Consider the following 72089-nt stretch of genomic DNA (forward strand, 5'->3'; position numbering starts at 1 on the left):
CAGAGGGACTGAACCAGAAGCTAGCTACAATGGGTAGTGTGGTAACTTAGTCACAATTAGAAGCAAGAGCATAAGTTACATAGGTCTCAAGAATTGCTGAATAACAATGACCGAAAGGGACCACCGAGTCCTCCTTAACACCATTTTAAAAATTAGACACACCTGTTTAATGTGAAGCGAACCAATTTGGGAAAGATGAGTGTTGTGCAGACTTTTTAACATGAATGACGCAGTCTGCAAAATCAATTATTTCTGTACACACCTTTTTTCTTTAAAAGATTTTCAACTTGCATTTGCTATCATCTGCTTGTGTATCAATGAAAATACTTTTTTAGAGTAATATTTGCTTAGTTGTGACTGGAAATCACAAAATGAAATTCTAACACTGTCTTGCTCAAAATATGGTAATGTGAATAACTAGGGAATTACTTGTTCATGGCATTTCAAACATAGCTGCTAAATTATAGATGAGGAAGGAATTTGACTAGGGGATAGTGTGCTCCTTGACAGGTTTGATTCGTTTCAATGGCAGCCTCAATTTTCACATGAGGAATTCTGTGTGGGAGATCTGTCATGTTAAAGAGTAATTATGAAAGTTTCAACTCGACTTCTCAGACCGCATTGATATTTTATGGGCAGTGTTTCTTCTCGATAACATTTTCCACACAAGATGCTATAATGACGCAACATTATATTGGAGATTTAGCAGGAATTTTGATTGTAAAACCTGTGCATACATTTTTTTACAGAGCTATGGTAAATTTCACTGACTTTTCTTATGTAGAAAGCCGGTGTAGCTTCCCTGTTTAAAATGGTATCATTATCATTCTCAAAATCTTAGCCAGGTTTGATTGCAATTCTGTCTAAGGAGCATACTTGCCCAGTTTACACGGTAATTCATTTATTGTGGTGAAGACTACATGTATTTGTTGTAGACAGTAGTTTATACTGAATTTCTTATACCTCCATTGAGCCACAATTGGAAGACTTCTTTTAAAAGCTGTTTGGACAAAGTAGTTTAATTTTCTAAACCACCCTCTCCTAATAATGTTCAACAGTGTAATTTTATTGCGCCACTTTTGTGGGAGACATTTTAGTGAGTTCATTTCTTTCACATTAAACCAAGGCTCTGTCAGCCTGCTCAGATGGATATAAAAGATTCCATGGCACTATTTTGAAGCAGGGCAGGGGAATTATCCCCAGTCTGAGGATAAGGGGTAAGCCATTTAGGACCGAGATGAGGAGAAACTTCTTCACCCAGAGAGTGGTGAACCTGTGGAATTCTCTACCACAGAAAGTAGTTGAGGCCAATTCACTAAATATATTCAAAAGGGAGTTAGATGAAGTCCTTACTACTCGGGGGATCAAGGGTTATGGCGAGAAAGCAGGAAGGGGGTACTGAGGTTTCATGTTCAGCCATGAACTCATTGAATGGCGGTGCAGGCTAGAAGGGCTGAATGGCCTGCTCCTGCACCTATTTTCTATGTTTCTATGTTTCTATGTGTCCTGGCCAATATTTAACCCTCCACCAACACCTAAAAACAGATCACCTGGTCATTATCACATGGGTGTTTGTGGGACCTTGCTGTGCGCAAATTGGCTGTTGTGTTTCCTACATTACAACAGTGACTACACTTCAAAAGTACTTAATTGGCTGTAAAACGTTGGCATGTCCTGAGGTCGCAAAAGGTACTACAGGTGCAACATCCCGAATCCGGAACTCCGAAAACCGGAATTGTCCAAAAACTGGACAATTTGCACTTAGCTGATGGAGTCATCCAGAATTATTGTCTGAAAACCTTCCATTCTGCGCATAGCTGATGGAGTCATCTGGAACCTGGAATTATTGTCGAAAACCGGACATTTTTGAGGCGGCAAAGATGGCGACATTGGGTAGCGACGGATAAGGAAACCGGTAAAGAGCTCAGCACCGGGTGGGGCTGCAGATGGCGTGAATTGGCGAACGGCGAGGTCCAAAATCCAGCAAAACCCGAAATCCGGCATGGATTCGGTTGAGGATTCCGGATTTTAGACAAGAAAATCAATAGTTTGAAATCTGGAATCCTCGAACGAATCCGTGCCAGATTTCAGATTTTGCTGGATTTCGGACCTTGGCACTCAAAAACCCGCCCGGATTCGGTCGAGGATTCCGGATTTCAGACTATTGATTTGCTTGTCTAAAATCAAGAAAAACCCAAAAACCGCAATGAACTCAGTCCCGAGGATTCCGGATTTCGGACATTGTACCTGTATATAAATGCAAGTTTTTCTTTTTTTTCATCCCCTCCCCCACCACGCTCAACAATCTTCACCCCTCCACCACATCCTTCAGCCGACAATCACACGGGCACACTGCAACACTTCTCTTCCTCACTCCAAACTTTTTCCTCTTCAGGCCACATATTAACAGCATTCACTTCACATTCTACCACGAGCACAACCACCAACTCCATCGGCGCACAGAAGTGATGCGCCCCAGCCCCATGGGTGTGGCAGTGGCATGATGGGAACAATACACGTTGCCCTCTCTCTTGATAGAAACATAGAAACACAGAAAATAGGTGCAGGAGTAGGCCATTCGGCCCTTCGAGCCTGCACCACCATTCAATAAGATCATGGCTGACCATTCCCTCAGTATCCCTTTCCTGCTTTCTCTCCATACCCCTTGGTCCCATTAGCCGTAAGGGCCATATCTAACTCCCTCTTGAATATATCCAATGAACTGGCATCAACAACTCTCTGCGGCAGGGAATTCCACAGGTTTACAACTCTCTGAGTGAAGAAGTTTCTCCTCATCTCAGTCCTAAATGGCTTACCCCTTATCCTAAGACTGTGTTCCCTGTTTCTGGACTTCCCAAACATCAGGAACATTCTTCCCGCATCTAACCTGTCCAGTCCCGTCAGAATCTTATATGTTTCTATGAGATCCCTTCTCATCCTTCTAAACTCCAGTGTATAAAGGCCCAGTTGATCCAGTCTCTCCTCATATGTCAGTCCTGCTATCACGGGAATCAGTCGGGTGAACCTTCGCTGCACTCCCTCAATAGCAAGAATGTCCTTCCTCAGATTAGGGGACCCAAACTGAACACAATATTCCAGGTGAGGCCTCACCAAGGCCCTGTACAACTGCAGTAAGACCTCCCTGCTCCTATACTCAAATCCCCTAGCTATGAAGGCCAACATACCATTTGCCTTCTTCACCACCTGCTGTACCTGCATGCCAACTTTCAATAACTGATGAATCATGACACCCAGGTCTCGTTGCACTTCCCCTTTTCCTAATCTGCCACCGTTCAGTTAATATTCTGCCTTCGTGTTTTTGCCCCCAAAATGGATAACCGCACACTTATCTATATTATACTGCATCTGCCATGCATTTTCCCACTCACCTAACCTGTCCAAGTCACCCTGCAGCCTCTTCGCGTCCTCCTTACAGCTCACACCACCACCCAGTTTAGAGTCATCTGCAAACTTGGAGATATTACACTCAACTCCTTCATCTAAATCATTAATATATATTGTAAAGCTGGGATCCCAGCACTGAGCTCTGTGACACCCCACTAGTCACTGCCTGCCATTCTGAAAGGACCCGTTTATCCCGACTCTCTGCTTCCTGTCTGCCAACCAGTTCTCTATCCACGTCAGTATATTACCCGCAATAACATGTGCTTTGATTTTGCAAACCAATCTCTTGTGTGGGACCTTGTCAAAAGCCTTTTGAAAGTCCAAATACACCCCATCCACTGGTTCCCCCTTGTCCACTCTACTGCTTACAAAAAATTCCAGAAGATTCGTCAAGCATGATTTCCCTTTCATAAATCCATGCTGACTTGGACCGATCCTGTCACTGCTTTCCAAATGCATTGCTATTTCATCTTTAATAATTGATTCCAACATTTTCCCCACTACTGATGTCAAGCTAACCAGTTTATAATTACCCGTTTTCTCTCTCCCTCCTTTTTTAAAAAGTGGTGTTACATTAGCTACCCTCCAGTCCATAGGAACTGATCCAGAGTCGATAGACTGTTGGAAAATGATCACCAATGCATCCACTATTTCTATTACACTTCCTTCAGTACCCTGGGATGCAGACTATCAGGCCCCGGGGATTTATCGGCCTTCAATCCCATCAATTTCCCTAACACAATTTCCCACCTAATAAGGATATCCTTCAGTTCCTCCTTCTCACTAGGCCCTCGGTCCTCTCGTACTTCTGGAAGGTTATTTGTGTCTTCCTTCATGAAGACAGAATCAAAATATTTGTTCAATTGTTCTGCCATTTCTTTGTTCCCCATTATAAATTCATCTGAATCTGACTGCAAAGGACCTACGTTTGTCTTCACTAATCTTTTTCCCTTCACATATCGATAGAAGCTTTAGCAGTCAGTTTTTATGTTCCCGGCAAGCTTCCTCTCATACTCTATTTTCCTCCTCTGCTGAATTCTAAATTTCTCCAGCACCTCGTGGTGTTCCTCAGATTGAAGTAACATTTGAAATAGATGTAAATGGAATCCTGCGTGTTACTGCTGAGGACAAAGGCACTGAAAATAAAAACAAGATCACCATTACGAATGACCAGAACCGTCTGACACCGGAAGAAATTGAAAGGATGGGTACTGATGCAGAGAAATTTGCTGAAGAGGATCAAAAACGTAAAGGGCATATTGATTCCAGAAATGACTTGGAAAGCTATGCTTATTCTCTGAAGAACCAGATTGGTGATAAAGAAAAACTTGGTGGCAAGCTGTCTGCAGAGGACAAACAATCCATAGAGAACGCTGTGGAGGAAAAGATTTGCAGCTTTTTCTGGCCAATTTATATGCCTCTTCCTTGGATTTAACACTATCCTTAATTTCCCTTGTTGGCCACGGTTGAGCCACCTTCCCTGTTTTATTTTTACTCCAGACAGGGATGTACAATTGTTGAAGTTCGTCACGACAACAGAATAACGTAATATATAAATATAATTTTGAACAGGAACAATCTGATGCCAGTTTTCAGTCTTGACAGATGTAGGGCAGAGAGTTGGTGGATCATGCTTGCCCAATGTCACTGGCAAGAAGCCAGACCATGAAAATTTCGAGCAGCTCATTTACAATCCTCTTTTTTGTACTTTTCTATAGCGGCCTGAAATAGTCCATTTACGGACCGCTGGTTATGACGCTTAACACCGAATGCCAATGGACAGAGTATGCGCGATATATGCTCCGTCCATTGGTGCTTCATAATTGCCATGCGATCCTATTGACATCATGGGACCCCAATTTTCTTGGGCTAACAAGGCTCCAGTCTGTTTTTGGCAGGCATTTGGGATGCCCATTATCAAGGACTCCACCAAAATAACAGAGGCTTAGGCATCAGCAGGAAAGGGCAGTAAATGCTGCATCACGATGTTCAGCGTGCTGCCACCCTGTTCCTGGCCAGTGATACGGTTGAAAATTGGCACTACTGTTTTCTTTTAAACCTTTTCTTTTTTGTGATTCATTGATTTATAGCATAAAGTCAAATTATGTTGGAGCTGGGAAATATTTCACACTCACCACTATTGCGGGGAGTACCGTTATGTCTCATGATTCACTGGAACTCACTAAGCCACTTCCAAAGGTGCATACAAATCTGTCCAAGAATGCAAAGTGTTGAAAATAAATACCAAAATGAAAGTTGGAAACCAATGATTGGCAGAGTTCTGCTCTCACTGAATAATATCCTCATCAGCTTATGTTGTTTCAGTGAAACATTTTATTCAAGCTCGTCTATTTCCATTGTCATAACTTTATTCTATAAACATTTGATTAGCACAAACTGATTGTGGGCACACGAGTTCCAACTTCTCCATCTTCCGAACCTTGGGAAAAGTTACTCCCCAGGATTTCCAAGGCCACCTCCTCTTCCTATTGGGTTAAATACTGGATGTCAGGTAACCTGCAATTCTCAAGAATTGTGTGATAACTACTTCTGCAAGAAGAATGCATATATTTTATCTGATAGCCATAGTCTCATAACTTTGCCCCCAGTGAGTGCTAGCTTTCAGGGTGTGGTGTGAAATGGAAGGAGCAGTCACAGAGGGATCCATGTGAAAGACACACATGCATGAAACAATTTATGTTCCATGAAACCCCATAGTGCAATTCCTAATTATTGAGGACAAGATGTGATGCCTTCTCCCAGGGAGTCTTACCCGTCAGTTCTGGCAAACAGTTAGCATGTCATATATCTTTGCTGGCCCTGTCAGGTTATTGAATTTCTTCCAATATTGCAAGGAGGTCCTCGAATGTCACTGTCACCTCCTTCCACATCACACAGCCAGCTGCATTGGTATGTTTCTTGCCTCCACAAACTATCACTTCTCTGCCTTGTTTCAGCCAGCAGTACATCCACATCATGCTCTGCGAGGTTTGAGTACCTATTCTTTGCCCTTTTTGTAGGAGACAGCTCTGTGTCTGTTTCAATGCTCTAATTCACTTAACATACGGTGGCCCTTTAAATATAGTCTTGCACCTTGAACTCTGCCCTCTCCCTGAATTTTCCAGGACTCTCTGGGGACGAAATTCACCATCCCCGAAGGGACAGCTGCACGGGGTTTGGGCGGCCGATCGAAAAAATCAATGGGCTGTCGCAGGAGGGTGATTTTCCCTCCCTGAGCCATTTTCAGCTCAGCGGGGATTTGAGCAGTGCGCACTTCAATCAGAAATGGCGAGGTGAAGCTGCTGTAAAGGTAGGTTTCCAGCATTGAGCTCAGCAGCGTGCAGGCCTCTGAAAAGCTGCCAGGACAGGGATTTTCACCAATAAAAAGGTCGGACTTCTTCAGGCAGTGCCCCCGTGAGGTAATTCGAGTCGGTGCTTGAACACAACACAGCTGGAGTTTTGCCACGATCAGGGCTCTTTGGTAGGAAAATAGTTTTATTCATTTTAGTGTTTTTATTTCAGATTCCATCATCCACAGTATTGAGCTTTTCATATAGTTTTATTAATTGTTTTGGCTCCATTAAACCTGATGAGTGCTGCTCAGATATTTGCATATACTTTTGTACAACTTTCAGATCTGACACTTTAGTGGAGGCCTGTGGGCTGCAGAGACCCGCTTGGCAGGGTTCACCCTGAGGATGGGAGGAGTGTTGGGAGGGCAACACCTGGTACACCTGGTCAGAAGTAGGGTGGCACGCAGGAGAAGGTGTCGTCATCAGCACCGTGCAGAGAGGCAGCGGGCAAGGGAGGCAGCAGCCATGATTCGTTCATTCTGTGCCAGACCAGTATGCCCGCCGTCTTGACCAGCTCGAATCAGGATTGAGGTTGGCTGCTTAGAGACAAGGGATATCCCCTGTCCACTTGGCTGCTCACTCCACTGTGGAACCCCAGGACAGCGCCAGAGCATGCATACAATGACGCTCATTGTGTCACCAGGTGCATCATCGAGCAGTGCATAGGCATCCTTAAGCAGAGATTCCGGTGCCTGGACTGCTCTGGTGGCACCTTGCAGTACTCTCCTCAACGGGTCTCCATAATTGTCATGGTCTGCTGCATGCTGCACAATCTGGCGATCATAAGGGGACAGCCGCTGGAGGTCGAGCCAGCAGTACCACCTGAGGAGGAGGAAGAGGAAGAGGATCCCCATCACCCCAGAGCTAGGAGGCGTCGACCCATCGCCACCCTGGAAGGGCCTGGTGCAGACTGGCCAGCACCCTCCTGGGATGGTGCGGCCTCACATATATGGAAGTGCCTGCCGCCTCGCCTGCCTAGCAATCTCCCTCTGTGCATTATGTACTGCCGGTCTGCCAGGTCTCCCCACGTCAGGAAACAGTATTCTTCTTCTCTCCTCCAAACTGTCCCTCATTGTCTTAACTCCATATCAGTGAACCTGTTTGTTGAGTCCTTAACTCTTAAACATAATCACACGAGGCACGTTCTGCAGACACAGTCACACTGTGACCTTCACTTTTATTCCCTGGACCAAGGAGTGCTGGCCCTGCGAGGGACCTCCCCTTATATACCTGAATCTCCAGGTAAGGAGTGTCTCCCACAAGTACACCCCCTGTGGTCAAGGTGTGCATTTCTAGTAAGTATGTACAGTATGTAATGGTTACATGAGGGTTACAATTGTATAAGGGTTACAGTAGTATGCTGGTTACATACATGACATCACCTCCCCCCTCACGTCTTTTTGACTCAAAGGTTAAGTCTATCAGGTGGTCGACGCTCTCTCGTGGAGCGCTGTTGAGGCTCTGGTGGCTGAGCCTTGGCATGCGTTTCTGTCACCTGAGGTGATTCCGGCCTGTCCGGGCTAGCCACAGGAACTGTGCATACTGGTGATTGTCCTTGTTGCTCGTCCACTGACAGTGGTGTGGTTGACATCTCATGCTCTTCTTCATGTTCATCGGTGTCTATGCTGAACCTTTTCTTTACTTGGTGTTTGCGGCATATCGGCCCATTATTGAGTCTGACCACTATGACCCTGTTTCCCTCTTTACCAATTACGGTGCCCTCCAGCCACTTGGGTCCCAATGCATGGTTAAGTACAAATACCGGATCATCCATTTCTATACACCTCTTCCTTTGAGTTACGATCGTGGCACTCGGTTTGGGACTGGCGCTTGCCCTCAACAATGTCTGCCAGGGTTGGGTGGATGAGGGACAGCCGCGTTTTGAGCGTACGTTTCATGAGGCGTTCCGTTGGCGGAACTCCTGTGAGCGAGTGCGGCCGGGACCTATAGGCCAGCAGGAGGCGCGATAGGCAGTACTGCAGAGAGGGTCCTTGGATGCGGAGCATGCCTTGCTTTATGACTTGGACCGCACGTTCCGCCTGGCTATTGGAAGCCGGCTTGAATGGCGCCGTCCGGACATGTTTAATGCCATTACCCGACATAAACTCCTGGAATTCATGGCTGGTGAAACACGGGCCATTGTCGCTGACTAGGATGTCCGGTAAGCCATGGGTCGCGAAAACCATGCGCAGGCTCCCCACGGTGATGGATGTCATGCACGAGTTTAATAAGATGCACTCGATCCATTTCTAGTATGCATCGACAATTATCAAGAACATTTTTCCCATGAACGGGCCCTCATAGTCCACGTGAATGCGTGACCAAGGCTTGGTGGGCCAGGGCCACGGGCTGAGCGGGGCCTCCCTGGGGGCGTTGCCCAGCTGGGCACACGTCGTGCACCTGCGAATCCAGTGTTCCAGGTCTGAGTCAATCCCTGGCCACCATACATGTGACCGGGCAATGGCCTTCATTAACACAATGCCAGGGTACTCACTGTGGAGTTCACTGATGAATGTTTCCCTCCCCTTCTGGGGCATGACCACTCGGCTGCCCCATAGCAGGCAGTCGGCTTGGGTGGAGAGCTCATCTATCCGTCTCTGAAATGGTCTTACCTCCTCAGGGCACGCCCCGTGAGTGGGCGCCCAATCCCCCGTCAGGACACATTTCTTTATCATAGGTAGGAGGGGGTCCCTGTTGGTCCAGAGTTTGATCTGGCGGGCTGTGATGGGGGAGCCTGAGGTGCCAAAAGCCTCAACGGCCATGACCATCTCAGCGCTTTGCTCCGCCGCCCCCTCTGTGGTGGCAAGGGGAAGCCTGCTGAGCGCGTCAGTGCAGTTTTCGGTGCCTGGCCAGTGCCGTATGGTGTAGTCATATGCAGCCAGCATGAGAGCCCATCGCTGTATGCGAGCTGACGCATTTGCATTGACCACCTTGCTGTCGGACAACAGAAAAGTTAACGGCTTGTGGTCCGTTTCTAACTCGAACGGTCTGCCGAAAAGGTATTGGTGCATTTTTTTCACACCATAAACGCAAGCGAGTGCTTCCTTTTCGACATTGCCGTACCCACGCTCTGCCTGGGAGAGCGACCTGGAGGCATAAGCCGTCTCCATTACCCTGCTGCAACACACACCCAACCCCGTATGATGATGCATCACATGTTAAAACTATTTTTTTTACAGGGGTCATACAACGTTAACAGTTTGTTGGAACAAAACAGGTTCCGCGCCCTGTTGAAAGCCCGTTCTTGACAGTCCCCCCAAAACCATTTGCAACCCTTACGCAGGAGCACGTGTAACGGCTCCAAGAATGTGCTTAAGTTCGGCAGGAAGTTCCAGAAGTAGTTCAAAAGTCCCAGGAACAATCGCAACTCCGATGTGTTGCCAGGCCGGGGCGCACGACAGATGGACTCCGTTTTGGATTCGGTAGGCCGGATCCTGTCTGCGGCAACCCTCCTGCCCAAAAACTCAACCTCTGGGGCCAAAAACACACACTTGGCCTTCTTCAGCCGCAGGCCTACCCGGTCCAGTCGGTGTAGCACCTCCTCCAGGTTATGGAGGTGTTCCTCGGTCTCTCGACCTGTTATTAGGATGTCGTCCTGGAATACAATTGTGCCGGGAATGGATTTCAGCAAGCTTTCCATGTTTCTCTGAAAGATGGCGGCCACCAAGCGGATGCCAAAAGGACACCTGTTGTAGATGAATAAACCCTTGTGCGTCATGATGGTGGTCAGAAGCTTGGATTCTTCAGCCAGTTCCTGAGTCATGTCGGCCAAAGTGAGGTCCAATTTAGTGAACAGCTTGCCACCTGCCAATGTGGCAAAAAGGTCCTCCGCCCTCGGGAGCGAGTATTGGTCCTGCAGGGACACCCGGTTGATGGTGGCTTTGTAGTCACCGCAGATCCTAACCGAGCCGTCCGCTTTAAGGACAGGATCAATGGGACTTGCCCAGTCACTGAATTCAATGGGCGAAATTATGCCCTCTTTGAGCAGCCTGTCCAGTTCACTCTCTATTTTCTCCCGCATCACGTACGGCACCGCTCTGGCTTTGTGGTGCACTGGTCTGGCGTCCGGGGTGATGGGTATAACTACTTTTGTGCCCTTGAACGTTCCGACACCGGGTTGAAACAGTGACCCGAACTTTTGTAGTACCTGTAAGCATGAGCTTCGCTCCACAGATGAAATGGCATGCACATCCCCCTATTTCCAATTCATCTTAGCTAGCCAGCTCCTTCCCAAAAGCACGGGGCTATTTCCCGGAACAATCCAGATGGCAGCCGGTTCTGTGACCCATTGTGTGTTACCACCACGTTTGCACTGCCTAGCACTGGAATGATCTCTTTGGCGGACGTCCGTAGCTGCGTATTAATTCGTTCCAGTTTGGGCCTGCTAGCTCTGTGTGGCCATAGTTTCTCAAATTGTTGTGCACTCATGAAGGACTGGCTAGCTCCCGTGTCCAGCTCCATGTGCACTGGGATGCCATTCAATAAAACTTTCATCATCATGGGTGGCATTTTGGTGTATGAGCTGTGGACGTCAGCCACATGAACCCGCTGAACTTCAGCATCCATGGCTTTACCCCAGGCATTGTCCTGCACTGCAAGCCCCTCACCTGATTCCTCTGTTTCATAGATTAGCCTCGCTACCGGCTGTTTGCAAACCCTAGCCAAATGTCCTCTGGCATTACAATTCCTACAGACGAACTGCTGAAATTTGCAGCTTTTCGCATAATGTCTGCCCCCGCATCTCCAGCATTGGCTGAGATCGTTGTTCACAAAAGGACTGTTAGCAGGCATTCCTCTCTGATTGTTCCCTTGGTTGTTTCTAAACACTCTGATGGTGGGTGTTAATGGTCCTCTTGATGGCGTGAATTGCCGCTCCCCTCTCCATTGTCCCTGTCGGGGGCCCACCTTAGAGTCGGTTTCAGCTTGGGCAGTTACAAAATGCCTTTGTCTGACTGCTGCAGTTTCAAAATGCCTTTGCCTGACTGCGAGATCTTGAGCTGCATTTATCACGTTAATTCCTTGGTCTGTTGCCTCGTTGGACCCAGGACTACTCGAGTAAATCAGCTTGGTCTCTTCTTCCCCGGCTATGAAAGTTTGAGCTATCAATGCTGCCCCTTCTAGAGTTAAGTCCTTGGTTTCTATGAGCTTCCTGAAGATCCCTGCATGGCTAATGCCCTCAATGAAAAAATCCCTTAACATCTCCCCGCTGCAGGCGTCTGAGAACTTACAGAGGATGGCCAAGCGCCGCAAGTCTGCCACGAAGTCCGAGATGTTTTGCCCTTCCCGACGTCAGTGTGTGTAGAACCGGTGCCGGGCCATGTGTATGCTGCTCGCCAGTTTTAAGTGTTCGCTGATCAGCTGGCTGAGCTCTTCAAAAGACTTGTGGGCCGGTTTGTGGGGTGCGAGTAGGTCCTTCATCAGCGCATACGTTTTTGTCCCGCAGCTTGTTAGTAGATCCGCCCTCCACTTGTCAGCCACATCCTCTCCCAGCCAGTCCTTCATGACAAAGGTCTGCTGGAGTCTCTCCACAAAATCGTCCCAGTCTTCACTCACACAGTAACATTCCTCTGAGCTACCGGTGGCCATCCTCTGGGTTCAGTGATTCCCGTTTCCCATCGGCAGGTGTTGAGTCTTTAACTCTCAAACATAATCACACGAGGCACGTACAGCAGACATAGTCACTCTGTGACCTTCATCTTTATTATCTGGACCAAGGAGTGCTGGCCCTGCGAGGGACCTCCCCTTATATACCTGAATCTGCAGGTAAGGAGTGTCTCCCACAAGTCCCCCTGTGGTCAAGGTGTGCATTCCTAGTAAGTATGTACAGTATGTAGTGGTTCCCTGAGGGTTACAATTGTATAAGGGTTACAGTAGTATGCTGGTTACATACATGACACTGTTACCTCTTCTTTCACCTCTTACACCAATCCTCCTTCCAGACTCCTTCCAAACTCCTTCCCCCCCATCAGGGCCTTGCTGCAAATCTTGGACTTAAAAGGACAGGGAGCAGCTGGCTCATTAGAAACCCTTACCTGCTTGCTGAATTTCTCAGTGGTGATAATGCTCAAAGTAAGACAGCCACACCACTGAAAAATCCACTTTGGAAGCGCTGGAACCAATTTGTTCACTTTTGGACCTGAATATGGGGTGGCCCAGCTATGAATAACTTTCGGTGCTAATGGCCCTAAAAAAATAGAAACATAGAAACAAAGAAAATAGGTGCAGGAGTAGGCCATTCGGCCCTTCGAGCCTGCATCACCATTCAATATGATCATGACTGATCATGCAACCTCAGTACCCCACCCCTGCCTTCTCTCCATGCCCCCTGATCCCTTTAGCTGTAAGGGCCACAACTAATTCCCTTTTGAATATGTCCAACGAACTGGACTCAACAACTTTCTGTGGCAGAGAATTCCACAGGTTCACAACTCCCTGGGTGAAAAAGTTTCTCCTCATCTTGGTCCTAAATGGCTTACTCCACATCTTTAGACCGTGACCCCTGGTTCTGGACATCCCCAACATCGGGAACATTCTACCTGCATCTAACCTGTTCAGTCCCGTCAGAATTTTATAAGTTTCCATGAGATCCTCTCTCATTCTTCTAAATTCCAGTGAGTATAAGCCTAGCCGATCCAGTCTTTCCTCATATGTCAATCTTGCCATCCCGAGAATCAGTCTGGTGAACCTTCGCTGCACTCCCTCAATAGCAAGCATGTCCTTCCTCAGATTAGGAGACCAACATTGCACACAGTATTCAAGGTGTGGTCTCACCAAGGCCCTGTACAATTGCAGTAAGACCTCCCTGCTCCTATACTCAAATCCCCTCGCTATGAAGGCCAGCATGCCATTTGCTTTCTTTAATGCCTGCTGTAACTGCATGCCTACCTTCAATGACTGATGTACCATGACACCCAGGTCTCTTTGCACCTCCCCTTTTACTAATCTGCCGCCATTCAGATAATAATCTGCCTTCCTGTTTTTGCCACCAAAGTGGATAATCTCACATTTTCCACATTATACTGCATCTGCCATGCATTTGCCCATTCACCGAACCTGTCCAAGTCACCCTGCAGCCTCTTAGCATCCTCCTTGCAGCTCGCACTGCCACCCAGCTTAGTGTCATCTGCAAACTTGCAGATATTATTTTCAATTCCTTTGTCTAAATCATTAATGTATATTGTATATAGCTGGGGTCCCAGCACTGAGCCCTGCGACACTCCACTAGTCAGTGCCTGCCATTCTGAAAAGGAACCGTTTATTCCCATTCTTTGCTTCCTGTCTGCCAACCAGTTCTCTATCCACGTCAATACTTTACCCCCAATACTATGTGCCTTAATTTTGTACACTAATCTTGTTATGTCTTGAATAAAGAATCTGACCAGATACTTAAGCTCAAAGTAACATGTGACCGTAGTCCTTTATTACAGGTCTCCAGAGTGCCTTTCCAGCCTGTGAGGCCTCCTTATGTACAGGTGCTCTGAAGGGATTGTGGGATCCCTTGGACTCCAGGGGATGAGCCTTCTGGTGGTTAAACAAGGTATTTATAGGTTTACATATATAACATCACTCCCCCCCCCGCCCCCCCCCAAAGTCAATAGTGTAACTAGTTACAACGTGAGTCGATCTGGGGCCTTCCTTTCCCTGGTTGATTGTCTCGGTGCAAATGCTGGTTTTGATGAGTCGTTTGTTGGGCCCTTGCTGGGCTGCTGCACAGCTGGCCTTGCCGGGCTGCTGGGTGTGGTGTGTCCTGCTGGGCTGCTGCAAGTGATGGGTTCTGCTTCGTGGTCAACCGCTGGGTCGGTTGCCGTTTGTGTGTGTATGTTGGGGGATCGAAAAAGGTAGAGTCTATTGTGGATTGTTCTGGATAGTCAGTGAATCTGAGTTTGATTTGGTCCATGTGTTTTCTTCAGGTGAGTCTATTTGAAAATTTGACCTGAAATACCCTACTCCCCTCTTTGGCCACAACAGTGCTGGGAAGTCACTTGGGACCTTATCCACAGTTCAACACATACAGAATCATTAATCTCGATTTTGCGTGACACATTTGCGCGATCATGATATGTATTCTGTTGAAGCCGCCTGCTCTCTACCTGTTCGTGTAGATCAGGGTGGACTAACGAGAGCCTTGCCTTAAGTGCCCTTTTCATGAGCAGTTCAGTGGGGGGAACGCCAGTGAGCGAGTGGGGTATTGTGCGGTAACTAAGCAGGACTCGGGATATGCGAGTCTGCAGTGAGCCTTCAGTTACCCTCTTCAAGCTCTGCTTGATTGTTTGCACTGCTCGCTCTGCCTGACCATTGGGCGCTGGTTTAAATGGGGCAGATGTGACATGTTTGATCCCATTGTGGGTCATGAAGTCTTTGAACTCAGCACTGGTGAAGCACGGTCCATTGTCACTCACAAGGACATCAGGCAGGCCATGCGTGGCAAACATGGCCCGCAGGCTTTCAACGGATGTGCTTGCCGACATTATCTCACCTTCAATCCATTTGGAGTATGCATCTACAACCACAAGGAACATTTTTCCCAAGAATGGGCCTGCAGAGTCGACATGGACCCTGGATCACGGTTTGGAGGGCCAGGACCATAAACTTAGTGGCGCCTCCCTGTGTGCATTGCTTAACTGTGAACATGTTTTACATTTGTGCACGCAGGACTCAAAGTCTGCATCGACATCGGGCCACCACACGTGGGATCTGGCTATCGCTTTCATCATTACAATGCCTGGGTGGGTACTGTGGAGGACACTAATGAAAGTGTCCCTGACCTTTATTGGCACCACGACCCGATTACCCCATAGGACGAAGTCTGCCTGTATGGACATTTCATCTCTGCACCGCTATTACGGCTTTATTTCTTCCTGCATCTCTAATGGGACACTAAACCAACTCCCGTGGAGCACACAGTTTTTTACTAAGGACACTAAGGGGTCCTGGCTCGTCCAGGTTCTAATCTGTCGGGCGGTAACAGGTGATTGCTCACTCTTGAATGCTTCCATTACCATAACTAAATCGGCGGGCTGTGCCATCTCCACCCCTGTGGTGGGCAATGGCAGCCTACTGAGAGCATCGGCACAGTTTTCTGTGCCTGGCCTGTGGCGGATGGCGTAGTTGTATGCGGACAACGTGAGCGCCCACCTCTGGATGCGGGCCGATGCATTCGTATTTATCCTCTTACTTTCAGAAAAGTGGGATATAAGTGGCTTATGGTCGGTTTCCAATTCAAATTTGAGCCCAAACAGATATTGATGCATTTTCTTTACCCCATAAGCACACGCTAACGCTTCTTTTTCAATCATGCTGTAGGCCCTCTCAGCCTTAGACAGACTTCTGGATGCATAAGCAACTGGTTGCAATTTCCCAGATTCATTAGCTTGTTGCAATACACACCCGACACCATATGACGACGCATCACATGCTAGTACCAAACGCTTACATGGATCATATAACAGAAGCAATTTGTTTGAGCAAAACAGTTTCCTAGCTTTCTCAATAGCATTTTCTTGGCTTTTACCCCATACCCATTCATCTCCTTTATGCAGTAAAGTGTGCAGTGGTTCTAACAATGTGCTAAGACCCGACAAGAAGTTACTAAAGTAGTTCAGGAGTTCTAGGAACGACCGCAGCTCCGTCACGTTCTGTGGTCTCGGTGCATTCTTGATTGCCTCCGTCTTCGAATCGGTGAGCCTGATGCCGTCCGCCACGATTCTTCTCTCCAGGAACTCCACTTCAGGCACCAGGAAAACACACTTTAAGCATTTTAACCTGAGCCCCACATGATTAAGCTGACTAAGAACCTCTTCCAGGTTCTGGAGGTACTCGACGGTGTCTCGACCTATGAACAAGATGTCGTCCTGGAAGACCACGGTGCGCAGGACCGACTTCAGCAAACTTTCCAAGTTACTCTGGAATATCGCCGTGGCTGATCGAATCCCAAACGGGCATCTGTTGTAAATGAAGAGACCTTTGTGTGTGTTGATGAAGGTGAGGCCCTTTGATGATTCCGCCAGCTCCTGCGTCATGTAGACCGAGGTCAAGTCCAGCTTCGTAACATTTTCCCTTCCATCAGCGTCGCAAATAGGTCATCTGCCTTTGGTAGCGGGTATTGATCCTGCAGGGAGAAACAATTGATAGTTACTTTGTAATCACCACAGATTCTGACGGTGCCGTCTTCCTTGAAGACTGGAACATTCTGATTGGCCCACTCATTGAATTCGATCAGCGAAATGATGCCCTCTCGTTGCAACCGGTCCAGCTCGATCTCCACCCTCTCTCTCATCATGTATGGTACCGCTCTCGCCTTGTGATGGATGGGTCGCGCCCACAGAATCAAGTGGATCTGCACTTTTGCTCCTTGGAACGTCCTGATGCCCGGTTCAAACAGTGAGGGAAACTTGTTTAAGACTTGAGTACATGAAGTGTCGTCGACAGACGAGAGCGCTCGGACATCGTCCCAGTTCCAGCGTTTATTCCCAGGCAGCTCCTGCCGAATAGCGTGGGGCCATCGCCTGGTACCACCCAGAGTGGTAAATTGTGCACCGCTCCATCGTAGGAGACCTTTACAGTAGCACTGCCAATTACGGGAATCAGTTCCTTTTGTGTACGTTCTCAGTTTAGTATGAATGGGAGTCAGGACTGGCCTTGAGGCATTGCTGCACCACAATTTATCGAAAGTCTTTTTGCTCATTATGGACTGGCTCACGCTCGTGTCCAGCTGGGAGTCCATTTAATTCAACCTTCAGCATTATCGGGGGACACTTTGTGGTAAATGTGTGCACCCCATATATCTCTGCCTCCTCAGTCTGAGGCTCTGGTTCATCGTGATCCACCATGGATCTGTCCTCCTCTGCAACATGGTGGTTTGCAGGATTAGCAGGGTTTGCAGCTCGCCTGTACATACGTTGGAGGTGTCCCATTGTTCCACAGCCCTTGCTAACATATCCTTTGAAGCGGCATGACTGGAAGCAATGATCACGCCAGCAGCGCCAACAAGGTGTTAATGGCCTTGCATTCACCACCCTTGATGATGGACTCTGAGACGTCTGCGGACGTGCAGCTGCAGGCGTGTAAGTCCTGCCCTGTACGTTACGATTCGAAAACAATATTGCTTTGTTCACAATACTTGCAGCAGCACTCGTGTGCTGAGAGATTTGTTTGGTATTTTCACTGGTGGCGATGAATGCCTGGGCTATCACTATGGCTTTAGTCAAGGTTGGGGTCTCTACAGTCAAAAGTTTGCAAAGTATTACTTCATGGCCAATGCCAACTACAAAGAAGTCCCTGAGCATGTGCTCCAAATGTCCTTCAAATTCGCAATGTCCTGCAAGACGCCTTAGTTCGGCGACGTAGCTTGCCACTTCCTGGCCTTCAGACCTCTTGTACATGTAGAACCGGTACCTCGCCATCAGAACGCTTTCCTTCGGGTTTAGATGCTCCAGGACCAGTGTGCACAAATCATTGTACGATTTCTCTGTGGGTTTCGCTGGAGAGAGCAGATTTTTCATGAGGCCATACGTTGGTGCCCTGCAAACGATGAGGACGATCGCCCTTCGTTTGTCAGCGTTCGCTTCTCCTTCCAGCTCATTGGCCACGAAGTATTGGTCGAGTCGCTCCACGAAGGTTTCCCAATCATTTCCCTCCAAAAATTTCTCCAGGATGCCCATGGTCTCCGCATTGTTGCAGTGGTGTTTGTCATTTGTATCTTGTCTCCAGTTGTTATGTCTTGAATAAAGAGTCAGACTAGATACTGCAAGCTGAAAGTAAGGTGTGACCGTAGTCCTTTATTACAGATCTCAGAGTGCCTCTCCAGCCTGTGAGGCCTCCTTATGTACAGGTGCTCCCAAGGGATTGTGGGATACCTTGGGACATAGAAACATAAAAAATAGGTGCAGGAGTAGGCCATTTGGCCCTTCAAGCCTGCACCACCATTCAATAAGATCATGGCTGGTCATTCACCTCAGTACCTCTTTCCTGCTTTCTCTCCATACCCCTTAATCCCTTTAGCTGTAAGGGCCATAACTAACTCTCTCTTGAATATATTCAACAAACTGGCATCAACAACTCTCTGTGGTAGAGAATTCCACAGGTTAACAACTCTCTGACTGAAGAAGTTTCTCCTCATCTCGGTCCTAAATGGCTCACCCCTTATCCTTAGACACCCCTGGTTCTGGATTTCCCCAACATTGGGAACATTCTTCCTGCATCTAACCTGTCCAGTCCCATCAGAATTTTATATGTTTCTTTGAGATCCCCTCTCATCCTTCTAAACTCCAGTAAATACAGCCCAGTCGATCCAGTCTCTCCTCATATGTCAGTCCTGCCATCCCAGGAATCAGTCTGCTGAACCTTCGCTGCACTCCCTCAATAGCAAGGATGTCCTTCCTCAGATTAGGAACTGAGGAACACAATATTCCAGGTAAGACCTCACCAAGGCCCTATACAACTGCAGTAAGACCTCTCTGCTCCTGTACTCAAATCCCCTAGCTATGAAGGCCAACATGCCATTTGCCTTCTTCACCGCCTGCTGTACCTGCATGCCAACTTTCAATGACTGATGTACCATGACACCCAGGTCTCGTTGCACCTCCCCTTTTCCTAATCTGCTGCCATTCAGATAATATTCTACCTTCGTGTTTTTGCCACCAAAGTGGATAACCTCACATTTATCCACATTATACTGCATCTGCCAGGCATTTGCCCACTCACCTAACCTGTCCAAGTCACCCTGCAGCCTCTTGGCATCCTCCCCACAGCTCACATCGCCACCCAGCTTAGTGTCATCTGCAAACTTCGAGATATTACACTCAATTCCTTCATCTAAATCATTGCTGTATATTGTAAATAGCTGGAGTCCCAGCACTGAGCCCTGCGGCACCCCACTAGTCACTGCCTGCATTTCTGAAAAGGACCCGTTTATCCTGACTCTCTGCTTCCTGTCTGCTAACCAATTCTCTATCCACGTCAATACATTACCCCCAATAGCATGTGCTTTAATTTTGCACACCAATCTCTTGTGTGGGACCTTGTCAAAAGCCTTTTGAAAGTCCAAATACACCACATCCACTGGTTCTCTCTTATCTGCTCTACTAGTCACATCCTCAAAAAACTCTAGAAGAGTTGTCAAGCATGATTTCCCTTTCATAAATCCATGCTGACTTGGACCGATCCTGTCACTGCTTTCCAGATGCGCTGCTCTTACATCTTTAATAATTGATTCCAACATTTTCTCCACCACCGATGTCAGGCTAACCGGTTTATAATTACCTGTTTTCTCTCTCCCTCCTTTTTAAAAAGTGGGGTTACATTAGCTACCCTCCAGTCCATAGGAACTGATCCAGAGTACATGGAATATTGGAAAATGACCACCAATGCATCTACTATTTCTCAGGCCATTTCCTTAAGTGCAGACTATCAGGCCCTGGGGACTTATTGGCCTTCAATCCCTTCAATTTCCCTAACACCATTTCCTGACTGAAAAGGATTTCCCTCAGTTCCCCCTGCTCGCTAGACCCTCGGTCCCCTAGTATTTTTGGGAGGTTATTTGTGTCTTGCTTCATGAAGACAGAACCAAAGTATTTGTTTAATTTGTCTGCCATTTCCTTGTTCCCCATTATGAATTCACCCGATTCTGACTGCACTAATATTTTTCTCTTCACATATCAATAGAAGCTTTTGCAGTCAGTTTTTATGTTCCCTGCAAGCTTACTTTCATACTCTATTTTCCCCCTCCTTATTAAACCCTTCGTCCTCCTCTGCTGAATTCTAAATTTCTCCCAGCCCTCAGGTTTGCTGCTTTTTCTGACCAATTTATATGCCTCTTCCTTGGATTTAACACTTTCATTAATTTCCCTTGTTAGCCACGGCTGAGCCACCTTCCCTTTTTTATTCTTATGCCACACACCGATGTACAATTGTTGTAGTTCATCCATGTGATCTTTAAATGTCTGCCATTGTCTATCCACTGTCAACCCTTTAAGTATCATTCTCCAGTCTATCCTCGCCAATTTACGTCTCATACCATCGAAGTTTCCTTTCTTTAAGTTCAGGACCCTTGTCTCTGAATTAATTGTGTCACTCTCCATCTTAATGAAGAATTCTACCATATTATGGTCATTCTTCCCCAAGGGACGACCAGATTGCTAATTAATCCTCCCTCGTTACGCAAGACCCAGTCTAGGATGGCATGCTCTCCAATTGGTTCCTCGACATAATGGTCCAGAAAACCATCCCTTATACACTCCAGGAAATCCTCCTTTACAGTCTTGCTACCAGTTTGGTTAGCCCAATCAATATGTAGATTAAAGTCACCCATGATAACTGCTGTACCCTTATTGCACACGTCGCTAATTTCCTGTTTGATGCCGTCCCCAACCTCCCTACTACTATTTGGTGGTCTGTACACAACTCCCACTAATGTTTTCTGCCCTTTGGTGTTTCGCAGCTCTACCAATATAGATTTTACATCATCCACGCTAATGTTCTTCCTTGATATTGCGTTAATCTCCTCTTTAACCAGTAATGCTACCCCACCTCCTTTTCCTTCCTGTCTGTCCTTCCTGAATATTGAATACCCCTGGATGTTGCATTCCTAGCCTTGGTTACTCTGGAGCCATGTCTCTGTAATCCCAAGGTGCGGGGAGCACCAGCTTTCAAGCGGTACTGAATTTCGGGCCTCCTATGTATTGTTGCCCTTCTGCTGATTGGAATCTTAACAGTGTCCTGCCCAATGATATCCAAAAGAACTGACCCCAGGATTTCTAACAGGATCAGTGGCTGTCACGATGGATGTCCCATCTCCCGCTTCCTGTCCTTCTGCCAGTGGAGCTGGGGACCACAAATTTCATGATCAGAGCTTCTTATCTTATTAATAGCTGACATACTGGTATCACTGCGCTTGGGCCTAATAGAGTTTATGAAGCTAGTCAAAAGCCTTCTGCAATAAATTAAAGATTTTGAAATAGTAAAATGTATATGTGATGAAACTTAGCTATACCCTGCTTTAGATAAATCCTGTTTCAAACTATAATATTGGTTACGTCTTTTACGTGAAATGTTGTCTTTGATTACTGTATAGATCCAATGATTAACGCTTCCAGGTGGGAGATATAGTGAGATTATTTGGTTTCATCTTCTCACAAGAAAGGCATCTGACAACTAAGTGATTTTCATTAGCACCTTAAGCCATTTACTTGGCACGCATATACCATAATCAAAGAGAAAGGGCTTGCCCTGCAACAAGAACCACTACTTCAACCACTTGAAGAGTTAAGAACCTAGATTGCTTACAAGTATACAAATAATTTGCTTTCATTTAATAAGAACCATCATTACAAAATATTTTCTATGCATGTTAGCAGCAAATAGTGTAACGAAGTCTTTTAGAAAACTAAATAACCATAAAAAATACATTAATTTTCTTTTCTTGGTTTTTAATGCATAAACCTTGTGCTCATTTTTGTTCCAAAATGACACTACACTACATGAGAAATAGGAGCAGGAGTAGGCCTTTGGCCCCTCGAGCCTGCTCCGCCAATTAATGAGATCTGATATTGGGCTCAGTTCTACTTCCCTGACCGTTCCAAATAACCCCTCACTCCCTTATCGTTCAAAAAAAATGTCTATCTCCACCTTAAATATATTCAATGGCCCAGCCTCCACAGCTCTCTGGGGCAGAGAATTCCACAGATTTACGATACTCTGAGAGAAGAAATTTTTCCTCATTTCAGTTTGAAATGGGCGACCCCTTATTCTTAAACTATGTCCCCTAGTTCTAGATTCCCCCACAAGTGGAAATATCCTCTCTGCATCTACCTTGTCGAGCCCCCTCAGTATCTTATGTGTTTCAATAAGATCACCTCTCATTCTTCTAAACTCCAATGAGTATAGGGCCAATCTGCTCAACCTTTCTTCGTAAGTCAACCCCTTCATCTCAGGAATCAATCTAGTGAACCTTCTCTGAACTGCATCCAATGTAAGTATATCCTTCCTTAAATAAGGAGACGAAAACCTTTCTCAGTACATTAGGTGTGGTCTCACCAATACCCTGTGCAGTTGTAGCAGGACTACCCTGCTTTTATACTCTATCCCCCTTGCAATAAAGGCCAACATTCCATTTGATTTTCTGATTAATTGCGGTACCTGCAAACTAATTTTTTGTGTTTCATGCACAAGGACCCCCAGGTCCCTCTGTACTGCAGCATTTTGTAATCTCTCCATTTAAATAATATTTTTTTTTTCCTGCCAAAGTGGATAACCTCACACTTTTCCACATTATACTCCATCTGCCAAATGTTTAGCCTGTCTATAGCCCTTTGCAAATTCTTTGTATCGTCCTCACAACTTGCTTTCCTACCCATCTTTGTATCATCAGCAAACTTGGCTACATTATACTCGGTCCCTTCATCCAAGTCATTAATATAGATTATAAATAGTTGAAGCCCCAGCACTAATCCCTGTGGCACCCCACTTGTTACCGTTTGCCAACTGGAAAATTACCCTTTATCCCGACTCTGTTAGTTAGCCAATCCTCTATTCATGCTAATATATTACCCCCAACCCCGTGAGCTCTTATCTTGTGCAGTAACCTTTTATGTAGCACCTTATTGAATGTCTTCTGGAAATCCCAATTGACCACATCTACTGGTTTCCCCCTTATCCACCCTACTTGTTCCATCTTCAAAGAACTCCAGCAAATTTGTCAAACATGATTTCTCTTTCATAAAGCCATGCTGACTCAGCTTGACTGTTTTATTCTTTTCCAAATGTTCTGCTACTGCTTCCTTAATAATGGACCAGCATTTTCCCAACGACAGATGTTAGGCTAACTGATCTATAGTTTCCTGCTTTTTTGTCTCCCTCCTTTTTTAAATAGGCATTACCTTTGCAGTTACCCAATCCGCTGGGACCTCTCCAGATACTAGGGAACTTTGGTAGATTGCACCCAATCTCTGCAGCCACTTCTTTAAAGACCCTAGGATGTAGGCCATCAGGTCCAGGGGATTTGTCCACCTTTAGTCACATTTTTTTACCAAGTACTTTTTCTTTAGTGATAGTGATTGTGTTAAGTTCCCCCCTCCCTATAGCCCCTTGATCATCTATTATTGGGATGTTTTTAGTTTCTTTTACCGTGAAGATCGATACAAAATATTTGTTCAAAGACTCTGCCATTTCCCTGTTCCCCATTATTAATTCCCCAGTCTCATCCTCAAGGTGACCAACATTTAATTTAGCTACTCTCTTCCTTTTTATATTCCTGTCGAAGCTCTTACTATCTGTTTTTATATTTCTTGCTAGTTTACTCTCATAATCCAAATTCTCTCTCTTTATTATTTTTTTAGTCATCCTTTGCTGGTTTTTAAAATTTCCCAATCCTCTGGCCTCCCACTAATCTTGGCAACATTGTATGCCATTGTTTTCAATTTGATACCATCCTTTACTTCCTTAGTTCGCCCTTCTGTTAAAGTATTTCCTTCTCACTGGAATATATTTTTGTTGCGAGTTATGAAATATCTCCTTAAATGTCTGCCACTGCTTTTCAACCGTCTTACACTTTAATCTATTTTTCCAGTCCACTTTAGCCAACTCTGCCTTCATATCATTGTAATCGCCTTTATTTAAGATCAGGACACTGGTTTGAGACCCCACTTTCTCACACTCCAACTGAATTTGAAATTCAACCATGCTATGATCATTCTTTCCTAGAGGATAATTTACTATGAGATCATTTATTAATCCTGTCTCATTACACAGTACCATATCTAAAATAGCCTGCTCCCTGGTTGGTTCCACAATGTACTGTTCAGGGAAACAATCCTGGATACACTCTATGAACTCTTCCTCAAGGCTACCTTGGCCATTTTGATTTGTCCAATCAATATGAAGATTAAAGTCGGCCATGATTATTGCAGTAACTTTCATACAAGCCTCCATTATTTCTTGATTTATACTCTGCCCAACAGTGTAGCTACTGTTAGGGAGCCTATAGACTATGCCCACCAGTGACTTTTCCCCTTATTATTCCTTATCTCCACTCAAACTGATTCAACATCTTGATCTTCTGAGCCATATCATTTCTCACTACTGCACCGGTCTCATCCTTTATTAATAGAGCTACCCCACCTCCTTTTCCTTTCTGTCTATCCTTCCGAATTGTCTCATACCCCTGAATATTCATTCACAGCCTTGGTCACCTTGTAACCACGTCTATCTTGTTACGGATGCTGTGTGCATTCAGATAAGGAGCTTTTAATTTTGTCTTTTTATCATTTTTCCTTGCTTTGACCCCATTTTCTGATACACTCTTATTTTTATACATTCTGTCCCTTCCTGTCACACTCTGGTTATCATTTGTCCCATCATGACCCTGCTCTATTGCCTTCTCCTTTCTCTTTGACTTTTTAAATTTCCGTTCACCTGAACCCTCCCCTGCATTATTTAGTTTAAAGCCCTCTCTACAGCCCTAGTTCGTCGATTCGGCAGGACACTAGTCCCAGCATGGTTCCAGTGAAGCCCATCCCAATGGAACAGCTCCCTCTTACCCCAGTACTGGTGCCAGTGCCCCATGAACCAAAATTCATTTCTCCCACACCAGTCTTCGAGCCACATGTTTATCTCTCTGATCTTATTTACCCGAGGCAAATTTGCTCATGGCTCAGGTAGTAATCCAGGGATTATTACCTTTGTGGTTCTGCTTTTTAATTTAGCCCCTAGCTGCTCATACTCCCTCAGCGGAACCTCTTTCTTTGTTCTACTTATGTTATTGGTACCGACATGGATGGCGACAACTGGATCTTCCCCCTCCCACTCCAATTCCTCTCCAGCCCTGAGGAGATGTCCTTAATCCTGGCACCGGACAGGCAACACAGCCTTCGGGACTCACACTCTTGGCTGCAGTGAACAGTATCTATCTCCCTAACTATACTGTCCCCTACTACTACAAAATTTATTTTTACTCCCCCCAGTTGAGTGGCCCCCTGTACCACGGTGCTGTGGCCAGTTTGCTCATCCTCCCTGCAGTCCCTGCCCTTGTCCACACAGGGAGCAAGAACCTCGTACCTGCTGGACAAGAGCAAGTGCTGAGGCTCCTCCATTACTACCTCCTGGATCCCCATACCTGCCTCGCTCGTAGTCATACTCACCTGTCCCTGACCACGGACCAAATGTGAATTATTTAACCTAAGGTTTGTGACTGCGACCTAGAACACAGAGCCCAGGTAACTCTCCCCTTCCCTGATGTATCACAATGTCTGAAGCTTGGACTCCAGCTCATCAACTCTGAGCCGCAGTTCCTCAAGGAGCTAACATTTGCTGCAGATGTGGTTGCTGTGGACCTCAATGGTGTCCACCAGCTCCCACATGCAACAGCTGCAACACATCGTCTGCTGTCCAATCTCTATTATATTTTATTGAATTAATTAGGTTTTTAAGTTGAAGGGCTAGATTTTTGGGTTTGTGCAATTTCACCCGTTTTCGGGCGCAAACCATGGCAAAAAAATTTTTTTTTGCGTGTGGTTAACGTTAGCGTCAGAGCGCGCAACTTTCGGCAAATGAAAGATGACGACAAGCGTTAGCGCTAACTCTGGTGTTGCGTAGCAGATTTTGTGTGCCAGAGCCGAAACTTCCGCTCCCAAAGTCTTTTTTTTCCACAAAAAATCGGTCCTTCTGCGCATGCGTGAATTTAATTTTTTTCTTCCCGCAGTTCTGGTCAGCCTTCCGATCGCAAACGCTAATGCAGGCAGGGAGCGCCCGCACCCATGCGCAGTACACCTGGTGCTGAATCAGCCATTTTACTTTTGATTTCGATAGTGGAGCAGCAGATCATCATGGAGGAGGAAAGACAACGTGCAAGGAGGTTCACCACAGAGGTAAGCGAGGCCCTAGTTGGGGCTGTGGAAAGAGTTGCATAGGAGGTGTGGATGTAGACCCCTCCCAGCAATCTTTAACAATCTATGGAGGGAAATAGCAGAGGGCGTCTCTGCCCCTGACACTGTTGTTCGAAGCGGCAGACAATGTCGAAACAAATTGAACGATCTCACCAGGGTCATCAGAGTGAGTACCATTTTCATTCATGCACTCCTTCATTATTGACATTATAAATCTGATACACTCTTTGTTCTGATGCTGTTGCTGGGTCTCAGCACTCTGTGGGTTGCCTCCTAAAATGCATGACACATAGGTAGGCTTAGTTTGGCAATCTATTTGCCATGAATGATCTTTACACATTATTAAGATTGTTTTCTGAGATCTCATAAGATGTTTCCGCACTTCGATGTCCTCCTGATGAACCATGTGCAACTTCTAAGGCCGTTAAACAGAAGACTGTATTACATTCACACAGTATGGTATAAGTGCTTTGGTGGCTATCTGTGTGTGCCACAAGAGTAGATGGACCTTCGAGTAACCATTTGCATTTTCAACTTTGCAGGCAAAGAAGTCGCACAACAGACGTGAGCAGCTGCGCACAGGCGGTGGTCCGGCTTACACTCTGCCACTCACTGATGTGGAGGAGCGAGTGGCAGGCCTCATCGGCATCTTCGCTCGGGCATCTGCTGATGGAGGTGCTGACCCCCCTGTTTGAAAGTGAGGGTAAGTCCTGCACACTCCCTGGGCTGGGTTGGGGCAATGTGATGCAGTGTCCATGGAGCAGGGTTGGGGCAATGACATGCAGTGTCTCTGGACTATATATAATGGAGTAGCGGTGAACCTGTGTTATGTGACCTTCCTCATGTCACCCTGTCCCCTCTGCTGCTCACCACTCGTCTGTTGCTTTCTACTTCCAGATGAACAGTCACAAGTGCCACTTCCCTCTTATGGACCCTCCACATCAGGCCGGGGGGCGGGGGCGGTGGGGGGAGGAGGAGGAGGAAGAGGAAGAGGAGAGCAGAGCAGTGAGGAGCCAACTGTGGGATGGTGGGGGTGTGGGGAGGAGGAGGAGGAAGAGGAGGAGGAGAGCAGTGAGGAGCCAACTGTGGGATGGTGGGGTTGGGGGGCTGCGGGGGCAGATGCACTCCACACTTCTTTTGCCACTGGCAAACATGTCATCCGAGGATGAAGCTACATGACAGGAGAGCTCGGTCACGTGATATGTTCCTCCTGTACCATGTGGGAACTCAGGGACGCCTCCGGTGTCCCTGATGACTACGTGTGCGGGAAGTGTATCCGCCTCCAGCTCCTGACGGACCGCGTTGCGGAATTGGAGCTGAGGGTGGATTCACTCTGGAGCATCCACGATGCTGAGAATGACGTGAGTAGCACGTGTAGCGAGTTGGTCTTACTGCAGAAGAGGGGTCCACAGCCAGCTAGGGAATGGAAGACCAGCAGGAAGAGCAGTGCAAGGAAGGTAGTGCAGGGGTCCCCTGCGGTCATCCCCCTGCAAAACAGATACACTGCTTTGAGTACAGTTGAGGGGGATGACTCATCAGGGGAGGGCAGCAGCAGCCAAGTTCATGGCACCATGGCTGGCTCTGCTGCACAGGAGGGCAGGAAAAAGAGTGGGAGAGCGATAGTGATAGGGGATTCAATTGTAAGGGGAATAGATAGGCGTTTCTGCAGCCGCACCGAGACTCCAGGATGGTATGTTGCCTCTCTGGTGCAAGGTTCAAGGATGTCTCGGAGCAGGTGCAGGACATTCTAAAAAGGGAGGGAAAACAGCCAGTTGTCGTGGTGCACACTGGTACCAACGACATAGGTTAAAAAAATGGATGAGGTCCTACGAGACGAATTTAAGGAGCTAGGAGCTAAATTAAAATGTAGGACCTCAAAAGTAGTAATCTCGGGATGCTACCAGTGCCACGTGCTAGTCAGAGTAGGAATCGCAGGATAGCGCAGATGAATACGTGGCTTGAGCAGTGGTGCAGCAGGGAGGGATTCAAATTCCTGGGGCATTGGAACCGGTTCTGGGGGAGGTGGGACCAGTACAAACCAGACGGTCTGCACCTGGGCAGGACCGGAACCAATGTCCTAGTGTTTGCTAGTGCTGTTGGGGAGGAGTTAAACTAATATGGCAGGGAGATGGGAACCAATGCAGGGAGACAGAGGGAAACAAAATGGAGACAGAAGCAAAGGACAGAAAGGAGATGACTAAAAGTGGAGGGCAGAGAAACCCATGGCAAAAAAACAAAAAGGGCCAATGTACAGCAAAATTCTAAAGGGTCAAAGTGCAATAAAAAGGCAAGCCTGAAAGCTCGGTGCCTCAATGCGAGGAGTATTCTGAACCCAGGAGAGGGCTCTGAGCTAGTTAGAGTGGGTGAGAGCGCAAATGAACAGGCCCCCAAGAAAGAATGCAAAAGGCAGGAGGCAACAGAGCAGAGCAGCACTGGGGTAAGTGTAAACCACAAGGTGATAGGAAGGGACAATATGTATGACGATAAAGGGGCTGCAGGAGGGGTCAAAACTAAAAATCATGGTTTAAAAGCTAGTATTAAAACACTCTACCTAAACGCACGCAGCATTTGAAATAAAGTAAATGAGTTGACGGCACAAATCATAACAAATGGGTATGATTTGGTGGCCATTACAGAAACGTGGTTGCAGGGTGGCCAAGACTGGGAATTAAACATACAGCGGTATCTGACAATTCGGAAGGATAGACAAGAAAGGAAAGGAGGTGGGGTAGCTCTGTTAATAAAGGATGATATCAGGGCAGTTGTGAGAGATGATATTGGCTCGAATGAACAAAATGTTGAATCATTGTGGATGGAGATTAGAGATAGTAAGGGGAAAAAGTCAGTGGTGGGCGTAGTTTATAGGCCCTCAAATAATAACTTCACGGTGGGGCGGACAAAAATCAAGGGAATAATAGAGGCATGTGAAAAAGGAATGGCAGTAATCATGGGGGATTTTAACCTACATATCGATTGGTCAAATCAAATCGCACGGGGTAGCCTTGAGGAGGAATTCATAGAATGCATACGGGATTGTTTCTTAGAAAAGTATGTTACAGAACCTACAAGGGAGCAAGCTATCTTAGATCTGGTCCTGTGTAATGAGACAGGAATAATAAACGATCTCCCAGTAAAAGATCCTCTCAGAATGAGTGATCACAGTATGGTTGAATTTGTAATACAGATTGAGGGTGAGGAAGTAGTGTCTCAAACGAGCGTACTATGCTTAAATAAAGGGGACTACAGTGGGATGAGGGCAGAGTTAGATAAAGTAGACTGGGAACATAGACTAAACAGTGGCAAAATTGAGGAACAGTGGAGGACTTTTAAGGAGCTCTTTCATAGTGCGCAACAAAAATATATTCCAGTGAAAAAGGACGGTAAGAGAAGGGATAACCAAGGAAATAAAGGAGAGTATCAAATTAAAAACCAATGCGTATAAGGTGGCCAAGGTTAGTGGAAAACTAGAAGATTGGGAAAATTTTAAATGACAGCAAAGTATGACTAAGAAAGCAATAAAGAAAGGAAAGATAGATTATGAAAGTAAACTTGCACAAAACATAAAAAACAGATAGTAAAAGCTTTTACCGATATATAAAAAGGAAAAGAGTGACTAAAGTAAATGTTGGTCCTTTAGAAGATGAGAAGGGGGATTTAGTAATGGGAAATGTGGAAATGGCTGAGACCTTAAACAATTATTTTGCTTCGGTCTTTACAGTGGAAGACACAAAAACCATGCCAAAAATTGCTGGTCATGGGAATGTGGGAAGGGAGGACTTTGAGACAATCACTATCACTAGGGAGGTAGTGCTGGACAGGCTAATGGGACTCAAGGTAGACAAGTCCCCTGGGCCTGATGAAATGCATCCCAGGGTATTAAAAGAGATGGCAGACGTTATAGCAGATGCATTGGTTATAATCTACCAAAATTCTCTGGACTCTGGGGAGGTACCAGTGGATTGGAAAGCAGCTAATGTAATGCCTCTGTTTAAAAAAGGGGGCAGACAAAAGGCAGGTAACTATAGGCCGGTTAGTTTAACATCTGTAGTGGGGAAAATGCTTGAAGCTATCATTAAGGAAGAAATAGCGGGACATCTAGATAGGAATAGTGCAATCAAGCAGATGCAACATGGATTCATGAAGGGGAAATCATGTTTAACTAATTTACTGGAATTCTTTGAAGATATAATGAGCATGGTGGATAGAGGTGTACCGATGGATGTGGTGTATTTAGATTTCCAAAAGGCATTCAATAAGGTGCCACACAAAAAGTTACTGCAGAAGATAAAGGTATGCGGAGTCAGCGGAAATGTATTAGCATGGATAGAGAATTGGCTGGCTAACAGAAAGCAGAGAGTTGGGATAAATGGGTCCTTTTCAGGTTGGAAATTGGTGGTTAGTGGTGTGCCACAGGGATCGGTGCTGAGATCACAACTGTTTACAATATACATAGATGACCTGGAGGAGGGGACAGAGTGTCGTGTAACAAAATTTGCAGATGACACAAAGATTAGTGGGGAAGTGGGTTGTGTTGAAGACACAGAGAGGCTGCAAAAAGATTTAGATAGGTTAAGCGATTGGGCTAAGGTTTGGCAGGTGGAATACAATGTAGGAAAATGTGAGGTCATCCACCTTGGGGAAAAAAAACAGTAAAAGGGAATATTATTTGAATGGGGAGAAATTACAACATGCTGCGGTGCAGAGGGACCTGGGGATCCTTGTGCATGAATCCCAAAAAGTTAGTTTGCAGGTACAGTAGGTAATCAGGAAGGCGAATGGAATGTTGGCCTTCATTGTAAGAGGGATGGAGTACAAAAGCAGGGAGGTCCTGCTGCAACTGTATAGGGTATTGGTGAGGCCGCACCTGGAGTACTGCATGCAGTTTTGGTCACCTTACTTAAGGAAGGATATACTAGCTTTGGAGGGGGTACAGAGACGATTCACTAGGCTGATTTCAGAGATGAGGGGGTTACCTTATGATGATAGATTGAGTAGACTGGGTCTTTACTCGTTGGAGTTCAGAAGGATGAGGGGTGATCTTATAGAAACATTTAAAATAATGAAATGGATAGACAAGATAGAGGCAGAGAGGTTGTTTCCACTAGTCGGGGAGACTAGAACTAGGGGGCACAGCCTCAAAATACGGGGGAGCCAATTTAAAACCGAGTTGAGAAAAAATTCCTTCTCCCAGAGGGTTGTGAATCTGTGGAATTCTCTGCCCAGGGCAGCAGTTGAGGCTAGCTCATTGAATGTATTCAAATCACAGATAGATAAATTTTTAACCAATAAGGGAATTAAGGGGTATGGGGAACGAGCGGGTAAGTGGAGCTGAGTCCACGGCCAGATCAGCCATGATCTTTTTGAATGGCGGAGCAGGCTCGAGGGGCTAGATGGCCTACTCCTGTTCCTAATTCTTATGTTCTTATGTTATGTATATTCTCAGGCTTTGACACATCCAAGGCTCCTGGGACCAGTGGCATGCAGCAATGCAGTTCTGGGATCGAATCCCGTATACCATCTCTCCGGAGGGTGAGTCGGCAAAGTTGGCCTGCTGAAAGAGAGGCAGACGCGGAACTGGACTGTAAGGGGGTGGTCTCTATGAGGGGGTCAGGTTCTCTTCTGACCAACTTGAGCGGTTTGAATCGTTCCCACTCCCTTGGGTTCTGTATTCTGGATTTATTTGGGGGGTGTGACAAAAGTGCAAAGGACACTGGTTTGATGCAAAAGAACTTTGTTTTTATTACAGTCAAAGTAATACAAGCTCATTACTCTAGTAAGAAAATACAAGACCAAACTAACAATCACTCTAATAAAGGACAATACAAGGAAAGGTACAATGTCACTTATAATCACTCTAATGAAGAACCATACACTACACATTCAATACCTAATTTTCGCTAGGTTGGACTACAGGGCGGGCAGGGACTATGCTTACCAATCCTTTTGACAGTTAACAGTAGATCGCAGTTTCGGGGTACGCTGGATGTGGTAGGGTCTGCTTGCCGTACCCCGAACATCGGAGAAGACTTCTAGCTGCGCAATCTTCAGTTGGGTTGAATCCGCTGATGCGGTAAGATGCGTTTTGGATCTATGGGGTAAGTACCTGGTTTTCTTCATTAGAAATAGGTTTCTACAATCTTTTAGGTAATGTTTTACTCGTTGGAAGGTCAGGCTTAGATTGTAGATTGGAAATTTTTCGATTCTTCGTTTTTTTCCTGTTAGAGTTTTGTTCGAGTTTGGTCGATCGCGGTGGTTTTTCCGTTGATACCACGCTGACTGTGGTCGGTTGCTGCCGCGATGGTGATGTTCTTCCTTCCTTCAGGACTTCAGGACTTTGAGGCTGAAGAAGTTAGTTCACAACTGTCACGTTGGTTTCTCTCCTTTTCTTGATGACACAAGCGTGGTCTCGGTTGTGTAGCCAAGTATGTCGTACCCTCTGTTGAAAACAGGGGCCAGTTATACAATTTCAGTGTTTCTAATCTTGGCACCAAATCAGTTCAAAATCCTTTGTATAATTTTGGCGGGCTTGATTCTTCTTTGTAATATTTTGGCGGGCTAGTTAAAAGTTGATAGGTTTTGAGAGAGTTGATGTTCGAAAATTGTTTCCTGATGGAAATATTAGTTTGAAAATTGCAATGTCCTTTTGTGCTTAGTCTTTCACATACAAACTGGATTGGGCCTCTTTGTGATGGATATGCTGAAATACGTTTCCAGAGCCATGTTGATGGGTAGCTATCTCTGGGTGACTTTGTGATGTAAATGTCTCTTGTGGAGAAGGATTCTCGAATACTCATTCCTCCAGACAGGTTAACTTAGTCCTCACACCCAGGTAGCCTCACTTAATCAGACTGTCTCCTGCTAGTTCCTTAGGCCGCCCACAGCCTTGAATTTGTCTTTTAAAAATACAAAATTCTATTCAAGTTTGTAGCTTCTTCCGCCATCACTTTAGAATTCCAAACTTTTCAGCAGATAGTCCCAAATTATATTTCCTTTCGAATGAGCCCAAACACAGGGGGGGTTTCTTGTGAATTTTGCACCTTCTTCAGTTCCCCCTGTTGACACTCCACACTCTTGAGTGTCAATCAAGGTAAGCAAAATTCCTGCTCACGAGAATCAACCTTCCCTGCATTTATAATAGCTAAACATTACTCTGCATCCCCCATTGAAATGCAAATACAATTTACAGGCGAATACAGTCATTGCAATTCGGTTATAGCATAAAGGGGGTATGGTGTCCCTCTTTTACTTGATTTTCACAGTAAAATAACGGTACATAGTCAAACACAGTTTAAGTAAAATAAGTAAAAGCACATAGTCAAACACATTCGCAAGTGACATAAAGGTCCATAGCCAAACATATTTTAAGTTCAGGAAAATAAAGGTGTCATGTATCTTACATTATTATATATAACTGTATCCTAACATGCTATACATGACTGTAATAAGATATGACCTGTAACCACCAGCATACCTTACCACCAGGGGTGCACTCGCAAGAGACAGGTTTTTAAGGGCAGGTCTCAGGCAAGTGCAGCATTCCAGAGCTGTGAAATAAAGGTGCATGTCCAGAGTGACCTTGACTTCACTACATGCCTCGTGTGAATCTGTACTGAGGGGACAGGACTTTACAGTGGCGACGGGTAACGGGATGACAGAATCCACAGAATGGCGAACAACGGATCAGATGAAAAGTACAATGCGGGAGACAATTGGGAGGACTTTATAGAAAGGCTCCAGCAAAGCTTTGTAACCAAAGACTGGTTAGGCGACGATAAGGCAGACAAGAGAAGAGCCCATCTCTTGACCAGCTGTGGCTCGAAAACATACGCTTTAATGAAGGATCTGTTGGCACCCGAGAAACCAGCAAGCAAGTCGTTTGAAGAATTGAACACACTGGTAAGAGACCACCTGAAGCCAGCGAGCAGCCTACACATGGCCAGACACAGGTTCTACAACGACAGATGCTGTGTGGGCCAGAGCATACCCGACTTCGTGGCGGAACTTCGGAGGTTGGCTAGTTTATGTGAGTTCTCCGATGAACTGAGGAAAGAAATGATGAGAGACTTTTTCATTGAAGGAATAGGCCACGCAGGCATATTCCAAAAGCTCATAGAGACCAAGAACCTAACCTTAGAGGCAGCAGCACTGGTTGCACAGACATTCTTGGTAGGGGAAGAAGAAACGAGGTTGATTTACAATGCAGGTACGACAACTAACGAAATATTGGAACAAGAAGTTCACAGCACTAAACAAGCTGCTACCCCCACACACAGACAAAACTGGGAGAACAGGTTCTCGACAGCAGGCAGAAGCCATCAAGGGCCACAGGAACGGCCGTTCACACCTCATCAACCCACAATGCGAGCAATCAACTACAAACTGAGAGAAGTTCAAGAGAGATCAGCCAGACGCAGCTCATTCTTTGGAAACTCTTTGAACAATGGAACAGGTCTGTGCTGGAGGTGTAGGGGTGGGCACTCGTCAAGGGGATGTCGATTTCAGCAGGCTGTTAGCAGAAATTGTGAATATACAGGGCATTTGGCCCGCATGTGCAAAAAAACGGCAGCTCGGCTGGTATACGAATCGGATGGGTCAGAAAGCGGACCAGAAGATGGTGGGGACAGTACCTGGGACACCGGTGTACAGCGGGTCAACACGATCAATGGCCGCTGCTCCTACAACAGGACGCCTCCTATAATGATGAGGGTCCTACTCAACGGGATATCTGTCAACATGGAGCTGGATACGGGAGCGTGTCAATCTCTCATGGGCGCTCAACAATTTGAACAACTGTGGCCGCATAAAAGAGACAGACCAAAACTCACAAGGGTCGACACCACACTAAGGACCTATACCAATGAAATCGTACCAGTCCTCAGCAGCCCCATGCTCTCTGTCACACACAAAGGGACAGTGAACCAACTTCCCCTGTGGATTGTCCCCGGAGACCCCCCAGCACTGCTGGGGAGAAACTGGCTGGCAAAACTAAACTGGAAATGGGATGATATCCATGCCATGTCATTAGAGGAACGGACTTCCTGCTCAACAGTTATAAAGCAATTTGAACATCTCTTTCAGCCAGGTGTGGGCACTTTCAAAGGGGCCAAAATCAAAATCTACATCACACAGGTTGCTAGACCGGTCCATCACAAGGCCAGAGCTGTACCCTATGTGATGAGGGAAAAGATTGAACATGAACGAGACAGGCTTCTGCGGGAAGGCATTATAATCACCTGTGTAATTTAGCGAGTGGGCAAGTCCCATCGTCCCAGGCATGAAGCCTGATGGATCCGTACGAATCTGTGGGGACTACAAATCTACCATAAACAGAGTCTCCCTACAGGACCAGTACCCGCTGCCCAGAGCGGAGGATTTATTTGCCACATTGGCTGGAGGTAAACTTTTCTCAAAATTAGACCTCGCATCTGCGTATATGACGCAAGAATTGACCGAGGAATCCAAGCTACTCACCACCATCAACACACATCGAGGCCTTTTCATGTACAATCAATGCCCATTCGGCATCAGGTCGGCAGCTGCCATATTCCAGCGCAACATGGAGAGTCTGCTCAAGTCCATCCCGGGGACGGTTGTATTTCAAGACGACATACTTATCACGGGCAGGGACACCGACTCCCATCTCCGTAATTTGGAGGAAGTACTAAAGCGGTTGGATCGGGTAGGCCTACGAGTCAAGAAATCCAAGTGCCTGTTTCTCGCACCCGAGGTTGAATTTTTGGGCAGAAGGATTGCCGCTGTTGGAATCCGCCCAACAGAGTCCAAAACAGAAGCAATTCGCCTAGCACCCAGACCCCAGAATGTCTCAGAACTGCGCGCCTTTCTCGGGCTACTCAATTATTTTGGGAACTTTATGCAGAACTTAAGCACGCTGCTGGAGCCTCTCCATGTGCTACTCAGAAAGGGGTGCGATTGGTTTGGGGGGGACGCCCAGGAACGCGCCTTCAATAAGGCACGCAACCTTCTGTGTTCCAACAGTGTTTTGACTTTCTTTGACCCAGGTAAAAAGCTAGTTCTCACATGCGATGTGTCAGCGTATGGGATCGGATGCGTTTTGCAACATGACAATAGTGCGGGCAAATTACAACCCATAGCTTATGCATCCAGGTCACTTTCGCGGGCGGAGCACGGGTACGGAATGGTAGAGAAGGAGGCACTCGCGTGCGTGTAAGGTGTCAAAAAGGTGCACCAATACCTTTTCGGGGCCAAGTTCGCGTTAGAAACCGACCACAAGCCCCTCACGCCCTCCTATCCGAGAGCAAGGCAATAAACGCCAACGCCTCGGCGCGAATTCAATGGTGGGCACTCATGCTGGTGTCCTACGACTATACCATAAGACACAGACCAGGGAAAGACAACTGTGCCGACACATTCAGCAGGCTACCCCTGGTGACCACAGAAGGGTCTGACGAACAGGACTGTGAGATAGTCATGGCAATCAATGCCTTTGTGTCCACAGGTTCGCCCATGACGGCTCGCCAAATCAGAGCCTGGACGGCCAGCGACCCCACGTTATCCTTAGTAAAAAGATGTGTCCTAAATGGTGACTGGGCAGAGGCTCGCGATGTCTGCCCCGAGGAATTAAAACCCTTTCACAGGCGCATGCATGAGCTATCACGACAAGCAGACTGCCTGATGTGGGGCAGCCGAGTAGTCATGCCACTGCAAGGCAGAGAGACATTTGTCCGGGAGCTTCACCGCGAGCACCCGGGGATCGTTCTCATGAAGGCCATAGCCAGATCCCACATCTGGTGGCCTGGTATTGACGCGGACCTGGAGCTCTGTGTAATCCGAAGGTGCACCATTTGTGCCCAACTCAGCAATGCCCCCAGGGAGGCTCCACTGAGCCCCTGGCCCTGGCCTACCAAACCGTGGTCACGGGTGCACGTAGACTATGCGGACCCATTCATGGGCAAAATGTTCCTCATAGTTGTAGATGCATTTTCAAAGGCCAGGCGGAGAGAGCAGTGCAAATCATTAAACAAGGCATGCTTAAAATCCAAGGTCCCACGCTGCAGGGTCGACTGTCGCAACTGCTGCTGGCATACAGATCTCGTCCGCACTCATTGACTGGGACCCCCCCCCGCGCAACTGTTGATGAAAGGGACTTTAAAAACAAGGCTCTCATTAATCCTCCCAGACATGCACGAAATTGTTGAGGCAAAGCGCCGTAAGCTGACTGAGTACCATGACAGAAATTCGAAGGGGAGATGGAATGAGATAGGGGACAAAGTGTTTCTACTAAACTATGGCAGGGGTCCCAAATGGCTTGCAGGGACAGTAACGGGCAAGGAAGGAAACAGGCTACTGGTAGTACAAATGGACAATGGCAAAATCTGCCGGAGGCATGTAGACCAAGTCAAAAGCAGATTTACCAACAACACTGCGGAACCAGAGGCAGACTACAATGTGGAACTCGCACCATACCTGGTGGACAGACAGAGGGAACAACCTGAGGAAAGGGCAATCCCAACAGACAGCCCAGGCGAGCCAACAACAATCACACCAATCGAAACAGACAGCCCAGGCGCGATACCAGCAACCACACCCAAAGAAAGACAGACACCAAGGCAAACAACTGAACCACAACTCAGACGCTCCTCGCGAGAGCGTAGACCACCTGAGAGACTGAACCTATAAAAACAATAAGACCTTGGGGGAGGGTGATGTCATGTATCTTACATTATTATATATAACTGTATCCTAACATGCTATACATGACTGTAACAAGATATGACCTGTAACCACCAGCATACCTTACCACCAGGGATGCACTTGCAAGAGACAGGTATATAAGGGCAGGTCTCAGACAAGTGCAGAATTCCAGAGCTGTGAAATAAAGGTGCAGGTCCAGAGTGACCTTGACTTCACTACATGCCTCGTGTGAATCTGTACTGAGGGGACAGGACTTTACAAAAGGTACATGATCAAACACATTTTAGGTAGCATTCTCACATTACTCGAGATTTTTGTGGTTTACAGCAGGTAAAATCAAACACCAATTAAACATGGCAGTATGGTGTCACGCCTCTCTGCGCGATTCCCAAGTTCGGCCAAAGAGCGTATAGCAGCCTTTGGTGCCTCTGCGTTTCACTCGGCAAGTGAGACACCATAAGTAAAGTATAATCGCGAGTTGACAGATAACTAAAGAATGGGAAGCGATTCGGATCCAGACTGGGACTCCTATATTTCTGAAAAGGCCCCACCAAGGCAGAATGGTGATCTCGAGAATCTTTTTCCCTATCTCAATTGTTTTCTGTTCTAGAGTATAGAAGTGTTTTTGTGAGATAATGACAGCTTTGAGCAGAGCAGTAAGATGTTCGGGTAGAGGGGGAACTGCATAGCCGAAATGTACAACATAATCCTGCAGGTTGGTAATGTTTTCCTTCACAGTGAGGTGGACAAGGTTCAGGAATGGGGACAATCCATTCCTGGGCCACTTGAACTGATGCCTCAGGTTTGAAGCAAAAACTGCTGTCACTTACCGGACACCAGAAGTGTCCATGCTGGCAGTGGGGCGCACTGGTGGTGACACAATATGTCCCATCCTCTATGTATGCTACCTGCGGAGAGACATGGTCTTGTGCCGTTACTTCCATGGTGCAGTTAATAGGCTGTGCACCAGCAGCTTTAAACCCATACTGTGACCTTGAATGGGCACTCACGTACTGGGGGCACAATATTACGTGTGCACCCTGGCTCCGGCACCCAGAGAGGTCAGTACCCGTTACAGCGTGTTCCCACTTTATAACATAGGGTGAGACCGCTGCGAAACGAATGTGTGCACCTCCCTGAATAACTCCAATGTTCTCCACCCGGTATACTGGTGCGGGTCGGACTGTCCCACCCATGACTGGCATCCTTTATACTTTTCCCATAATGGTGTGGTTAGATTTCCCACGGTCTGCTGGGACAGGGTAGGCTTCAGAGGCCAGGCGGAGCTGGCATGGGCTTAGTGAATTGCTGTACGGGTGGAGGGCTGCAAGGTGCTTGTTCCTGATCCAAGAGGGGATTACACCTTGTTTTAAATCCTCCAGGTTGTTGTGGCCCTCGCCCAACAACCATGCCCCATATAATACTCACACCTCGTTCTGTGCAGCCTGGTCCGAAGCGTTTCTATCCTCCCATATGAGTGCATTCACTGTCTGTGCAAGTTTTTTCAGCTCAGCCACTATTTCTTTTAAATGGACAGTCATAGCCTGGTGCTCGTGTAGTTCTGATCCTACTACGGTATTCTCCTGTATCAGGATTTTTCCCAATTGGGTCTTTAAACCATTTATCTGTGTTTGCAGTTCTATGTCATCTAAGCTATTTATTACAGAGGATGCTGTGTTGTCATTTATGATTCCCCTTCTCGGTCTCCCTGAGCCCATGGTGTCCCTAGCGTCTAGGGTGTATAGGTCTGCTTTGTCTACATTTCCAAAGTCTAACTCATAAAATTTATTGAACATGTCTCTGAGTCGGGCCTGGTATAGCAGCTCTGTTTCCTTCAGACACCATGCAGGCAGGTGTACCTCGGTAAGGTTTAATATTACTGAAGCTACTGCATAATGCACCCCCTGATATAACACCTTTTCGGTCAGCACAAATACTAATCCATTTCCAGGTCCCTTGGTGGTGGTAAGACACCTTTCTATTACTGTGCATATTGGCGGGGTTGTGGGCAGGGGTTTCTTAATGTGTGCTCTTAGTTCGGTGGCGTTAATTGGGAGTGGGGCGTGTGGGACCGCGCACCCGTGTAGGCTAGAATCCCACCCCATCCCTTCCCCTTCATCTTGCCATTGCCTGGCGAAGGCGATCGATACGCCTGCGGGACAAATACTCTCTGATCCCCACATGCAAACGTAAATTCCTTGTTCGGTTTCCCACCATTTGTCGCAACACACTTTTACTCCTCCCCGTGTCCCCGTGATGGTGCGGTACGTATCATTACTGAGTTTTTCCCAGTCCGATTCCTGGTCCCATGCAATCTTGCTGAGTTTTCTGAGCCATCACCATCTTCCTAGGGGAAAGTTCCCTTTGCAAGTCAAACACACACACTTTCCCTCTGTAACACTGACTCGGGCAGCGATGACCCACATCCGGGGGCATGGAAGTGAGGCCTCCCCGTAGGTAAAACCTTCCTGGCTGGAGTAGCGGGTAGAATTAGATCCCAGCCACACTGGCCATCTTCCCTCGTGGGCGTAAACGGCGAGATCTTCCACGCCTGGGGTGCCACTCCCGGTGGTTACGATCGGTGATCTTCCTCCTGAACACCCGTAAATGAGGAATTCTTCCACGTCTCCTCGGTCGCCGCTGCTCATCCTTATCAAGGCGAGCAGGAACAGGATCCTTCTCATGCTGCTCTCTCTCCTGTAGGGGCACATGAAACAGATTGTTTAGCCCTGAGAAAGCTCTCTGGCTTGACAAAGGTGACCGATTTCCAATTTGGGCTCATAGTCTTAAATTGACTGGCTGTCTTATTCAGTTCCTTGTGGACTGATGTCTGCTTTTAACTTTATCTCACAGTCGTTTTGCTCTTATCTTACCGGTGCTTCCCTTAATAGCTGCACAGGTAGATTCCTTTTTCTCACCCCAGTTAACTAATACATATATATTTATCATTACACAGATAATCTTACACTACTTTAAATTATTCACTGAACATACTTAAATTCATATTGTACTATATATGTACATCTGCCACCCGTCTCCGGGTGGCCAGGTTAATTCCTGCCTACTTTCTTTCTTCTTCTTCCTCTGGGTGTCCAGCAAGGTCAGTAATAGGTTGCTCTGCACCGCCGGACCCGGAGTGTCCTTACCGGACGTGGGTTTGAGTCCCACACTATCGGGGAAACGTCCCCTCCAGTGCTACAGCACACCACTCCTTTGGGGGTGGCTGCCTGGTTCATTTCTTCCCCTGGCAGTCCTGCCTGACTGAGGGCAACGGGCTGGGGACTCCCAATTGGTGGCTGTTCCACCGCTATCTCTTCTGGGGGTCCCTTGTTGCCCGAGGCTACCGCTGGGTGTCCCTGCTCACGGGCTGGTCTCTGACCTTAGGTACCCTTTTGCGGCTGGTCCCTCTCTCGGGGCTGAACCATTCAAATTGGAGCGCTGGTGACCACGGTGTCTTTGGCTGTGATGTGCGGGGAGTCCTTCTTAAGGCTCTGGCTGCTGGGGGCGCGTCCGAGTCCCAAATGATTGGGGGGACAGCTCCTCCAGTAACACAGTCCACCACCCCTCTAGGTGCAGTCTGTGGGTCTGCCATGTCCTCTGTGGGAATTCCACAGTCGGGGGTTGCTGGCTGGGGGTCCCTGTCTTTAGTACTGTTTACAGTTTTTGGCCGTCCCTTACGTTTAGCTGCTGCCCCTGGGTTGAAAAGTTTGCACTGATTTATGTGGAACCACTTTGTTCGGCGGGGCAATTTTATGGCATAGACCATGGGGCTTGCCTTGTCGACAATGTGGTACGGTCCCTTATACAGTGCCTCAAAGACCCCTACTCTAGCATAGTTTCTCAGTATAACCTGGTCCCCTATCTCCCAATCATGATGCTTACGGGGTTCTAGCAGCAGTCGGTTGCTCCGATGCTGTTTTCCCATGTTGTTAGCAGCCTGCCAGTGAATCTGTTTAAGGTGTTCAAACAGATTCCTGACAAAGCTGTCCCGGTTCACTTCCCTAAGCTGACCCATGGCTCTCCCGGTCATGAACTCATACGGGGAGTACCCCGTGCTCTTTGACTGGCTGGCCCGGATCCCCATGAGGACCAGTGGTAGGACCTCTACCCACCCTTTGGGTGAAGTCCCTGTCTCTTTGCGCAGTCTTTCTTTGATGGTACGGTTTAAATGCTCCACAGGCCCGAATGACTGCGGGTTGTGGGCGACATGCCATTTTTCTTTGATGCCGAGTACCTTAAGGATCTCCTGCATCACCTGCCCAGTGAAGTGACTCCCCTGGTCGAACTCCATGTATTGTGGTAGTCCCCATTGGGAGAACACTTCTCTGACCAGGATCCTGGCTGTTCCCAGGGCAGTGGCTGTTCGGCATGGGAAGGTTTCCACCCATTTGGTGAATACATCCACTAATACTAGGCAGTACTTGTAACCTCCCTGGGCAGTGGGTCGGGACCCGATGTAATCGATCTGGATCGACTGCCACGGTCCCTCTACCCCCCTGATATGTCCCATCGACACCTTTCTTTTCTGGGGGTCAGGGTTGTTGGCCGTGCACACCAGACAGCTAGCACAGAACTCGTGGACATCTTCCCTGAATCCTGGCCACCACCCTGCCTGTTCCACTCATTGCCAAGTGGCCTCAGGTCCGGGTTCCTGCTCCTGGACCGTCATGGGCCAGCTGAAGGAATTATCTCTTTTGTTGTTGCGGTACTACCCATTGCTCCCCCATGAACAGCATGCCTTCTTTAATGGCAATTGCTGCGGTGCCGTACGGGCCATCTATCCTTTTCCCTTTAGCTAGCGTGTTCAGGACTGTTTTGAGGACGGAGCCTTGGGTCTGGACCATTCTTAGGTCCGGGGGCAAAGCTATCCCTGCCTTCCTTACCGTCCCAATCCTGCCCCTGACTGCTGCGATGGGTCCTGGGTTGTACGGATCCCAGAGCTTGCCTGTGCGGGCTCCCTGCTTGGCCAACAGGTCAGCCTGCTGGTTTCCCTCGCTACAGGGTTCAGTGGTGGAATGTGCCTTCACCTTATGTATGTAGATATTCCCTTCCTCCCCTATGGCTTTCATGATCTTTTCCAGTAGGGGCTTAATTGCCAGGGGTCTCCCGTCTGCAGATGTGTATCTGCGGCATGACCAGATAGCCAGGTACTCCGTACACAAATTGCATGTGAACATACTGTCTGAGCAAATCGTGTATGGGGTAGGGAATTCTTCGGGGTGTGTGACTACGTACACCACCGCAGACAGGTCAGCGTGCTGGGCGCTCATAGTACTGGGGAGTTTAATCGCCAGGGCAATGCCTGCCTCGGGGTCATAAACTCCGCAGCCTGTGAGTCATTCACCCTCAGATACCATGCTTGAACCGTCCACATAGATCTCTCAGTCTGTGGGGTGTAACCCAGCCCGAAAGCCTATGTTAATTTCCCATACCCATTCTATGGAACACCGGTGGGCTGTCCCTGGATAAATCATGTTGGCTGTGAGTCTTGGCTTGCAGAGACCCTTTACCCTTAGGTCCATTTGGGAGAGGAGCAGGGTCCAGCGAGCAATGCGGGCACTGCTCACTGTTCCATCCTTAATTCTCCCGTCCAGGAGCATTTGGGTGGGCGTATGGTGGATGAGGAGTGTGATAGGGGACACCCTGTGAAGATCAGTGATCTTTTCACAGCCCAGTGAGTGGCTAGGAGGTGCCGCTCACAGTTGGAGCATCCCTTTTCCATATCCGTGAGTATCCTGGAGGAGTAGACCACTGGTCTCAGCTGGCCGTGCCGCTCTTGGAGCAGTACTGCACTCAGGCTGTCCCCACTGGCTGCTACCTCCAGGAAAAACTCTTTACCCCCATCGATGGCCCCAAGAGCTGGCGCGGTCTGCAGGTCTTTCTTGAGTTGGATAAATGCTGCCTCGCAACCTTTGTCCTATTCACACTCCACTCCCTTGTGTAAGAGTCGGAGCAGAGGGGCTGCGGTGGCTGCATAATCCTCAATGAAATCTCTGCAGTACCCAGTTAACCCTAGGAAAGATCTTACTCCTGTTACTGTGTTGAGGGCGGGTAATTTCTGCACTGCTTCCCTTCTGGCTTTGTCAATGGCTCTTTCCCCAGCGCACAGCCAGTCCCAGGAATTTTACTTCCTTCAGGCCGATCTGTGCCTTCTTGGGGTTTACTTTAAATCCTTCTTCTTTTAGCAGCTCCAGCAGTTCAGCCAGTAGTGGGCTATGTTCCTCCCCCTCATCAGTGAACAGGAGCAGGTCGTCCACATACTGTATTAATTGCTGGGGTCTGCTGAAGCTCTTTAAACAGTTGGCCATACACTGACGGAAAATATTGGGGCTGTTGTGGAAGCCCTGAGGGAGACAGTTCCAAGTGTATTGCTGTCCCTTAAAGGTAAAAGCAAACTTGTACTGATCTTCCCTTCTTAAATGTATGGACCAAAACCCGTTGGAAATATCCAGCACCATGAAGGTGGTCGCGGAGGCTGGGATACTTCCAATGAGGTCAGCGACAGCAGCAACAGTGGTGCACAGGCGGGGATGTTACGGTTGAGTACTCGATAGTCCACCGTGGCTCTCCAGGAGTTGTCCTGTTTCTTAACCGGCCACAATGGAGAGTTCACATGGGTAGCTATTGGTCTCAATGCCTCCTGTTTAACCAGCGAACCCAAGGCTGTTTTCATGTCTGCCTCCGCCTCCCTGGGGAAGTTGTACTGTTTCTGTGGTCGGGTCATGGGGTCCCCATCTATGCTAACCTCAACCCCGTTTATTCTCCCACAGTCATGTTTGTGAGTGGCAAAAGCTGCAAGGTTTTTCCTCACATATTCTTGGTATTCTACAGGGGTATTACTGACCAGTGATTCAATTTCGTAACCCTCCTTTGGTTTCATGGTGCACACCATCCCGTTTCCCTGTTTTCCCAGGATAACCATCACCTCACTCTCCTGTCCCGTACAGACTGACCCCCAAAGACAGTAGTTTCTTAAATCCACTAGGATCCCGTGATCTAGGATGAAGTCAGCCCCCAGGATCCCCCTCCCTTCCTGCTCCCACATCATCAGGACACAGGTCCACTTGATGTGGAGTGTACCTAAATGAATGGAGAGCGGAACGGAAAATGAGCCAGTCTGTTCAGTGCCTGTGAAACCCACCAAGCTGTAGGGGACCCCGTTAGACAGAGGTGAGGTGGCGGGGATAGCTGCATAGACAAGGGTGCTTGAGGCACCGGTGTCCAGCAGGAAAGTCCCTTTCACCTTTTCCACTTCCATCTGTACCATCGGTCTCCCCCACGCATCATACTCGAGGGCACACAGGTGGACAGACTGCGCCTGTCCTAGTCACGGTTTTGGTTGGGAGGGGGCAGATGGGATCTCGGTACCAGTGGCGATGGCTACCTTCCCAGGGCCATCTAACATGGCTCGGAGCGCAGTTAAAAAGGTATCAAATGAGTGGGGAGGGACTGGCTTCTCAGTCTCGGCCTTTTTGGCCGGGGCTGGAGAACTCTTTCCTGCGCTATCCTTAAGGATTTCTACAATCCTTTCTCCAGTGCCCACTCTTTCCGCACCCGAAGCAGGTACGTTTTGTTTCCGGGGGGTTGCCCCTCTCGTGGCGCCATTCCCTCTTATCTTGGCTAGGTCAGATTTCGTGAACCCTTCCCTTTTGTGGGTGCTCTTCCGTCCCTCTGTGGTTTCTGTAACCTGGGGTCAGTTGCCTAAGCACTCCCTGTTCTGTGGCTTGGGGATCTCTGGGGTCGAACCAGGCCTCAGCCTTAGTTCTTATTCTGGTAAACTGTTAGCTACTAGGCTTCAGAGCCAGTGTGCTAATTCGTCCGGGCTTAAGTTATCCCTGTCTATGTCCCCGCTACAGACGCTTTTGTACACAGGCCACAGTTGGTCTGCGAAAGCCTGTGGGGTTTCTCCTGTGAGCTGCACTGTTTTCTCTACTCTAGAGAAGGGACTCCCGTCATTGCAGCCCATAGCTTCTAAAATGTCCTTTTGGATGGCAGCAAGTTTTTTTCCGTCCTCTTTTGCTCTCAGTAGCTAGAAACTAGTACAGTTTGCTGTCTAGGGATAGGCGAAGCATCTTTGCCATTTCTGCATCATCGCACCCATTAATATCCCCTGTCTGTTCCACCTCCACAAAGTGAACCGAGGGGTCTCCCTTTGCAGTTAGCTTTCCCAGGTGGTTTATCATAGCCCTAAGCTGGTGGGGAGTGTGGGGGAACCACAAACTGACTTTCTAGGGGCCCTGGATCCCCGGCAAGGGTGGGCGGGCCAAACCTCTGTTGCTGGACCGGGCACATTGGTCCTAGTTCTGGCTTTCCCTGTTCTGGCTTGCCTCCCTTTCCTCCCTGCGGCCAAGCCGAGCTGAAACTTGGTGCCACAGGTGGCGGTGGTTCACTATCCCTGTCCGCCCTGCAACTGATTTGCCTATCCTGTTGCTGAACCGGTATAGTCACCGGTGCCACAGGTAATGGCCGGGTAGTTTCATCCTTCTCTTCCAGGTTTACCTGGGGCGTACCCGGGCTTATTAGGCATACCATGCCTTTTGTCTTGGACAGAGCAAGGTTTAAACTCTTAATTTTTTGCTGGCAGGGACCGTGGTCTCCTGATTCAAACCCATTAGTGCTAGCTACTTTATACGCTGCTTGCACATCTTTTTATCTTTCCTTATAGGGCGAGGCGAGTGCTTTCCTTCCTCAGTGACTTTTCATTACTTTTGGCCTCGGTAACCTGACATTGAAAATAGTCCTGACTGTTTTTAAACCTTTCTATTATTTGGGTCCTTTTCTGTTTTAGTTTACGGAGTTCTCCTGATAATCTTTCTTCTGACATAACCCTTTCCTGGTAGTTCTCTGCGCATTCCCATAACTCTACCTGTAATGTTTCATTCATTCTGTCTAGGAGTTGGACCTGTCGCTATAGACAGACCAAACAAATTGTTTTCTCTACTGCTTCCTTGTGATCTTTGATTGCTGTCCACTGGGCTGCAGCATCAGCTGGATGCTCAGCGCTCAATAGACTAAGCACCCATTCTTTAGTTACATTCACTTTCTTATACACATAGGAGGAAATCCTCTCTTCCATTTCGGTTCTTTGCCCCAAACCAGCACTCTCCACATCACACCCCGTGTACCAGAGTCCTGCCTTCGTGGTCGCCATTTTGTAAGGGGGGGATGGTCTCTATGAGGGGGTCAGGTTCCCTTCTGACCAACTTGAGCAGTTCGAATCACTTCCACTCCCTTGGGTTCTCGACTCTGGATTTATTTGGGGGGGTGTGACAAAAGTGCAAAGGACACTGGTTTGATGCAAAAGAACTTTGTTTTTATTACAGTCAAAGTAATACAAGCTCATTACTCTAGTAAGAAAATACAAGGCCAAACTAACAATCACTCTAATAAAGGACAATACAAGGAAAGGTACAAGGTCAAACTTATAATCACTCTAATGAAGAACCATACACTACACATTCAATACCTAATTCTAGCTAGGTTGGACTCCAGGGCGGGCAGGGATTATGCTTACCAATCCTTTTGACAGTTAACGGTAGATCGTGGTTTCAGGGTTTGCTGGATGCGGTAGAATCTGCTTGCCATATCCCGAATGTCGGAGAAGACTTCTAGCTGCGCAATCTTCAGTTGGGTTGAGTCCGCTGATGCGGTAAGATGCGTTTTGGATCTATGGGGTAAGTACCCGGCTTTCTTCATTAGCAATAGGTTTCTACAGTCTTTTAGATAATGTTTTACCCGTTGGTAGGTCAGGATTAGATTGTAGAGTGGAAACTTTTTGATTTTTTTTCCTGTTAGAGTTTTGTTCGAGTTTGGTCGATCGCGGTGGTTTTTCCGTTGATACCACGCTGACTGTGGTCGGTTGCTGCCGCGATGGTGATGTTCTTCCTTCCTTCAGGACTTCAGGACTTCGAGGCAGGAAAAGTTAGTTTACAACTGTCGCGTTGGTTTCTCTCCTTGTCTTGATGATACAAGCGTGGTCTTGGTTGTGTAGCCAAGTATGTCGTACCCTCTGCTGAAAAGAGGGGTCAGTTATACGATTTCAGTGTTTCTAATCTTGATGCCAAATCAGTTCACAATCCTTTGTATAATTTTAGTGGGCTTGGTTCTTTGTAATATTTTGGTGGGCTCGTTAAAAGTTGATATGTTTTGGGTGAGTTGATGTCGAAAACTGTTTCCTGATGGAAATATTAGTTTGATAATTGCAATGTCCTTTTGTGCTTAGTCTTTCACATACAGGCTGGATTGGGCCTCTTTGTGATGGATATGCTGAAATAAGTTTCCAGAGCCATGTTGATGGGTAGCTATCTCTGGGTGACTTTGTGATGTAAATGTCTCTTGTGGAGAAGGATTCTCGAATACTCATTCCTCCAGACAGGTTAACTTAGTCCTCACACCCAGGTAGCCTCACTTAATCAGACTGTCTCTTGCTAGTTCCTTAGACCCGCCCACAGCCTTGAATTTGTCTTTTAAAAATACAAAATTCTATTAAAGTTCGTAGTTTCTTCCGTAAGCACTTTAGAGTTCCAAACTTTTCGGCAGATAGTCCCGAATTAAATTTCCTTTCGAATGAGCCCAAACCCAGGGGGTGTTTCTTGTGAATTTTGCACCTTCTTCAGGACATGATGGGACTGTCCATGGAGAACTAACCCGACAGCTCCTTGATGTGCTGGGATGGACTCCCGCAAGCATCGAGAAACCTACTGCGACCATCACGGAGATCGGGTCGCAGATTGTCGGTGCAAGCCGTGAAACCTGTGAGTCCCCAGTGTCACACCTAGTGTCACACCACCTGTGACTGACGATGCCAAGCAAGACGCTCCCCAGTCAGAAGCCAGGCCTTCCATACCCTGAACTTCTCCAGTGCATCTCCAGATGGCATCTCCAATGTCTCTCTCCCCCCAATACAATAGGACTCTGGCTGCCTTGCTGCACGAACTCTTGCCACTTTGGGAAGGGGAGCAGGCAAGGGAGGGGGCTAGGTGTAAGGGTAAGTGGGGGGAAGAGCCGGTGGTAAAAGACAGTGGGGCAGGGATTGTTGTGTTGTTCTTGTTGTCATTTTATTAAAGTTTTTAAAGTTTTTAAATTATGTTAATATTAAGTTATAAAAGTTCTCAATGTTTATTAAAGTTTCCAATGTTTCAACATTTACAAATTGCTAAAAATTTACATTTTTCTTAAAATCTGTTGTTTACCTTAACCATTCCTGTGTTGTGTCTCATTTGCAGAATAAGAGGGGGAATAGTCAACATGGTATGATAGAGTGGCCAGGCAACAGTCAAACGTGTCATTCACTCTTCAAGCAAAGCTTTCAATTATGAGCTGCTGACATAAGGCTTTTAGAAACATAGAAACATAGAAAATAGGTGCAGGAGTAGGCCATTCGGCCCTTCTAGCCTGCACCGCCATTCAATGAGTTCATGGCTGAACATGCAACTTCAGTACCCCATTCCTGCTTTCTCACCATACCCCTTGATTCCCCTAGTAGTAAGGACTTCATCTAACTCCTTTTTGAATATATTTAGTGAATTGGCCTCAACAACTTTCTGTGGTAGAGAATTCCACAGGTTCACCACTCTCTGGGTGAAGAAATTCCTCCTCATCTCGGTCCTAAATGGCCTCCCCCTTATCCTTAGACTATGTCCCCTGGTTCTGGACTTCCCCAACATTGGGAACATTCTTCCTGCATCTAACCTGTCTAACCCCGTCAGAATTTTAAACGTTTCTATGAGGTCCCCTCTCATTCTTCTGAACTCCAGTGAATACAAGCCCAGTTGATCCAGTCTTTCTTGGTAGGTCAGTCCCGCCATCCCGGGAATCAGTCTGGTGAACCTTCGCTGCACTCCCTCAATAGCAAGAATGTCCTTCCTCAGGTTAGGAGACCAAAACTGTACACAATACTCCAGGTGTGGCCTCACCAAGGCCCTGTACAATTGTAGCAACACCTCCCTGCCCTTGTACTCAAATCCCCTTGCTATGAAGGCCAACATGCCATTTGCTTTCTTAACCGCCTGCTGTACCTGCATGCCAACCTTCAATGACTGATGTACCATGACACCCAGGTCTCTTTGCACCTGCCCTTTTCCTAATCTGTCACCATTCAGATAATAGTCTGTCTCTCTGTTTTTACCACCAAAGTGGATAACCTCACATTTATCCACATTATACTTCATCTGCCATGCATTTGCCCACTCACCTAACCTATCCAAGTCGCTCTGCAGCCTCATAGAATCCTCCTTGCAGCTCACACTGCCACCCAACTTAGTGTCATCCGCAAATTTGGAGATACTACATTTAATCCCCTCGTCTAAATCATTAATGTACAGTGTAAACAGCTGGGGCCCCAGCACAGAACCTTGTGGTACCCCACTAGTCACTGCCTGCTATTCTGAAAAGTCCCCATTTACTCCTACTCTTTGCTTCCTGTCTGACAACCAGTTCTCAATCCATGTCAGCACACTACCCCCAATCCCATGTGCTTTAACTTTGCACATTAATCTCTTGTGTGGGACCTTGTCGAAAGCCTTCTGAAAGTCCAAATATACCACATCAACTGGTTCTCCCTTGTCCACTCTACTAGAAACATCCTCAAAAAATTCCAGAAGATTTGTCAAGCATGATTTCCCTTTCACAAATCCATGCTGACTTGGACCTATCATATTACCTCTTTCCAAATGCACTGCTATGACATCCTTAATAATTGATTCCATCATTTTACCCACTACCGATGTCAGGCTGACCGGTCTGTAATTCCCTGTTTTCTCTCTCCCTCCTTTTTTAAAAAGTGGGGTTACATTGGCTACCCTCCACTCCATAGGAACTGATCCAGAGTCAATGGAATGTTGGAAAATGACTGTCAATGCATCCACTATTTCCAAGGCCACCTCCTTAAGTACTCTGGGATGCAGTCCATCAGGCCCTGGGGATTTATCGGCCTTCAATCCCATCAATTTCCCCAACACAATTTCCCGACTAATAAGGATTTCCCTCAGTTCCTCCTCCTTACTAGACCCTCCGACCCCTTTTATATCCGGAAGGTTGTTTGTGTCCTCCTCAGTGAATACCGAACCAAAGTACTTGTTCAATTGGTCCGCCATTTCTTTGTTCCCCGTTATGACTTCCCCTGATTCTGACTGAAGGGGACCTACGTTTGTCTTTACTAACCTTTTTCTTCTTTACATATCTATAGAAACTTTTGCAATCCGTCTTAATGTTCCCTGCAAGCTTCTTCTCGTACTCCATTTTCCCTGCCCTAATCAAACCCTTTGTCCTCCTCTGCTGAGTTCTAAATTTCTCCCAGTCCCCGGGTTCTCTGCTATTTCTGGCCAATTTGTATGCCACTTCCTTGGCTTTAATGATATCCCTGATTTCCCTTGATAGCCACGGTTGAGCCACCTTCCCTTTTTTATTTTTACGACAGACAGGAATGTACAATTGTTGTAGTTCATCCATGCGGTCCCTAAATGTCTGCCATTGCCCATCCACAGTCAACCCCTTCAGTATCATTCGCCAATCTATCCTAGCCAATTCACGCCTCATACCTTCAAAGTTACCCTTCTTTAAGTTCTGGACCATGGTCTCTGAATTAACTGTTTCATTCTCCATCCTAATGCAGAATTCCACCATATTATGGTCACTCTTCCCCAAGGGGCCTCGCACAACGAGATTGCTAATTAATCCTCTCTCATTCCATAACACCCAGTCTAAGATGGCCTCCCCCCTAGTTGGTTCCTCGACATATTGGTCTAAAAAACCATCCCTTATGCACTCCAGGAAATCCTCCTCTACCGTATTGCTTCCAGTTTGGTTAACCCAATCTATGTGCATATTAAAGTCACCCATTATAACTGCTGCAGCGACGAAATTTCCACGCTGCCTCCCTGTGGTTGTGGTGGCATGGGTTACTCACCAGGCTCCTCTTCCTGGTCTCCCTCTTCCTGGTCCTCCTCCTCCTCCCCCCGCTCTCCTGAGGTGGTCCTGCAATCCCGATTGGCAAATCCTGTCCCCTCATGATGACTAAGTTGTGCAGCATGCAGCACACCACAATGAACTCAGAGACCTGAGGCAGGGGAGTATTGCAGGGAGCCTCCAGAGTAGTCCAGGCATCGGAAGCGCTGTTTGAGCACTCCAATTGTCTGTTCGACGATGTTGCATGTGGCCAAGTGGCTCTCATTATAACGATGCTCGGCTTCTGTCTGAGGGTTCCAGAGGGGGGGTCATGAGCCAGGTGGCGAGGCCGTAACCTTTGTCCTCCAGCATCCAGTTCTGACCTTGTGGTTGAAGCTGGAACAGGCCTGAGACAGTGCTTTCACACAAGATGAAAGCATCATGGATGTTCCCTGGATATTGGGCATTGACTGCCATGATGCGCTGAGTGTGGTCGCAGATGATCTGTACGTTCATGGAGTGGAATCCCTTTTGGTTTCTGTAAACCTCTGGATTGTGTAAAGGTGCTCGCAGCGGGATGTGCGTAATGTCAAGGGCACCCTGAACCTTGGGGAAACCAGCAAACCATCCAAAATCTACAGCCCTCTAATTCTGGGTCTCCTTGGTCATTGGGAAGTTTATAAAATCCATTCTGCGTGTGTATAGTGCAGTAGTCACCTGGCGAATGCAGCGATGTGTAGCGTGCTGTGAGATGGAGCAGATGTCCCCTGATGATGGCTGAAAGGAGCAAGTGCCGCAGTCACCTTCACCTTGTAGGGCAGTGCAGTCTTGTTGCCACTGATAGGCTGTAGGGCGGTCTGTATGAGCTGGCATATCTCTGTCAGCACTTCTTTTCAGAAACGCAGCCTTCTACCGCACTGTGCCTCAGAGAGCTGCAGGTATGAGGGATGTTCCCTGTGGGGGGTACGGCCTCCTCCCCATATATCTGCGACCTATTCGATTACGTTGAAAATGCTCATCAAAAAGCCTTCTTCCAGTTCGACGCCGTATGATTATAGCAGGTAGCATCAATGGCTGACATAGTATGGCCCCCATCTTTTTAAATGTCCTTAAATGTCCTTTAAAACAAACTACAAACTCACATAAAACTTCACCATTAAAAACACAGACTTCTTCTCCCAAGAGTGAATTAGTAAAGTCAGCAATGGCCACTATATAATTGGCTTATGTCCCAAGACAATTACAGATGATTTAGTGAACCATCGAGAAAGTGCACATGTATGGATGCTGATTGAGAACAGGCTGCACCTGGCCATTCCTTTCCCTATCCTTCCCCAAGCAGCCTGCTCTATGGAGGTTAGGCGAGGGAAGGGAGGAAAGCTGAGGTGGGTGGAAAAAAGAAATTAAAAGATGGTCAGTGGACAACTGAGATTTCTTGCTCTTTAAAACTTAAATAAAATAGGCACAATTTATTAGTTGCACGAGACATCGATTGGAAAGGAGCCATAGCATTGCCAAACAAACATCACTGTAATGTCAGATTGGCACAGTTATGCAGCACGGAGTGAATTTTCAAATAGATCACCTCTGATCTAAATAGGGATATAAATTCAAGTGACAAGCAGAACGTTTTAATGTTCACTAGATGAAGAAAATGGAACATTAAAAACCACTCTGCAGATCATATAGGTGTCAGGCTTAACCCACTAGCCTGCGCGAAGTTTGCTGATCTCAGCTAGGACAGTGGTGAGCCATTATAATTGGCTTTGCAGAGACAAAAATAGCCCAGTAATGCCAATGAACTGAGTTACATCTGTTTGATAGAGTGATCCATAAAAAGTTTGCTCAGAACAGAAAATGCATTTGTAACAACTTATAAGTCACTAAAGCAAGGCCAAAATTGACATTATCTATTCCTTCTACATGCGAAAGATATACTCAGGCTTTGAGTTATAGAGAAAAAAGATTAGCACTGTAGTAAGCTTCTACATTTTTATTAATGTGAACAATTTCATATCCTTACAAAACAACATTAAGAGAGACAGGTTGGATTAGTTTTAAAACTTATCCTCCGTTTTAAAGATGGCACTGTTAGTGCCGGGTGCACCCTGGGTGCGACTAGTTTCTGCTGGCGGGTTCCCGGGCAGACACTAAATCGGGCGCTATGCTCGAAAGTTCCGCCCGGGGCACTTGCGCAGCATTGCATGCCAATTGGCGTCATCGAAACATTGAAAACACTGGGCGGGCGCTAAGTTTTAGCACGCCGCAAAACCACTGTCGAAAGTTCCGCCCGGACGCAAAATGTTGTGCACTCCATTTTGTGACTAAAAAAATAATTTTTGCATCCCGCCCAGGTGCTAAACAGGGCACAAATGAGACGAAAATTCAGCCGAAAAATCTATTGTCTATGTTTACTTTTTAATCCCGGCTCTTAATTTAAACCAATACCCAAACTTAGAAAAAAAAGAAATACTTACCAACCAACCAATCATTTACCTGTTTTCCTGTGACATCACCCTTTGATTTTGTCTCCCTCTCAGGTCTCGCTCTCACTGCTGGCATCGGCCCTCGGGCGCTGCTCCTTTTATCCCCCTGTTCAGTCCTCAGACAGGGAAATGCAATAAATCAGAGATACCAAATGACCTGGAAAATTACCAAAAAAATGAAAATTATTTGACATGTAACCATTTGCTATAAATTTACTATTATCCTCAATATGAAAATAAAATGTTTGAGTTATCCTAATGACAAAGCTCTCTTAAATGTTTACTTCAATATTCTGGCCAAATTGTTGAGTACACTATAGGTTAATTTATGCTGAAACCCAGTGATTGAAGCTAGACTCAAAATACATCTACAACATCAGATTCGTAAAATTGGTCCACTGATATAATCTAAGCACGTGTACGCTGCCACATATTTGTACAAGTACATAGATGGTTCTCTATGAAATATATTTAAGTAAATCTTTTTCAGCAGTTAGAGTCAGCAAGCAATATGGAATGAGATCAATGTCTATGTATCAGGATCCTATTATCACTGATGCTGAAAAAACTGGATTAGTTGGTCATTTCTATTGGGTAACTTGTGCGATTTTGGATTTAGCAAGGCTTTTTCAAAAAAATCTCAATCTTATTTTCTTGCTGAAGGACTTGTCTAAGAACCAATGGGATTAAACACTTTCCTTGGATCTTAAATTGGATGGAATGACTTTTATTGCTGTTTCTATTTGTGTTGGCAATAGAAGCTTTACCAGCAGCAATGTGAAATGGCACATATTCCTGCCAGAATAAGTGCCAGTGAAAACAGCATAAAAAGACTTTGGGCTGGAAATTCAGTACCACCCATTTTGAAGTGTTATTCCTGGCAGAGCGATAAGTATGACACTCTCTAAAAGTTTGTGCCTCCTACCGTGAAATTCGGTTGGAATGCACCAAGTGGGAAAGGGGTCGCTAAATCAGGCGTTCCACAACTCTCCTCAGAAGCTCCAAGCGAAAATTTCTGCACTAAAATGGAAGATGAAATGCGCATGCTCTGAAGGCCACTATAGACCTCGGGCTCAGACGATTCTTAAAAACGTGGTGCGATAAGTATGCACATGCGCAGTTCCAACTGAGCACTCTCAACAGAGCGGGATAATGGATGAGCAGGAAGGTCACCAGTGTGCACACCGCGTCTCAGCCACGGCCGTTGACGCCTTGATAGAGGCAATTGAAAGGAGGTGGAATGAGCTTCCAGGAGGAACGAGGCCCGTCCCACAAATTTTCTGCAGGTTTTGGAGGGAGATGGCCCAGGACGTTTCGGCAAAAGACACAGTGCTGCGAACTGCGACACAAGGTCGCAAGAAGTTCAACAACCTCATTAGGGTCATCAGAGTGAGTATCCTTTCTATGAATGCACCAATGCCATAATGTGAACCTCACTGTCTCGCACAATGTAAAGTCTTTACAGTACCTGCCCCTTCTCTATGTGTTCCTTGCCATCATCTTGGTTGGTGAAGCCACCTGAAAAGTTGAGGGTCAGTTCACTAGCCATGCCCTGTGCATGCAAGCTTCACACACCTTCTTGTTCCCCACTCAGTCTCACTCCTCTTCACACTAACCTTTCACTCCTGATATGCGTTTGCAAAATGCCAGTCTGACTCATTAGTCTAGGTGGCTCTCACCTCATCCCACCACTCCCACATGCACTATGCACAGCCACGCAAATTCTAATGGACATCTGCACACTTCCAGACAGTAGGAGCTACTCTACTATGGAACGCACATGTGCCAGACGATGAGCTGTTCACTCACTCACACCTTCTTGTGTTTCTTATTGCAGGCGAAAGTGGCTCACAATCATAGAGAGCAGCAGTGCACCAGTGGTGGGGAGCCTGATATACAGGGCTTCACTGAGGTCGAGGAGCAAGTGTCTGCCCTCATGAGCACACCAGTTGGCAGGGTAGCGGACGGCGAAGAAGTGCCCCTTGTGGATAATGATGGTATGTGAATGGCGTTTGTGATCATTGATGGCAAATGGCCTACCCCCTTTACATATAAATGTAGGATGCTAACTTCCACTTACCTCCCTGCCCCCTCCCCTGCTGCTAACCGCACTCCTGTTGCTTTGTGCTTACAGATGATGAGCCAGAAACACGGCAGCCTGCCCGTGATCCATCAACATCGGCCGACGGGGGAGATGATGAGGGAGGGGACGACAGTTTGTTGACTGAGTGGGACACTCCATTAGTCCCACCAAATGGGGACACCACATCGGTTGAAGACCTTGAATTCTTGGAGTTCGAAGAGCCCGAGGCTCCTGTCCCCAGTGGCCTACAGCAACGCACATCACGAGGTCAGCACCCCGGAGGGTGAGTCCGCCCAGGAGTCCTGCTGAGACACAGTCCAGACGTGGACCTGGACTTGGAGGCTGTGTCCAGGGAGTCCATGCAAATGTACCACAAGCTCATGGGTGCATTGGAGAAGATCCCATGGAGCATGGATGCACTTGCTCTGAGGTTGGGGGTGACCGCCTCAAGCATTGCCCATGCCTCTCAGGCATCCACAGAGCCCATCCTTGCCTGCTTACAGAGGGAGATGGACTCAACGAGCGACAGTGGAGTCTCCGAGGGGATGCCACATGCCATAGTTGACGTGGTAGCAGCTATTGCATCACAGGCCTAAGCCACGCCAGGACTTCATGATGTGATGCTGTCAGTGATTGCTGGCATGAACTCTCAGACTGTTGCGTTTCAGGCTAAGTGTGCTCTGAGTCAGTGGAAGAACGATGCCATGCACACACTGACTGCTGCCATTCTCTCTGTGTTCCCCACAGTCCAACGGGGCAGTGACATTGCCGAAGCAAGCCAGCAATGTGTGCTCACACAGATTGCTCCAGATGCTGAGACTCTGCCCCGGGTGAGTGGCAGTGGGCCGCTAGAAATGGAAGGTGCTTTCCTTACTCAAAATGACAGCATTCCGGCTCCCACCATTGTCACTGCGCCTTTACACCTGCATCCGAGCCATCCGAGGCCGACGTGGTGGAGTCTGCAGCCGGGCCTTCCAGGCCCAGAGCTGGTCCAGGGCATCTTGCTAGGCCATCTGTTCTGTCTCCCCAACACACACAGCAGCCCTCAAGCAGCCTTGCTGCAGGGACTGATGCAACATTAAGGAGCACTAGGCGTGGGAGTGGGGTCAAGTTAAGGGATAGCAAATTCCAGAGGAAGTTTGACTGAAGACTTTGGCCAACATGGACTGATGTCCTCATCGTGTAAATAATGGTTGTAAATATTTTGTTGCATTGTTTGATGCATCCTATTTTTGTAAGTCTGTGAGCCCAATATGCCACATGGATGCTGCGGAGGGATGACTAATGGAAGGGGTTTTTGTCCAGATATTGTTTAAGTTGATTGTGTGAGATGATGTTTCAATGGGATGTTTTAATGTTTTTTTACTTGCTGGTGAGGGGTTTTCTTGTGTTGTTTGAGGCAACTATTTTGGTGCCGTTAATAAAGTGATAGTTTGACCATTTTGCATTGGTATCTTGTATATAATTGTGGACTTTCACAACGATGTGCCATTTTCATGGCACATAGCGCGGTCAGTATTAACTGCATCCCTCAGCTTCCTCCATTCAAGAGAACAGTTGCATCATAAGCCGCTGACGTGTGGCTCTTGCATCGGCAGTATCGCCACGCTGCCTCCACTGTGGCTGCTGCTCCTCCTCCTGGTGTGGCTCGCCATTTGGGGCCTCGTCAGGCTCCTGTTCCTTGTCCTCCTCCTCCTCCTGAGGTGGAGCTGCAATCCCCACTGACAATGCCTGGCCCCTCATTATGGTCAAGTTGTGCAGCATGCAACACACCACAATGAATTCCGAGACCTTTTGAGGAGAGTATTGAAGGCTGCCTCCAAAGCGGTCCAGGCATCAGAAGCACTGCTTGAGCACCCCTATTGCCTGCTCGATGATGTTGCAGGTGGCTGCATGGCTGTCATTGCAGTGATGCCCCACTTGTGTGGTGGTGTATTGATCAGCCATGTCCATCGACATAGAAGTCTGCCAAGCTAAATCAAAAGTCAAGTTCGGGGTTGTCAACAACTTTCTTCTGCTTGCTTCATTTTTCATCCCACAAACAAAGCGGTCACGCAATGCTCAGTCCTGAAAGTTTCCGAAATGACAGTGAATGGATAGCCTTTTTAAAGCTACAATGTACTCACTGATACTTTTGTCAGTTAATTGATTTTGTTTTCCAAAATGATTACTTTCAGCAATTTCCAGGGGCTTAGCACTGTAGTGCTGGTTAGAATTGGCTTGAGGGGAACAAACACATTTTTCAGGGTTTGATACACCTCGGGGCCTGCTTCAGTCAGGAAAATAGCCCGTTTTCTTTTGAACACCACCCAGTTATGGTTTTCATCATTGGGGACTTCGATGATACTATTTGGGGTGAAAAACATGTCTAGCTGCTCCACAGACGCTCCAAAAGTCTCTCAGTCATGATGGAGCTCACCCAAGTGCCCTATTATTCCCATAAGCACGGCCATCTTGACTCCAAGTTCAGCCAAATATGCTTGTAATTTACCTTGGATTTTTAGCTGTTCTGCAAAACAAAGTGTAAAGTCCTTACTCTACAATATGAAACCACACGAGGCACATTCTGGGGACAAGGTCACTCTGTGACCGTAACTCTTTATTTACAGGACTCCAAAGACGATGACCCTGTGTGGGACCTCCCTTTTTAATACCTGTGTGATCAGGTAAGGAGTGTCTCCCAAAAGTTCACCCCTTGTGGTCAAGATGTGCATCTAGGTTGAGTGTATACAGTAATACAGTGGTGTTACATTGTGGTTACATACATGACATCACTTCTCCCCCAAAGTCTTATTGGGATCACAGGTTTACTCTTTCAGGTGGTCTGCGCTCCCTCGTGGAGCGCCGCAGTTGGGGCTCTGGTTGTTGGACACTGATGTGAGTGTCTGTCACCTGTGGTGATTCCGGCCTGTCCGGGCTGACCTCGGACTGTGCATTCTTCTGATTGCTCTTGTTGCTCGTTCACTGGCGGTGTTGTGAGCTCCATCTCATGGTCTTCTTCAGGTTCCTCCGTGTCGATGATAAAAAAAATTTTCTTGTCCCAGATGCTTATGGCATATCTGACCATTGTTGAGTTTTACCACGATGACCCTATTCCTCTCTTTGTCAATTACAATGCCCTCAAGCCTTTTGGGCCCCATGGCGTGATTGAGGACGAATACAGGATCATTTATTTCTATACATCTCCCCCTCAAATTACGGTCATGGTACTCGTTTTGTGACTTGCGCTTGCCCTCAACTATGTCGGTCAGGACTGGGTGAATGAGGGACAACCGAGTTTTGAGTGTCCGTTTCATTAGTAGCTCTGCGGGCGGGACCCCTGTGAGCGAGTGCGGGCTGGATTTATAGGTCAGCAGGAGACGCGATAGGCGGCATTGTAGGGAGGGTCCTTGAATCCTAAGCATACCTTGCTTAATAATTTGGACCGCACGTTCCGCCTGGCCATTGGAGGCCGGCTTGAACGGCGCAGTCCTGACGTGGTTGATGCCTTTGCCCGACATAAACTCTCGGAATTCGTAGCTTGTGAAACTTGGGCTATTATCACTAACCAGGATGTCCGGTATGCCGTGGGTTGTAAAGATCGCACGTAGGCTTTCCACGGTGGTGGATGACGTGCATGAATTCAGAATGATGCACTCGATCCATTTTGAGTACGCATCTACCACAATAAGGAACATCTTTCCCATGAACGGGCCCGTGTAGTCAACATGAATGCGTGACCATGGCCTGGTGGGCCAGGGCCACAGGCTGAGCGGGGCCTCCCTGGGGGCATTACCCAGCTGGGCACACGTCGTGCACCTGCGAACACAGTGTTCTAGGTCTGAATCAATTCCAGGCTACCAATCGTGTGACCGGGCAATGGACTTCATCAGCACAATGCCTGGGTGCTTGCTGTGGAGTTCCCTGATGAATGCCTTCCTGCCCTTCTGGGGCATAACTACCCGGCTGCCCCATAGTAGGCAGTCGGCTTGGATGGAGAGCTCATCCATCCGTCTGTGGAACGGTCTGACCTCCTCAGGGCATGCTCCGTGTGCGGGCGCCCAATCCCCAGTCAGGACACATTTCTTAATCTGGGATATGAGGGGATCTCTGTTTGTCCAGATTTTGATCTGGCTGGCTGTGATGGGGGAGCCTGCGCTGTCAAAGGCATCGACAGCCATGACCATTTCGGCGCTTTGCTCCGCTGCCCCCTCGGTGGTGGCCAATGGAAGCCTGCTGAGCGCATCAGCGCAATCTTCAGTGCCGGCCCGGTGCCGGATGGAGTAGTCATAAGCAGCCAGCGTGAGAGCCCATCGATGTATGCGAGCAGATGCGTTGACATTGATAGCTTTTCTGTCTGACAACAGGGATGTTAATGGCTTGTGGTCCATCTCTAATTCAAACTTCCTACCAAAGAGGTACTGATGCATTTTTTGTACACCATAGACACATGCAAGCGCTTCCTTCTCGACCATCCCATATCCCCGTTCTGCTTGAGAGAGCGACCTGGAGGAATAGGCCACAGGTTGTAGTTGACCCTCAGCATTGCCCTGCTGCAACACGCACCCAACCCCATAGGACGATGCATCACATGTCAGAACCAATTTTTTACAGGGGTCGTACAGGGTCAACAACTTCTTTGAACAAAGTAGGTTTAGCGCCCGATCAAAAGCCCGTTCCTGACAGTCCCCCCAAAACCAATCGCAACCCTTACGCAGGAGCACGTGTAGTGGCTCCAACAACGTGCTCAAGTTCAGCAGAAAATTCCCAAAATAGTTCAACAGTCCCAGGAATGAATGCATGTGTTGCAGGGCCTGGGTGCTCGTCGAATCGCCTCTGTTTTGGATTCTGTGGGTCGAATCCCATCTGCAGCAACCCTCCTGCCCAGAAACTCAACCTCAGGAGCTAAGAACACACATTTAGACTTCTTGAGTCGCCGTCCTACCCAGTCCAGTCGGCGTAGCACCTCCTCCAGGTTGTGGAGGTGTTCCTCAGTGTCCCTACCCATAATGAAGATGTCGTCCTGGAATACGATCGTTCCAGGAATGGATTTAAGCAGGCTTTCCATGTTTCATTGAAAAATCGCGGCCACTGATCGAATGCCAAACGGGCACCTGTTATAAACGAACAGCCCCTTGTACGTTGTGATGGTGGTCAGTAGTTTAGATTCGTCGGCCAGTTCCTGGGTCATATCGGCTGAAGTGAGGTCCAACTTGGTGAACAGCTTGCCACCTGCCAGCGTGGCGAAGAGGTCCTCCGCTCTCGGGAGCGGGTATTGATCTTGTAGGGACACCCGATTGATGGTGGCCTTGTAGTCGCCACAGATCCTGACAGAGCCATCCGCTTTTATGAGTGACTGGCTGGCACCAGTGTCCAGCTCCATGCGTACTGGGATACCGTTTAATAAAACCCTCATCATCATTGGTGGCATTTTGGTGTATGAAATGTGAATATTCGCCTCATAGACCCACTGAACCTCAGTGTCCATCGATTTGCCCCAAAAGTCATCCTGCCTCAAAGAACCCTTTTCTGGTCCATCCGCCTCATATATTAGTCTGGTTGCAGGCTTCATGCACATTCGATCTAAGTGGCCACTGAGATTGCAGTTCCTGCAGACAAACTGTTGAAATCTGCAAGATCTCGCTGAGTGTTTTCCCCCACACCTCCAGCATGAGTTGAAGTTTCCATTGTTGGGAACAAAGGGACTATGGCCAGGTATTCCGCATTGACTGTCCCTTTGACTGCTCTTAAGTACCCTATTGGTGGGTGTCAATGGCCCCATCCCGGGCCGCATTGTCAACTGTGATGGCGTGAATGTCCGTTCAACCTGCCATTGTCTCTGTTGAAGTCCTACTCTGGGGTCTATTGCTGCCTGGGGGGGTGTCGGACTGCCCCTGCCTGCCTGCGGGCTCTGTCGCATTGATGATGTTGACTTTCTGATCCATCACCGCGTTAGAGGCAGAATTGCGCGCGTATATTATTTTTGTCTCTTCCTCCCCCGCCATGAAAGTTTGAGCTATCAACGCCGCCGCTTCCAAGGTCAAATCCTTGTTTTCAATTAATTTGCGGAAAATTCCCGCATGACCGATGCCCTCGATAAAGAAGTCCCTTAGCATCTCTCCCCTGCAGGCATCTGTGAACTTACAGAGGCTGGCCAAACGCCGGAGATCTGCTACGAAGTCCAGTATGCTCTGTCCTTCACGACGTTGGTAGGTGTAGAATCTGTGTCGGGCCATATGTATGCGACTCGCTGGTTTGAGGTACTCCCCGATCAATTTGTTAAGTTCTTCAAAGATTTTGTCCGCTGGCTTTTCGGGTGCTAGTAAGTCCTTCATGAGTGCGTAAGTCTTTGGTCCACAGCTGGTCAAAAGATGAGCCCTTCACTTGTCGGCCGCTGCATCCCCCAGCCATTCTTTCGTAACGAAGCTTTGCTGAAGCCTCTGGACAAAATCGTCCCAGTCTTCCCCAACACAGTACCGTTCCTCTGTGGTACCGGTCGGTGGCCATTCTCGTGGGTCGTGAATTCCCGTTTCTCGTCGCCAATGTAAAGTCCTTACTCTACAATATGAAACCACACGAGGCACATTCTGGGGACAAGGTCACTCTGTGACCTTAACTCTTTATTTACAGGACTCCAAAGACGATGACCCTGTGTGGAACCTCCCTTTTTATACCTGTGTGATCAGGTAAGGAGTGTCTCCCAAAAGTTCACCCCTTGTGGTAAAGTTGTGCATCTAGGTTGAGTGTATACAGTAATACAGTGGTGTTACATACATGACACAAAGAACTTCTCAAAGTCTCTCTGTTTGGCTGGATGATTCACCAACAAAAATTTCAGCTAGGGAATCCGATTATCCGATCCTCATTCGCCAATGTGATATATTCTTTATGACATCACTAAACACACTACACACAAAATGGCTCCGTTACACCATGTAACTCACATGACCCTTTTATTGTTATCTACAGCAGTAGTTGCATTACCACAGTAGTCCACTAGGTGGAGCAGTAGTCCACTAGGTGGAGCTATATTACAATATTGATAGATGCTGCATATGTCCTCTGATGCAGCCTGGAAGGAGCTGGAGGCATAGCAGGCCAGCACCACAGCGACCTTTACTGCGACAGGCAGCGCAGTCCTGGTGCCGTTGTGAGGCTGCAGGCCTGACTGTAGGAAATGGCATATCTCTGTCAGCACTTCCTTTTCGAAGCACAGCCTTCTCACACACTGCTCCTCAGAGAGGTGGAGGTATGAGCATTGCTGCCTGTAAACCCGTGGGAGGTAAGGCCTCCTGTCCGGACGTCTACGGCCTCTCCTCATTCGTGGCCTGACATGGCTACCAGCCCTTCTATCTTGACACTGCCTAACAAGAGCATGGAGTAGGCGACGCTGGCGAACTCGGAATGCCCCCCATTAAATTAATTCACTCATGTTGTAAGGACCCTGTAGTAGCAGATAAATCGGCTGCTTTACAATCAGAGGTTCACGCAGCATGCTCTGCAGAAATGTTGCACTCAATGTAACCTTCGATTTATGCTCCTCCTCCCTCCCTTTAAATGGGCTGCAGATAGCGCTAACGGAACTGGTACCAGTTGGTTTCTCCAGCGTGATTAGGGGCGGAGGCTAAATGAGGCGGCCACAGCTAATTTTGCGACCAGGGCACTCGTGGGTCGTTGCACAATGACTGATGTCATGATCTGACTGAAAGTACACAGTGAGGTGGTAGCGTTTTGTGCCGCTGCAAAACCGGCACCAAATTTCCTGTTGGGGCACTGCAAGTTGTGCAGCCGGTCGGTAAGCAATTCCAGACGCATTACCGCCCCTCCAGAGTGCTAACAGAGGCACTACACAACCGAATTTCCAGCCTTTTTTTTAACATGGTTATGAGGTTAACATGTGATGAAACTTAGATATATCCTGTTTCAAACTATAAGATTGATTACATCCTTTCACATTAAATTTTAATTGTGTGGGAATATTCCTATGTTTTGAACAAATACGCATCTTTCATTCATGAAGAATTACAAGTGAATTAAATTTAAACTGCCTTCTGTTAACTGCTGTTGAGGTTTCTTGATTCTTTTGTCTTGATGAATCTATAAGTAGAAACAAATAAGCAGCACCTGCCTGGAAAATGTTGTTGGTTTCAAAGGATATCAAAAATCTGTTTATATTAATACTTGAAGGAAAAATTGGTTTGGTTAATTGCTCAGACTATATTTGCATGTTTGCCAGTTTGAAGAAAGGAGACAGAGGCATTGGGATGGAAATTCATTTTTCGGCTCGCAGGGTACAGGTCATGTAGAAACATAAGAAATAGGAGCAGGAGTAGGCCATACGGCCCTTCGAGCTTACTCCACCATTCAATAAGATCGTGGCTGATCTTCAACCTCAACTCCACTTTCCAACCTGATCACCAAAACCCTTGATTCCCCTAGAATCCAAAAATCTACCTATCCCAGCCTTGAATATATTCAATGACTCAACATCCACAGTCCTTTGGGGTAGAGAATTCCAAAGATTCACAACCCTCTGAGTGAAGAAATTCCTCCTCATCTCAGTCTTAAATGGCCGACCCCTTATCCTGAAACTGTGCCCCCTCAGAATCTTATATGTTTCAATGAGATCACCTCTCAACCTGCTAAAGAGAGTATGGGCGCAGTCTATACTGTGCCTGTATGGTAAAGCTTGAGGCACCCCTGATATTGGGCCTTTGGCCTTAATACATCGGAGTGGGCATGATGTGAACAACCAGCCAGTGAAGAATCAACCAAGATCGGGCTGCTGCGAGCCTCGCAGCGCTCCTCAGGTAAGTGAAGCTGGCGGAGAGGATAGGAGGCCGGCGTGAAGGATTAGATATGAGGCCGGCGGTTGGGAGTGGACAGGAGGGAGGATAGGAGGTTGGGGGAAGGGGGGGAATGGGGCACAGTGGATAGGCTGCCTGGAATGAGGATCAGAGACCCGGACCGGGAGTGGCGGTGATTGGAAGGGGTGGTGGGGGGCTGCAGTGGTGGCGAGCTTTGTTTAAATGTGGGGCCAGGTGGAAAACTCCTACTCCACGTTTAAAATTTTCGTAACAGGCGGTCCCAAGGACTGGTTTTACAGAATAAAGCTGGCTGTTTCAGGCAAACCGATTTTAAAGTGCAAGCCTCAAACATGCACTAGGCCCCTTATTTGTGTTATGCATGTATGCAAACCTCACCAAAATGTAAGACTTGCCACTAGGGGGCACACCTGTGGGAGACCTAAGGGTCACCTGTGCACCCTGGGGAAAGCAGGTATTTTAGGTGATTCACCATGCTACTTCTGCATTCTGGAGTCTGAATAAAGAGACCAAGGTCACAACAGTTTTAGCTTGCAATATAGTCCTGTGGATTTATTCTGAACATAGCAAATTGGCGACGAGTAACGGATCATGAACTTTCACGTGGTAATGGCTGCCATTGGTATTCTTGAGAGATTTGTTGAGGGTGATGATTGGGAAGCCTTCATTGAGCGCCTCGACCTGTACTTCGTGGCCAACGAATTGGACAAGGCTGAGATGGCGATTAAGCGCATGGCGATTCTCCTCACCGTATGTGGATCTTTGATATATGGCCTCCTCAAAAATTTGCTGGCAGCGGTCAAACCAACGGACAAGTCTTACACAAAGCTGTGTACGCTGGTTAGGGAACACCTCAAGCTAAAGGAGAGCATCTTGATGGCCAGGTATCGCTTTTACACGCACCATCACTCCGAGGGACAGAATGTGGCGAGTTTTGTCACCGACCTAAGACATCTTGCGGGACAGTGCGAATTTGAAGGATCCTTGGAGGAAATGTTGCGGGACTTTTTCGTGCTTGGAATTGGCCACAAGATCATTCTTCGCAAACTGCTGCCTGCCGAATCGCTAGATCTGAGCAAGGCCATCACGATAGCCCAAGCCTTCATATCCATGAGCGATTACACGAAACAGATATCTTCACAGAATCAAAGCTCACCAGCAAGTACTGTGCATAAAATAATGTTTTCAGCAGGCAGAACGGTACAGGGCAGGGCCCAAACGACTGCAGAGGCCAGACCTAGGCCTAGAGTGACTCAGAGTCTGCCGTGGGGCGTGAATGCATATCCATTATACCATGTTGGCGCTGTGGGGGCAACCATTGAGCTCTTCAATGTTGATTCAAGCCCTATGTGTGCAAGGGCTGTGGAACAATGGGGCACCTCCAGCGAATGTGCAAATGATCTCTGACTCACCAAGTGGCAGAATCAGGAGAGGACGACCAATTAAGCGAGGATCACGATGAATGAGCAGGAGAAGCAACTGAACCTGAGGATGAAGAGGAAGTATATGGGATACACACCTTCACCACCAAAAGCCCTCCGATAATGTTAAAAGTTGAACTTAACAGCACTCCAGTCTCCATGGAACTAGACACGGGGGCAAGTTAATCATTTATGAGCCAGAAGGCATTCGAGAGGCTGTGGGGTGATGAAGCACAGCGACCCAAGCTGATTCTGATTCAGGCAAAGCTGATATCAGTTATTGGTAGTGCGGACATAAGAGTATCCCATGAGGGAGCAGTGCACAGTTTACCACTGTGGATTATTTCAGGTGATGGGCCAACGCTGCTTGGTAGGAGGTGGATGGGGAAGATTCAATGGAACTGGGAAGACCTCTGTGTACCTTCTCCAGCGAACACTGTCTCCCCTTCTCAAAGGCTGAGCAAACCCCCACCTTCAGCTGAACCAGACATCGAAGTGCAGATCCCCAAGGCACAGGCCGCTCATCATGACCACGAGGAGGTGAAGATCAACCGAGCAGCGGTACAGGCATGGTACCCACCACCCAAAGCCGACTACCTCTTCACGACGATGGAAGAGGCTCCAGATCGACCATGCAGAGTGGGACTCCGGCTGAAATGATCTGAATGCATATCTCCGATGCCAGAGGTCAAAACCCTGGGGAGGAAGATCGCGGCAGTCGGCCTCATGGACACAGACGAGAGTGCGTCCAGACCATGGGACAAAAGTGCGTCCAGACCACGGGATGAGCGAGCGACCAGACCACGGGAGGTCGCCGCAACGGAACGGAGAAATGTGTCGCCCAGCAATGAAGACGACTGGGCTTAGGGCAAAGGTAAAGGGGCGACCGCTAAGAAGGCCAGGAACCCACCACGTTCCAATAAGTTGTTTGCACTATATAACCCATGTGAGCGGTCTTTCGTGGCCAATGATGTACCATTATATGGGGTTGGGGGGACCTTACAACAAGCCAAAGTGGCGGGCGAACACCAACCGGTCGTATATGTATCTGACAAAGTACTTGTAACAAGTGATGTGTTATCACACGGGGTTGGGTGTATTGTACAGCAAGCCAAAGTAGCAGGCGAACCCCAACCAGTTGCATATGTATCTAACAAAGTATTCGTAGCAAGTGAGATGTTACCATATGGGGTTGGGGTTGTGCAGCAAGCAAAAGTAGCGGGCGAGCCCCAAACGATTGAACATGTATCCAATAAGTTAACCAAGGCAGCAGCTTGTATTCACGGGACTAAAGAGACGTACCAAAGAGTGTCCCAATATGTGCTTAAGTCAGACAAGCTGCCCATCCCACAAATCTGGGAGAGCAGAGGCACCATTATCGATGCGTTGTTTCAAGAATATGTAACACTGTCTGTGCACTGTAACATGATCCGCCACGGGCCAAGCACTGAGAATGATACTAATGCCCTCAGTTGGCTACCGTTGCCCACCACCGGAGTGGAAACGGCGCAGCCCGCAGACCCACTCGCGGTCGTGGAAGTGCTAGAAAGTGAGCGGTCAACCGTAACGGGCCCCCAGTTTAGAACCTGGACCAGCCAGGATCCCACGTTACCGCTTGCCAAAGGTGAACTGCTAAACGGGACATTGCAACCTACCTGTCGCAAAGAGGAAAGGCCCATCCCAACATTGCAAAGTAAGGCAGGGCGGCTACACACAGTCAGTGGTCCGGGGCCCCCATACTACGGCCCAGGATCCACGGGGACCACTAGGCCTCCCACCACTACCGAAAGTCTCAAGGCCATTGCGGCCATCCTGGGCTTGCCAGACCTCAGGGTCAGCGACAATAGCCCGGAGCAAGCAGCCCAAATCACTAGACCAAGCACCACGCGTGTCACGGTAGACTCCCTACAGACCCAGCTATCCTGGGTGTTACGCAGTCACCAGATAGAATCACTCAGAGCCGTATGCCATCAGCAGAGAATACACCATGATTGCACAGCCCCCCACGCGACATCAGAATAAGTGATGTAGACCATGTTCAGGGCCCCAGTTGGGCCACTAGCACCACATTAGCCAAGGGGGGGAATGGAGTGTATGTGATGAAAACGGAGCGTTTGATTGTGGAGCCACGTACTGGGCTAACGGGTAAAGCATTTGGACTAGACCCAACTGCGAACTACAGATAACTAGGAACCACTGTGAAAGGACCTGGCCCCCGGCCACTCACTAACATGATCAACTTCGCCGTCAACCACGAGGATGAACCCACCACGTCAGGACTTCAACCCAGGCAATCGACCCGGGGATGCGGGGCGCCAGATCACCTAAACTTGCAAATAACTTGCATATAAGACTTTGGGGGCGGGGGGGGGGGGGGGAAATGATGTTATGTATGTATGTAAATCATACCAAAATGTAAGACTTGCCACTAGGGGGCACACCTGTGGGAGACCGAAGGGTCACCTGTGCACCCTGGGGCAAGCAGGTATAAAAGGTAATTCACCATGCTGCTTCCCCACTCTGGAGTCTGAATAAAGAGACCAAGGTCACAACAGTTTGAGCTTACAATACAATCCTGTGAATTTATTCTGAACATAACAATTTGTATATGCAAAGGACCTATTTCAGACATGGACCCTGGACAGCTAGGGAGTGAAATTCAATAAGGCCCGAAAACAGGTGAGGTAATGTGATGTGAGATTTACTCGTGTTCGTCCAGAAAGCACAGGCAGCAGGTCAATTTGGTGCTCCCTGCTAATTATCAATATCTGTAGCGCATAACCTAGCATCTAATGCACTGCAGATAGGCTGTGTGCTCAGCATAGGGCCCAATTTCGCGTCGCTGGAACAAGGCTGGCTTTACTTAAAGCTAACCTGCTCTTAAAGCTGAACTGCCTTCTGCAAAAGAAAAGTCCTTCAGCACTAGACAGTCTGCAGTCTAGCCTAACATACTGCTCAGTGCACGACCCCCCACCCCCCCGCCCCACCCCCCGCCACGACTCATCTCTCACCTACCAGCGCTCTCGACCAAACACACCAAGCACACCTGTCATTCCTAGCTTCATCTCATCCCCTTGGAGGAGACAATACTGGCCATTCTTGGCAGGGGCATGACTGAGCCTTTGGCCTGTGGTGGGGCTGAAAAAATACAAGATACTGATATCCTCACACATTATTCCCCATCTTACATCCTACTTCCCCCTCATCCCACAATATCTTCTGATTTATAAGCGGCACATGGTATAGACATGCACCGCTTGCTTCAACCCCCCCACTTCCCTCATCACAACCCTGCCCTTGTGCCTTCCTCATTTCAGACACCCAAGAAATCCAGCCTGCCCAGCCAGTGGGTCCATAAGAAGAGGAAACACCGTCGCTCGATTTCACACTCCCAGCCACCCGTTCCTTGAGCTCGTCCTTCAAGGCCATCTGCAGTGTCCCCCCCTGAACGTCAGCAGTCTTCCACCAGCTATGCACAAGCCACTGGGGTAGCACTGTATGACATCACTAGGATAGGCAAAGGCACATGCAAGAGAGTCACTAAGGGAATGCACAAGGGTGATAAGTTAATTTTTTTATCTAATATTGGATACACATATGGATAAAGTTGGATTGGAAATTTGTGTAGCTTTTATTTCAGCATTTTGGCCAAGATGACGCTGTGATGGTCACTAACAGGGGGAAGTAACGTTGAAAGGGGAATTGGGGTTGTGTTCACTGATACTGCAGGTGACTGATTCCATCCCAGATATCCCAGCCAAGAAAATTTCCTCCTTCCTTCTGCTTCCTCCTCTTTTGCTTCCTCTTCCCTCTGTGAGCAGCTTGTCCCCTTTGCTGCCTCTGCTTCATCTCCGTGTGATGTTGAAGCCCGAAGGGGACTTCAACTGGAGCCCTCATGCCTGGGAGCAAGTGGTGTACTGAGAGGTCTTCCTTTTACAGCCAAAGCCTTGCAAACGTCCAGCAGCATGCCCTGAACTCTCTGCACACTTTAACAACTTTTTAAATGTATTGCACCTAGTCGCTATTCCAATAAAATGTAAAAACATCCAAAAGCTAAAATCTAAACTTACTTGAAGGATGTGTCACTTTAAGAAGTATGGACATGGCTTCATTGTACTGCTACACATATATTCTTCTGTGCATGGTTTGGAAAGGGCAGTATCAAGAGTGGTGATGTCCAAAATCACAGTCATGCATCAAATCAGGCGTTGCTCGCCGATTGACAACATGATCTGTATCATTTAAATGTGGGCGGTGAGCACAACGCTGCAACCTCCCAAAATGGCGACTATCACGTTACGCAGCGGAACCTGCCAGATTTCACAGCTGCATATTTTTCCCTTCACCAATATGGTGGGCTGCGCACTTTGCTCTGGAAATCTGTGTGCGCTTCCTGACTGCCAGATTGGGGTCTTAGTGGGCCAGTTAGTGCCTGAACAATGGATGCTCATGGCTGGATTTATGGACCAGTATCTATAAAAGCTGCCCTGTCAGGTGTAGGAAGCCAGCACTGTATTAAAATTCACAACTATGACATGAAGCATTTTTTTTGTGGCAGACAGGCCTTGTTTAAAAAAAATATAAACACCATAGCCTAAAATTTCATGGGGCCAGTTATCCCAGAGAAGTCTTCCTCAGACATGATTTTCATCCACTTATCCAAACCGCACTGACCCCGCCATAAATGACAGAATCAAAACATTTCTATATCCTTGTAGGATTGGGTTAAACACAAATCCTGTTTCACATGGAAAATACTGCTCTTAGAGGGGAAGGAAACCCCAGGTTTAGCCTTTAAAAAAACAATGATGACTTTACTTTCTCAGCACTAGGCCGGGAAGTAGCAGGAAAATAGTAAGCCTGTTGCAATAGAGAATTTAATGTCAGTTAGTACTTGCTTTGCATGATGGAACAGGCTCAATAGGGAGGCTGTGATTGAGGTGTGCCATCTGGTCTATAATGTCCTGTGGGGAGAGTCAACCATTTGCACTGCATGACCAGTGATAGTGAAATGCACTACTGCTCCAAACTATTATGTTAGATGGTCCTTCCACCCGCCCGTAGAGGACATCAAAGATGTCATCAATTTCAATTTCATTTACT

The 72089-nt window shown here is 47.5% G+C and overlaps 1 long non-coding RNA gene across 1 annotated transcript; it reads left to right on the top strand.

The window, feature by feature from the left end:
* Positions 1–6568: 6568 nt before the first annotated feature.
* On the top strand, positions 6569–27331 carry LOC139262073 (uncharacterized). The gene is made up of 3 exons (XR_011592881.1): positions 6569–6715; positions 26452–26617; positions 27178–27331. It is a non-coding gene; the product is annotated as an uncharacterized lncRNA (long non-coding RNA).
* Positions 27332–72089: the final 44758 nt, after the last annotated feature.

Source organism: Pristiophorus japonicus, chromosome 4 (genome assembly GCF_044704955.1).
Source record: "Pristiophorus japonicus isolate sPriJap1 chromosome 4, sPriJap1.hap1, whole genome shotgun sequence".
Lineage (NCBI taxonomy): Eukaryota > Metazoa > Chordata > Chondrichthyes > Pristiophoridae > Pristiophorus > Pristiophorus japonicus.